The sequence below is a fragment of the Thermobia domestica genome, chromosome 1 (genome assembly GCF_964235325.1).
Source record: "Thermobia domestica chromosome 1, izTheDome1.hap1.1, whole genome shotgun sequence".
NCBI lineage: Eukaryota > Metazoa > Arthropoda > Insecta > Zygentoma > Lepismatidae > Thermobia > Thermobia domestica.
In genome coordinates this window covers 396,525,464-396,593,337 of record NC_137454.1, presented here as the reverse complement: position 1 = coordinate 396,593,337, position 67,874 = coordinate 396,525,464, and the positions used below count along the sequence as shown (strand labels likewise).

General features: G+C 36.9%; 2 protein-coding genes across 3 annotated transcripts; one reads left to right on the top strand and one right to left on the bottom strand.

Annotated features, from left to right (window-relative positions):
• Positions 1 to 22,231: 22,231 nt before the first annotated feature.
• Taf13 (TATA-box binding protein associated factor 13) lies at positions 22,232 to 44,076 on the top strand. Its single transcript, XM_081732760.1, has 3 exons — positions 22,232 to 22,388; positions 26,587 to 26,757; positions 43,693 to 44,076. Exons 1-3 carry the CDS (start codon positions 22,359 to 22,361, stop codon positions 43,867 to 43,869), a joined length of 378 nt encoding a protein of 125 aa, XP_081588886.1. The 5' UTR covers positions 22,232 to 22,358; the 3' UTR covers positions 43,870 to 44,076.
• On the bottom strand, positions 44,009 to 64,811 carry Ppox (protoporphyrinogen oxidase). Of its 2 annotated transcripts, none has more exons than XM_081732751.1 (2): positions 64,627 to 64,811; positions 44,009 to 45,915 (listed from the first exon to the last, which is right to left on the bottom strand). In XM_081732751.1, exon 2 carries the CDS (start codon positions 45,911 to 45,913, stop codon positions 44,495 to 44,497), a length of 1,419 nt encoding a protein of 472 aa, XP_081588877.1. In that variant the 5' UTR covers positions 45,914 to 45,915; positions 64,627 to 64,811; the 3' UTR covers positions 44,009 to 44,494. The 2 variants fall into 2 exon arrangements, with proteins under 2 accessions (XP_081588877.1, XP_081588874.1); XM_081732748.1 differs by lacking the exon at positions 64,627 to 64,811 and adding an exon at positions 64,433 to 64,603.
• Positions 64,812 to 67,874: the final 3,063 nt, after the last annotated feature.

The window sequence follows — 67,874 nt, the reverse complement described above, 5'->3', positions numbered from 1 at the left end:
CGTTATTCTAAAATTTTAGCTGAATCATTCATAGCGCCCACACACACCAACACACATTGAAGTCCAACTAAAAACTCCATTCTTTCCTTTTCCTCTTCTTCTATCTGAATTTTAGCACCACCAGGCGGCAGCACGATCAACAAGAAGCATACACTGCACAAAGTGTACGAATTCAGATGAACGTCACATAAAACTTTAACGCAAAATTTGCGTTTATACGAAAAATATTTTAAGCAGAATTTTGGTACAGTTACACTTAAATGGAGAATTCCCTAATATACTAAAACTTGCAAAAGTAAAATCAAGATATAAAAATGGCGACAAATCAGCGCATACAAATTATAGACCTATTTCACTTCTTTCAACTTTCTCAAAAATTCTAGAAACCACAATGAGTGTCCGAATAGCATCTTTTTTACTCAAATATGATATAATAACAGAAGAACAGTATGACTTCTTAAAAGGTAAATCAACTGAAACTGCAATATATAATTTCCTAGAAATTGTACATAAAAGTCTAGATAGTAAGAAGAAATGTATAGGTGTTTTCCTTGATCTTTCTAAAGCATTTGACTTAGTGTCACATAGTAATTTTCTATCAAAACTACAAGATTATGGAATAAGAGGCATTGCGTACAAATGGTTTAAATCGTATTTGGAAAATCGGCAGCAAGTAGTAGAAATTAAATACAACAACAGAGAAACAAACCAAACTACATACCACATATCGGAGAAACAAGAAATATCATGTGGAGTGTCACAAGGATCCGTATTAAGTCCGTCGACCTACCAAGTAATGTTGCTCCAGCAGAACTATCACTTTATGCAGATGATGCTAATATTATAGTAAAAGGGAAAACAAATGAGGAAGTTAAAGGTAGTGCAAACGAAATCCTCTGTAAACTATCTCACTGGATTCTAGAAAATAAACATTGAAAAGACCCTGAATCAATTTTCATCATCTGCGCAACAAAGATGCACAGCCTGTGAATATTTTAATTGAAAATAATGAAATAGACTACGTGAATTCAACGAAGTTCTTAGGAATTTGTATAGATTAAGATCTTTCCTGAAACGTGCATATAACAAAGCTTAGTAAGAAATTAAATCAAACTTTCTTCGCAATTAAAATACTTAAAAACGTGTTAAAAGATTCTACTTTAAAAACAATTTACTTTCGATTATTCGAGTCGAATTTAACATATGGTATTATATTTTGGGGAAATACACACAAGGTCAAAGTAATTTTTACAATACAGAAACGAATAATAAGAATGATGGCAACTGCTAGACCAAATATCGCTGCAAACCAATATTTAAGAAACTTCGTATACTTCCAGTATCCTGTTTGTATATCTTAAATTTACTGATATTTGTAAAGAAACACCTGGAGGGTATCCTTACGCGAGTAGAACAACAATATAATTATGATATAAGAAACAAACAAAACATTTCCATTGTAGAACATACAACTGTATTATACGAAAAAGGGTGTAAATATGCGGGTATTATGCTGTACAATAAACTTCCCCAAAATATAAAGACTCAGGACTCTGTTGCTAAATTTAAAAAAGAACTTCAGAAATATTTATTACAACACTGCTTTTACTCGGTAGAGGAATACATGAATAGCTAACTGAAAAAAAATCTATGATCTAATTAAATCAGTGTCACTAGTTGTCTTTAGGATTAGACGGAAGGATTTCTACATATACTGCAAGTAATCATTACTTATTGTAACTTTATTTGTAATAATAATATTATCCAAAATGTAACCATAATTAGTAACTTAATGTATGTAATTTAAATTATTATTATTATTATTTCTTTTTACTTTTGTGTCTATATATAAATGACGTCCACTTCACATGCATTGTACTATAGTGCTAAATGCATGAAAAAAAGGACGAAAATAAATACAATACAATACAATACCGTGCGCTGCTTGTTGCTCCTTAAGATATTTAATAATATTTAGAATATTATTATATTGCCCTTTCATTTCTACTCTTCGCGTGCTTTACCCCTTGCGTATATGCATTCCATCATCACACCACGTTCACAATAGAGCAGCGAACGTGATAGATTGCTCTATGTGTAGTACAGAAGGGAAACGCGAGCAGCTGAGGGGAGGAACTGCGGTCTTCTGACGTTCAAATCTTGATTTGAACGCGAGCAGCGTTGACAGCCCTGTTGTTGACTTATTTCCAGTAAGGTAGCGCTTTAAACACAATCAAAGAATGAACTAAAATTTAAAATAGAAGAATATAGTAATAGTATATAACTCATTCTTTCAATTAGTTATCTACATTTCTTTTTAGCTCAATTTCTAATAATGAAAATACACAGTGGCGTATTTAGGGGGGTGGCTTTCGGGCTTAAGCCCCCACCGAAATCTTACTTAGTATAGTAAAGTAAATGAAATATCTTGCAGAATTTTCACATTTCCAAGCAAAGCCCCCCCCGAAAGTTAGCAAAGCCCCTCCCGAAACAAAATCGTAAATACGCCACTGAAAATACATAATGGAACAAACAAAATTACGGCTTTTCGAGGTCATACCAAGGGGAATTGGAGGTTTAGAATTCTTCTCCAGAGATTCTTAAGTTAACGTAGAACAAAATTACATTTTAATTTATTTTCAAGACTTTTTAAAAATACGTATAATCTCTGACTTTTCTTTTAGGCTACGGTTTCCCCCCTAAATAAACTAAATGTTTGTAAGGAAATCGAATAGCTTATCAAAATATGCTGTACTTGGTATTATTGCTACAATGGTAAAATCTTACCTTCTGTATTGTGGGAACCTGAAGGAAATTTTGGAACTGATTTTTTTTTCAACATTCAATCTTTAACACATGCAAAATAGAAAATTGAACTATTGGTATTTGCAGTAATGTACGTTCAGCTGTAACACTTCTAAAAAAGCGGAATTTTTTTTTTTTCTTTGGAGAGGGTCAGAACTTACTTCGGAGATCGTACTTTATGCGCAAAAACATTATTCTCTCAGTTCATTTCAAAGTGACAAAAGGGAAAACGTGTTGTGTGGTGGTATATTGATTGATTTATAAATGTGTTTGCTAGTATTTATTATTTCTTGTCTATAATTTCCATCAGCTATGTACTGCTAGAATTTTTGGTAGATATACTCTCAAATGTTTTCAAAACTATAGCTTATATTCATCCTTACATTTCCATTACATTTCTCAATTAAAGTAAATATATGCTGAACTATAAAGAAATTAGGTGGATATATTCCTATACTCTCGTATACCCTCCTCAGTTAATGTTAGGTTTTCCCAAAATACTTTTTCAATACTAGTGAATCTAAGGCCTGTTCAATACAGAAGCATTTTTGGAAGATTTCTTGTAACAAAAATACTATAATTACCCTATTTTCGAGAGGATTCTGTTGAGTGATTGCGAACTACTGTATATCTTTTAGTGCACAGACGAATTATGAAAGTTTAGAAAGAAGTTAGAAGATAATCGACCAAAGTTATTTATCATCTGCAGGTGAAAACTAAACTGTTTCGAAATTTCAAAGTTAATTTAAAACAATAAATGGCTGATTATGAAATGAAAATATCATTGTTTTACTTTTCTCGCTACTTATATGAAGAGAATTAGCACTGGGCCTGAATTGTGCAATATATTTGGGATACTTGATTTAAAAAGTAAAGAAGTATGAGAACTGTGTTAAACACATTAAAATTACTCTGAATTTAACATGTGTGAGCACCAGAGGCGCACCCACACGGAGAGTCTACCGGATTCGGACCCCCCCCCCTAAACTTCTTAACTCGACATTTGCTTGTACACTTTCATAATAAAACTTTAATTGTTTATTAGAGAAATGACTGATGTTGCCTAAAGATTTGATGTTAAATTTCATCTGTACTCTTTCTTTTCTTTAAAAAATCTAAAACTATTTTTTCTTAGAATATAGATGGCTGAACTTTAGAATTAAATACCATTTCTCGTCTGTAGAATTACATAAGAACAATCGTTAAGTTGATTTTGAGTTTAACGTCCCTTTTCAGCAGCGAGACTATATGAGACGTGGACCTACTGAATAACATGGAATCCGAACCACATGAGCTTCCGCTGGGAAATCGGAACAATCGTATATAGATGTAATGTCATATAGTATTGGACCCTCCAAACTCTGGACTCATCCAACCAAATTTTTTGACTAAAACACAACAATACACTGAGCAATGCTATGTGATAATAGGTAACAAAACACACAATCACGTAACAGTCTGTGACTTCATCAGACTTCCACTCCTTCTGGCTGTTTTGGAGTTGATCACCTTTTATATACTCCCCTGAGATCAACTTTTAATTAGGCTCCGCCCTTCGTTAAAAAGCAACACTTGTGTGGTTTTCACTTTCACTTTTTAGCTGCACACGTGTCCAATTAAAAGTTTACTTTTTTCGCTGGATACATTCTGCCTTTAATTATCCTTATTTTTCTTATTAATTTGATCTCTTTATTTCTTCTTCTTTAAGCAGAATCTTCTCCCACTCTTTATTTATCAAGAATCCTGCATTCCAATTCATCACCTTGTCTCCTGCCTTCATAATATCCCTGGCTTCTTTCCATTTTCTCACCAAAGTTCTGTTCTCTACTTCTATGACCTCTGCTCCTTCCCACCCTATTCTGAGGTTTGTCTCTTTCTGATATTTATATATCGTATTGTTATCCCTTTTCAATCTTGCATCATCCTTGTGCTGTTTTATCCTTTCTTCCATCTTCTTCTTTGTTTCACCTATGTAAATTTTGTTACACTCCGCGCATCTTACTCTATATATTACTCCCTTTTCGTCTTTGTCCACTACAGCGTTTCTCTTGGTTCTCGATAAATAGGTATATATATTGATTGATTGTTTATAAATAGGTATAATAAATAGGTAAATATATATACAGGCGCGGATCCAAGGGAAGAACTAATCCCCCCTTGACGCTCAGGTATACACTGGATAAAGCGGCAAACTATGGTGTACGGCAGCTATTTAAAAATACATAGTATAAGTGACGCGAGAATCAGGGAAAATAGAGTGACCCGTGGCCTTTTCAACAAGCTGAAACATCCCGAGCAGCCAGAAATGCTCTGGTTCTTCTCGGATGAGAAAGTCTTCGTCTAGGACAAGAAGGTGAACCGCAGAAATCATCGATGGCTGTGTAAAACACCCAAAGAGGTTCCGACCGTCATGCACACCACGTTCCCCGCCTCCGTGATGGTTCTGAGGGTCTTGAGCAGTGAGGGCGACGTGATGCCTCCACATTTCTTTAGTCAAGGTGCCAAAGTCAACGCCATTGCTTACACCGATGTGTTGAAGATGTTGTGGAGCCCTGGATTACTGCTATAGCATGTGGCAGGCCATATATTTTCATCAGAACTCCGCTCCCATCATACGGCCCATTCAACCCAAGAATGGTTGGCCACGAATTTTCACGAGCATGTCATCCCAAACATGTTGCTCCCCAGTTCCCCTGAAGTCAACCCTTTGGACTTTTACGTCTGGGGCGTGGTTGAGAGGGCCTCTTGAAAATAATAAATACAACCGACAAGCGGAAATTATCAATCTTGCGAAATTTCTACAATTATTCTGCCGCCTACGGAAAGAAGCTTTAAAAGAGGCTGAGAACAATAATGCACCCTCCACTCTATCATAAGGAAAAAATACATTTATTATGAACCTATTAGTGTACCTATTCACTTTCATTTGTATTCATTGCAGTGTATATTCACGTTAGAATTTTGTCACAAAGTTGTAGAATTGTATTATGGGCCTTCAATCCAAATAAATAAATAAATAAATAAATAATTTTTTAAAACAATGTTTCTTTCTAACATGTCTTTGATCTTAAGGGATTTCGAGATATGTCCATCTTATTTTATCAAACAACCTCACCCTTTTCTCTTTCCTTCTAAGGGAAACATTTTTAAAAAGCCACTGAAACACACCTTTAATTATTTTAAATTACAAGCTTAAATACCAATTTTCATGCCTCTAATTATAAGGGATTCCGAGATTGGACATCTTATTTTACAAATTGCAATCTCGATTATATTTACTTCTCGCCTTTTTTTTTTCCTCGAAGGAGAATTATCAAAAAAAGTTTAAACACGGCTTTAATTGTTTTAAATGAAAAGTCTAAGTACCAAATTTCATATCTCTAAGCCTTACGAATTTCGAGATATGAATTCGTAGCCTAACAATTGTAACTCCATCTTTTCTCTTTCTTCAAAATTGAAATATTTAAAAAACGGTGAAACACGTGTCTATAGTTCAGAAGGTATAACGCGCTTGGACTTGCTCGTCACTGGGGGTGTGGTAAGAGGATAGCCAATCACCACCCACCATATACCGCGCTCAGCGAGCCACGAGTAACCAAGCTGGGCACTTCCCATAAACGTCACAACAACTTTTCGCGAGAAGCCAACGACGTTATACCTTCCATACTTTAATTATTTTAAGTGAGAAGTCCATATACCAAATTTCATGTCTCTAATGTTCAGAGGTTCCGAGATATGGACATTTTAAGATAATAATTGCCACCCCTGTTTCCACTTCACCGCTGAATTTCCAGAAATCCTTTCTTTGGGAAGGAGAAAAAGCGTAGTAGTTTTCTCTTAAGGGGAAAACAGTGTAGTAGTTTTTAGAGTTACTCCCATAAATATATCATTCACATTTCTCTATCTTTTAAAATTACTCTTGTCATCTTTACGTCTACTGTAAATTTCCCTGCTTTTGTCTTAATTCGCGATTCATCTTTCTATAGCATTACGTTATTTTACATTCTTAAGTGAAACTTGGTTTCCACACTTTTCTTTTTCTAGTTTTCTTCTATAATTCATGCTTCTTAGCTGTCCTACTCGTGATGTAGCTTTCTATTTTTTTCATGACGAAGTTAAAACAGTAAGTTAGTTCATGTATGTAGCTTCTCTCCCCTTAGGTCCTATATACAGCTCACAGATGACGAGAAGAACCCTAGCAGAAGTAGTGTGACGTAGGTATGGGCTCGCCCACTTTTCACACGTGGGTTTCAAATGACACCACGGAATAGCACACAGATAACTGCCCGGAGTAGCAGACGACATCTAAGTATAGACCACACCACAAAAACCGAAAATGGACTTGACCGTGTCGTTGACCTTTCCCCGCTGTCCCTGTTTTAGGGTTCTTCTCGTCATCTGTGAGCTGTACTGCTCTTCGAAACTTCAAACAAATCTGTTTTCACTTTTCCATACTTAAATTTCCAGTATCTAACTTGTTGTCTCACTTTCCTTCCCTGCTGTATTTCCCAGCTGGACTCCAGCACAAGATTGTGGTTTGACAACTTTTACGTTTACTCTTGCATTGACATTCATAACAATTTTCTACTATACTGTGCTATAAATTTGGAACTTTCCATACGCAAAGATCGGTAGGTAGCTTACATAATCTCATCTTGATATTGCAATTATGTGGTTCAATACTATCCATTAATTGAAATCTTTCTTTATTTCTATTTCTTCCTTCCACCATACCACGGTACTCAGAAGACAACTTTCATAGAAGTAGGAAAACAATGTAATACTAGTATTATACGTAACAAGTTAAGACATTTATTACATAAGCAGTGGTGGCATTCATTTCATTCAACAACCGGCTCTATGATTAGTATAGACCAGGGGTGTGCAACTTGGAACAGTGAGCGGGCCAATCACAGAGCACTAAATGGCGTCACGGGCCTCACTGTAGGTATATCATTTTTACGACAATTGAGTAACATAGTATTAAATGATGGAACATGTTCATTGTAATTTACATAACAATAACACAAAACAACTGTTACACGGGTAACCAAATACTGTATTTGCTCACTAAAGAGGAGCAGAATAATGTATTTAGAACTTTGTCGGTACATCTAGCAATCCTTATACCGAGGGAAATTTACCTCAAGTACCTGCGCTTGCCAAGTGCTTGTCTTCAGGGCATTACCACGTTTCGCACTGTGTGATCGATGGAAAATTTCCAGTTCACTCTTAACAGGTTTTGTAAAAAAGAAAAAATATAATAATTATTGTTTTCAATAACTGACCAGCGGGCCGGAACACAGGGTTAGGCGGGCCGCATATGGCCTGCGGGCCGGCTGATATAGAAGCTGATTTAATAGTAAGTATAATATTATAGTATTTTAATGATCTAATACAGTTTATAATAATAATAGTAGATTCTAATAAGAGGTCATACTATTAATTCGCCGAACGTAAAAATATGGATCTTATTTCGTATCTTTCTAAGTCCCGGGGACAAATAGCCTCGTGCTATGTCCCCATTAAACCTCACTTATTCAATGTATGAATCTTCTAGTCAATGTAACACAAAATTTGCTGATCTGATAGGAAAATAAACACATCACGAACTGGCAGTGAGATTGCAAATCAAAAGAATCACATTTCCATCGATAAGATGCCGTAGAAAATATCATGTCTCAAAGTGAAGTAGGTTTTAAAAATTGGAAATGAAAAATATATAGGGGTAAATCCATATCAAGTGGTCCAATGCATGTTGCTCGACAATTTTTAAAAATTCTGATTTTTTGTGTGTTGTTACCTTAACATGTCATTAGTTCAAAATTAGCATGATTTTAATTTTATTGGCTTTCGGTTTCGAGTGGCAGCCATATTTGTTTTCGAAGATGTGCCATTTTGTGATGTTGTAAGGGATTACAGAATCTGAAATATCTCAGCCCCTAATTACCCTATCGGTGTGAAACCAAAACCAAAATGTTCAGTAAGTTCTGCGTTTTAAGGGCGTATATTAGTTATTGTCATTCATAAATTATGAATGGGTAAAATTAAAATTTGAAAAAGTAGGTGATTGACGTTAAAAATCCCAACTTTGGCTCCTATTATTTTTAAGAAGGAAATTGGTCAGGAAGTTGAGCTTTACTGAATAAAGAGGACTGATATGGTTCTTATCACTCGCCAAGTTTCAACCCTTAGACGTGTCCCCCTTTGTTTCTAGAAATTATCAAAAATTCAGAAAAATGTGAAAAGTGCATATTTTATATGTATATATCTCTGGTGGGGGATCTGATAAAAATATACAATTCCTCCCCTTAACAGGTCTACATGATATTATTCTATATCCAAAATTAGGAGTTTCAGATTAGACTATAAGTACCTTTATTATGAACACAAATTTATACCTATAAATAAACATAGGCAAAAGTACGGATAAACGGAGTTTACTGTATATCCATCATAAATCGGTTGGCAATGAATGAATAATGCATAGAGTGATTAAGCACAACATAAAAGAACAAGTGTTATCCTGTTAATAAGCAAACAGAACAAATGTACTGAAAACACAATTCAGCAGAGTTCTTGTTCCAACTAGGGGTGTTCGATAAGGCTTAAGACCTATCGAACTTCGGGAGTGAAAATTTATCGAGTTGTCATCGGTTACTCGAAACCGTTCGAATATTTGAAATTATCGATGTTTCGGGTATTATCGAAATTTCGAGTATTATCGAAGTTTCGGGTATTATCGACATTTCGAGTATTATCAAAGTTTCGGGTATTATCAACATTTCGAGTATTATCGAAGTTTCGGGTATTATCGACATTTCGAGTATTATCGAAGTTTCGGGTATTATCAACATTTCGAGTATTATCGAAGTTTCGGGTATTATCAAAAGTAGTGATGAACAGTTCGGTTCCTTCACCTTTCCAATGTTTTCTTCTTGCAGCCAAACTAGTCAAACAGCTTTTTTTTTATCTGATAAGTTATTGCAAAGTTGTATTTGTCGAAATCATATGTAAAATTATTTTTCTGCCTGCCCCGTTATTGGGGCAATCGGCAAAGTGACTATTAGTAGACTAATGTTGTCTTGGATTCCAATTCCTTTCGGGTGATGCATGTTTTCTCTTTCTCTCTTCTGACAGACTGCTTAAACCTTGTACAGATCTGTGGGGAAAAAACTTTTCCTTCACTACATTGCTAAGGAAAGAAGTTTTAAAATGAACACTCCCGAACTTTTCTGAATATTCAAGCGACTCGACAAATGCGATCATATTAATATATTTCTGTATTTGCTGCTTTCAAACAATTCGAGATTCTCGAACAGTTCGAGTGTCTCGAAGTTGTCTAATGTTTCTTACATTTCGAGTGCCTCGAACACTTCGAGAATCCCGAACATTTCGGGGGTCTCGATCCTTTGGAGAGTCTCGAACATTTCGGGAGTCTCAATCATTTGGAGTCTCAAACATTTCGGGAGTCTCAAAAGTTCGATAATTCGATAAAATTAAAATTCTTTATCGATGAAACGGTTTTGAAATTTTATCAAATTGTTATCGATTACTCGATTATCGGAACAGCCCTAGTTCCAACATGCACAATCGTGTTCAAACATCATCAGATAGGAATTCACTAACAGTGCTTCACTCAGATGATTACAGCGCAACACGACGATTGTGTTTCTGCAGATCTGTGTATCAATACTGCATCAAATTAGTGAAGAAAATGGAATGTGATGTAGGCAAATGTATTGGTGAAGAATGTCATAAATGTGTATATGGACCGGTAGCAAAATGCATTACGTCCCTTAGTGACTTCAGTGAAGAGAAGAGGAATCTTCTGCTAATGCGAACAAGCAGTAGCATTGCAAACATATGCAACTACCATGAAGTGAAGTTTTCTCGAAAGTATCATCATCTTTTTGGTAATTCGTGTTGCAACCCTCTAAAACTCCATAAATAAAAACTATAACAAAATGACTTTCAGAAATTTTGAGTGCACATTTACTAAAGGACAATAATTATGCAGTAGATCTGATTCCTGGAAAATCATTATGTGCTACATGCTACACAAAAATCTTTATAGTACAAGAAAAAAGCAAAATCGAAAACAATAATGTTGAATCAGGCCTTCAGTTTCTACTGACTTTCAGGAAGTAAATGTGAGAAAAGCGTCCTTGAACTGCCTCCAAATAGGTGACACAGTTGCATATATCTTTAAAGAAAAGTGGTACATTGGAATTGTTAAAGATGTGAGTATCGAACATGATGACGTGAAAGTGCATTTTTACGAACCCCCAGGACCATGAACTTCATTCAAAATTTCAAGAGACGACAAGACATGGGTACCTTTCAAGAACATTTTACGAAAGCTTACACCCAATAAGCTTACAACAGCAACGGATCGGTGTCATACTATCACTCCGCAGTTGTCTGATCAAATATCCAAACTTTTTGTGGAAGAGACTGTTTAAATGTTACCTAAGAGCCAATATTGTTCTTGTATGTTGTGCTTAACCACTCTATGCATTATTCAAGTAGTAATGGCGTTACTTTAGGAAACTTTTTGGCCCCTGGGTCCCTGCCTCAGGACCCATGGTCCCTGGCCCGGGGTCAATGACCTAGGGGTACCATGGCCCACCCCTAAAATTTGGCAGGGGTACATAGGACCACCTCCAGGACCCATGGTCCCTGGCCCGGGTCAATGACCTAGGGGTACTTAGGACCACCCCCTCTAGAATTTGGCAGGGGTACATAGGACCACCCCCCTTAAATTTTGGAAATTGCAAAATCTAAAAATTTGGTATGGTAGCCTAGGACCATAGTATGTACCTCTATCAGTATTGGGTGTCTATGTCGTTCCCTTTCATGGGTAAAAAATTGCCAAAAATTTAAATTTCGGGGGTTTTTGACATAATTTATCCCCTTTGATGAGGTATTATTATCCTATATGATTATATGGTCGTATACAGGGGTTTATTACCTTTCAAAGACATGGCTATATTGGTGTACACCTTTAAAAATTTGGGAGGTGTACCTTGGACCACCCTTAAATTTTGGAAATTGCCCAATTTAAACATTTGGTACAATAGTATAGAACCCAAGTATGTATTACTATAAATTCGGGTGGTTCACCTCGTTTCTTTTTAGGGGTACAAAAATTGCCAAAAATATAAACGTAAGCAATACGTTGTACCATGTGTTTGGTTTGACCTAATTTATCTCCTTGGATGTGGTCCTATTACCTTATATAGTTATATGGTCATGTATAGGGGACCATTACCTATTATTAAGACATAGGTACATTTGTGCACCCCTGGAGGGGTAAAAAAAATGCCAAAATATAAACGTAAGCAGTACGTTGTACCACGTGTTTGGGTTTTGGCCCAATTTATCCCCTTTGATGTGGTCTTATTATCTTATATGGTTATATGGTCATGTATATAGGTTCATTTCCTATCATAAGACATAGGTACATTTGTGCACCCCCGGGAGGGGTATCTTGGCCCACCCCTTAAGTTTTAGAAACTGCCAAATTTAAACATTTGGTATTATAGTATAGGATCCTAATATGTATCATGATAAATTTGGGTGGTCCACCTCGTTCCCCTTTAGAGGGCATTTTGTTCCGCTTTAGGGGTGAACATGAATACAGTGGTCCACCTCGTTCCCTTTTAGAGGGCCATTTTTTGTTCCGCTTCAGGGGTGAACATGGATACCTTGCAATCGTCCCGAGTTCGATTCTTGGTGCTAGTTTAGGAAATGTTGAATTTAATTTCCCCGCGAAAACGATGGTGATGAGAAATGGGGGAAAACATGAACTTCCTTGACTGAGGATTGAAGCATGGACCTCACACATTAGTGACAAACGCTAAGCGACCGTGCCCCATTGAGAAGTTCAGTGTGTTGATTACTATGCAATGGTCCCGAGTTAGATTCTTGGTGCTAGTTTCAGGAAATGTTAACGTTCCCTTGAAACGATGAAATGAGAAAACATCATAAACTTACTTGCTTGCGGATTGAAGCAGAGACCTCACACATCAGAAATAAGAGCTGAGTCACCATGGCCCATTTAGAAGTTCAGTTTGTTGATTACTATGTCATGGTCCCGAGTTCGATTTTTTTGTGTTAGTTTAAGAAATGTTGAGTTTAACGTCCCCTTGAAACGATGATGAAAAAATGATAGGAGGAAACATGAACTTACTTCGTTGTGGATTGAAGCGCTGAGCCGCCGTACTCCATTCAGTGCGAACAGTTTCGCGTATGAAAAGAAGACGAGCTGATTATGTTACATTACACATTTCAGTGCGAGCAGTTTACACTAGGTTTATGTTTCATATAGAAAGATAGAAGATCTGTGTTGTCATCTTTTTACTTCGTGTGCGATTTTTGACCTTGAAGAAAACCTTGTTGACTCAGTGCAAAGCATTGACGTATACACATAATCTTATTGTTTAGTTGGCTGTATTTAGAGATGAATCAGACATTTAAGGTTGCTGGTTCGAATCTAGTTGTGTTCGCTGTAACTCAGGGTCTGAGCGATACTTACCGAAATTTTTCCAGTGTTGCCAACACTATCAGAATGAATCGATTCATTTAGTCGGAGCAGTTTCGTGACAAAAACTGATTTTTGTTTTGCACACAAAAATTTTTCTGAAACAGAATTTTGTTTGTACATAAAAAATTTTTTCTGAAACAGAATTTTGTTTGTACATAAAAAATTTTCTGAAACAGTTTTTGTTTTGTACACAAAAAAATTTCTGAAACAGAATTTTGTTTTCGTACACAAAAAATTTTTCTGAAAACATTTTTTTTTTCGTACACAAAAAATTTTCTGAATCAGTTTTTTTTCGTACACAAAAAATTTTCTGAAACAAAAATTTAGTTTGATTTCTTTTCCGCAAAACATTGATTTATTTTATCGGTAAACTGATTCAGAAAAAAAGAAATTGAAATCGCAGTACAGGAAAAAGAATTTGATTTTAGGATGTGAAATAAAACACAGAATCATGTTTCTGTTCCTTTATTTTAGCATGTGAAATAGAATACAGAATTTCTTTTTCTTCAAAGGAAGACGTGTCCGTGACGGGTACAAATTCTGTAAAGAGAAAATAAAACATATGAATATACACAGTAATATTTATTTTGTTTCCTGTGAAAGAAGAAAAACAGATTATTAACATCGAACTAACTGATCAAGAGAGAGTGAGGTGAGAAAAAGAAAAGCAAATGTGACGTACCTGAATTCCTTTTTTTTTTTCTTCACGGGTTTCTGCAAGGTGATGTCATCTGAGTTTTGTCTCCGTTCGTGCATCGTTGAAGCATGTCCCGTGTTGCGTTGATTCTTTGCCCCTTCTTTGGGAGGTGATGTTGGTGGGATTAGGGGAAAATATGGCTGTTATTCTGTTCTGGCTTTTTTATACCCATAGGGCAATGTCTCGTATGTGTCTGGTATTAATCGGCGTTTTTTATAGTTGAAACTGTACTTCTTTTCTTCAGGTTTTGTGACAAGATGATGATCGTGGGTTCTGTAAATTTTGTGCGGCGTGCTAATGGAGATTTTTTCACTCGATTGATTTATGATCATTTGCTCCAGACTATTAAAATTTAACTTTTGACTTGCAGTATAATTGAGTGTAAACCCACGAATTTTGCATACATAACTGGTTGATTTCGTGTCGGGGTTGTAGATTTCCAAGGCGTACTGTTTTGGGCCACCAGACACGAATTTTTTAATGTATGCTTTTGGTCCAATTGATTCCAGTTCATTTGACATTGAACCAAGAAATACTTCTGGTTCTATTGTGGGCTGTGATGGTCGCTGCGTGAATATCACGGAATCTGTATCGAAATATAGTACTCTTTCTTGCAGCAATTCTAAATATTTGTAGAGTTCCAGACGAGCTTGACACGTTGTAAATGCTCCAAGGACAACATTAACATTGTGATTTTGTACTGGAACATCATCTTCATACTGCCAATAAAGGTATAACATCGAATCATTAACAGGTAAAATTTGGTTGACTTTTATGTCTGGAGCAGTTAATTTCTGATACAGTTCTTTGGGATCGTTAATGATGGTCGTTTGGCTGAAATTGTCTCTTATAGCGAGTCGTCCCCAGAAGGCATTCAAACAGAGTTTTGCAAGACTACGACGTGCTGAATTTGTCATTATATTTGCTGCATCCAAAGTTATGCCTTCACGTTGTTGTACCACTTGAATATACTGCTGCTTTTCTTCTTCGGTGACGCAATTGGCAGGCCATCCAGAAGCTTCCAGCTTAGATTTCAAAAATGTGTTAATGTATTCGCTGAATAATCCGCCAGTCTTGGTTTCTGGATCATATACAGTGATGTCGTAATCCCAAATTTCGTAAATTTCAATGACTTGATACCCAAGTTCAATGGCTTTTTGAATTTCATAGGACACCCACGTTCCTGTTAGACTTCGTTCACTGTCCGAATGTGTACATTCAGAATCTTGATTTAATGCTGTGGCACAGGCAGCACAAAGTGGAAACAACAACTTCTTATTTGAGCGAAATGGCAGTACTGGATGAAACACATTTCTGCTAGGCAAAATCTTCAACTTGACTAATCCGTTGACAGTTTGAATGTCGGGCATTTCTGGATCTCCCTGTAGATATATTCGTGGATGCCCTATTGGATACCGTCCACATTTATTCACATAAGGATACAGGGAAACGATATCCAAGAATTTTATTTCTTCGCCTTCATTTTCATTTGCGACGTGATACAATTTAATGGCATTAACACGGCCACCATAGAAGCTGTCTCTTGGATTTAATGGTGTCTTATTAGTATAAGGATGTGTGCTTAAAGAAGAGGCCAATGCTGGATTGGATTTTAACACTTGACGAAATTCACATTCCCACATTTCATGTACTTTATATCCCATGGATCGTAATAATTTGATTTTACGCTGTGTTCTCTCGTAGCGATAGTTCATCATTTCTTCGGAGTTCTCATAAATGGGCTGATCACGGCCTGTAGGGACACATAGAGGATAGCCATGATAAAAACAGCCGGCATGCTCATACACGTGTTCCTCTTTAGTGTCGGGATCTTGGTAGTAGCCGTCCAGATGAAAACCAGCAACATAAACTTCTTTCCCTTTTGCCGCATGTAGAATTGGATGGCCCTCTTTTTCTTCCATGTAGGCAAGCCACTGTAAAGCAATCCGTGACTGATTGTTTCTGTGACGATATCCTCGTGCAGGGAGAATGCTAATAGTATTTGGTTTTAAGAAATTTCGTCGAAATACTAAATTGCACGCACTCGCCAAAGTGATAGCCTCCAGGAAAGGATTGAGGTGAGTTTCTTGTTCAAAAGTGGTCATGAAAGATATACAAGCCATTCGAAGTACGTTGACGTCCTGGACACAATAGTTCACCAATTCTTCTTGGAAAATAAACGTATCGTTCTGGTGTTCGTTATACCATGTCATGAATTTTTCTCGTTCATCCACTTTCATTTCATCTGCACCATAATAATGGATGTCCGGTAATTTTCCCACATACGCTTGATTTGCAGCAGTATTAAAAAAGTGTGGAAAATATCCTTTGGTCGCTGGTAAATGAAATGCCTTGGATAATTTACTTAAAGCCATTGGCATGAAATTTAAGGAGTCAATAAACGATAAGTGATTCACTTTCATGCTTAAAATTTTTGCTCCGTTCAAGATCAAGGTAGGTTTCAATTCATGTTCTTCCACTAAAGATTTAAGAATAAAATGACCATCATATCCCTTAAAGTTATGTGCCAAAGATACAATAAGTTTGATGTTGGGTCGTGGTTGACGTAAATACGCAAGAAAGGCATTGATCGGATCATCTTGAAAAATATGTTCCCGCTGTCCACAAACTTCACACGGATGATGTATATCTTCATCTTGAACACAGTTGTAACATACTTGTTGGGCCACCAGTAAATTGGGCTTATGAATGAACGTGTCTTCATCGAAGAAAGTATCCTGTGTGGCTTCGATATCATAGAAAACAATCATAGCCTTCTTGGCATGTAACACTGATGGAACTCCAGGTTTTAATTGAGTTGTATCAGGCTTCATGTAGCATTGGTGAGTAGACGTAACGTGTTTATGGCACACATTACAAAAATAATCTGTACAATGATGTTGTCTTTCCCCTGTATGGACAAACGAATAAATGCGTAGACATTTGGCACACTGTTTCACCATCTTGCATATTGGCTGGCCCTTATGGTATGGTACAGTCAGATGATTTGTATAACATATTTCACCATAAAATTCACGATTGCATTCTAGGCACTGCTTCTCCGTATTGGTCTTACTGCATGGCGGTTTCTGCAAACATTTTTCACACATGGCCGAACAGTTCTTAACGTGTCTATTAAGATGATCATATTTTTTGTGGCATGCAACGCAATAATACACAGTAGAAAAAACGGCTGTTAATGACGTGATGATGTCATAATGAGAATTGATGCACATTAAATTGATTGGAATCTTGTCTTCGCCACCAGGCCCTTCATACAGAATATCCTCTCCGGAAAAGCTGGTGTATACGGTAAGTTTATAATTTGTCAAGTAACGTTGCAATTGTCGCAATTCTTCCACAGATCCCCCATGCTCTAAATTCACTGAGGATCGAGACAAAAGTTCATGTACGGCTGGGAAAACAACACACTTGCACTGTTTGCGATATTGATCGTAAACTTTTTTATTTGTATCCTTATATTTCTTTAGGCCAATAGCAATCACAATCGCATAAGCCAAGCAATTTTTGTCGGTGTTTTTCACTCGTAAAATGCCTTTCTTGCGTTTTAGTAACTCGTCGTTTGATAAAAGACCTCGACGCACCAATCCAAATCCACGGGGCACATCCACATGATGAAAATGGACAATGAACGGTTCGTTCATGAGAAAACTATCGTTACTTTGAAGGATGCGATCAAAGGAAGCCCATAAAGTCTCCAGTGTCAAATTACTTGCACGCCGAAAAGATAAATAAAACGGTTTGTTCTTCTCATCATGAGATAAAATCGACAATCCAACCATCGATAATTCGTCGACATTTTCCAATAAATAATCCAACATCTGTTGAAAGGAGGCCTGAACCCATTCAACAATATCGGTGTCACTAGTCGGAGCATTAATTTGAATTTCCAGCATTCGTCCTTCAAGATTAAAACGCCGATAATGTCTATTGATTTCTCGCAAGACAGTAAAGCCAGAAGTAGCCATATTCAAATAGGAAAAAGGTAAGGTAAAACAAAAAGGAATAGGCAAAGAAAACAAATATCTAAAACGAAAAAAAAGCACGAATTAAAATTGAATTCAGATATCACTACGTTATCAAAATGACTACACGATCAATCCTAAAAGAATTATCATATCTCAAATAGTTCTACTGTTAAAAAATTTTTATTGTCGTCATACTGGAAATCAAACCCGGGACCAACATGTAACTGACCTAACTTTCTGTAGTGATAAAAAGAATGAATGAAATTGTTTTTCTAACTGTGCTGAGAGAATCATTGTAGTAAGCATTTTTCCTCTGACACTGAACTTTAAAACGTATGACGAACATGAAACGAAAAACAAAATCTCATGTGCTTGCTTTTCTCGAGCTAAGACAAGAAAGACTCGAATTCGTTTCTCGGCGGGAGATCAGATCCCACATTAAACTGTAGGTCCACGTCTCACGTTGTAGGGAACAAAATCGTGCGTAGTTTCTTTGTTTACGTTAATCGTAACTTTCAGAAACTGAGCTAAGTGGTTAGCGTTACGCACATCTGGCCCGGGTTCAACACCCAGTATGCGATCAGATTCAACATTAAGCTGTATTCCTAGCCCCACTACTGAAGGGACGCTAAACCAAAATCAACAAATTTCTCGTGCTTACTTCTAATGTGTGGATGTGGCCCGGTCCAACACCCAGTATGCGCTCAAATTCAACATTAAGCTGTATTCCTAGCACCCCACTACTGAAAGGACGCTAAACCAAAATCAACAAATTTCTCGCGCCTACTTCTAATGTGCGGGATCCCCGGTCAAGTAAGTGAGGGTTATTCTTCCATTTGCTAAATAATTCATGCTAAAATAAAAAACAATGATAACAATATTATCCACATTTTAAAAGCATTCCATTGATATTAAGAAAACGCGGTTGATACTTACCTCAAATTCAAGGAACGGAGTAAAGTCACGCTGTCACTAGAGGTACACCTACGTTCATTCAAGATCTTTGTGGAAGTAGAACTTCAAAAATGAAATTAAGAAATTTATTTAGGTCTGAAACGGGTTCAACTATAAAGTGACAACACTATCAGCCAATCAGAAACGAGGAAAATAATAAATGACATCACGGAGAACCAATGAAAACACAGCTTTCATCATGTATCATAAGTCGAAACGTGGTGTAAGAAGCAATCTGATTGGTTGTGACATTATTCACGTTTTTTCTCCTTACACATCAATTGTTACGACATCTAGTATCGCAATTTTGATCATGACATCATACCGTTGACTCGTTTGTTTCTTACGACATTCAAATTACCACATCTAAAATGTGATTCATTTTCCTTAAACTTGATTGAAAAAATGTAACACTCATCGATATGTTACGAAACTGTCTTTGACATAAATGTAAAGTTGAGCTTTAAAAGTCCGTCAGCTGAGAAAAAAATGCTGATGTAGTACTCTTCGTAAAAGCACATGCTGCAATTTCACAATAACAAACTTCTATGCGAGCAGAAATGTGTAATGTAACATAATCTGATCATGTTCTTTTTCATACGCAAAACTGCTCGCACAGAAGTTGGCATGGTGGCTCAGCGTTTTTTTTTTCTGATGTGTGAGGTCTCTGCTTCAATCCGCAATCAAGTAAGTTTATGATGTTTTCTCATTTCATCGTTTCAAGGGAACGTTAACATTTCCTAAAACTAGCACCAAGAATCTAACTCGGGACCATTGCATAGTAATCAACAAACTGAACTTCTCAATGGGGCACGGTCGCTTAGCGTTTGTCACTAATGTGTGAGGTCCATGCTTCAATCCTCAGTCAAGGAAGTTCATGTTTTCCCCCATTTCTCATCACTATCGTTTTCGCGGGGAAATTAAATTCAACATTTCCTAAACTAGCACCAAGAATCGAACTCGGGACGATTGCAAGGTATCCATGTTCACCCCTGAAGCGGAACAAAAAATGGCCCTCTAAAAGGGAACGAGGTGGACCACTGTATTCATGTTCACCCCTAAAGCGGAACAAAATGCCCTCTAAAGGGGAACGAGGTGGACCACCCAAATTTATCATGATACATATTAGGATCCTATACTATAATACCAAATGTTTAAATTTGGCAGTTTCTAAAACTTAAGGGGTGGGCCAAGATACCCCTCCCGGGGGTGCACAAATGTACCTATGTCTTATGATAGGAAATGAACCTATATACATGACCATATAACCATATAAGATAATAAGACCACATCAAAGGGGATAAATTGGGCCAAAACCCAAACACGTGGTACAACGTACTGCTTACGTTTATATTTTGGCATTTTTTTTACCCCTCCAGGGGTGCACAAATGTACCTATGTCTTAATAATAGGTAATGGACCCCTATACATGACCATATAACTATATAAGGTAATAGGACCACATCCAAGGAGATAAATTAGGTCAAACCAAACACATGGTACAACGTATTGCTTACGTTTATATTTTTGGCAATTTTTGTACCCCTAAAAAGAAACGAGGTGAACCACCCAAATTTATAGTAATACATACTTGGGTTCTATACTATTGTACCAAATGTTTAAATTGGGCAATTTCCAAAATTTAAGGGTGGTCCAAGGTACACCTCCCAAATTTTTAAAGGTGTACACCAATATAGCCATGTTTTATGAAAGGTAATAAACCCCTGTATACGACCATATAATCATATAGGATAATAATACCTCATCAAAGGGGATAAATTATGTCAAAAACCCCCGAAATTTAAATTTTTGGCAATTTTTTACCCATGAAAGGGAACGACATAGACACCCAATACTGATAGAGGTACATACTATGGTCCTAGGCTACCATACCAAATTTTTAGATTTTGCAATTTCCAAAATTTAAGGGGGGTGGTCCTATGTACCCCTGCCAAATTCTAGAGGGGGTGGTCCTAAGTACCCCTAGGTCATTGACCCGGGCCAGGGACCATGGGTCCTGGAGGTGGTCCTATGTACCCCTGCCAAATTTTAGGGGTGGGCCATGGTACCCCTAGGTCATTGACCCCGGGCCAGGGACCATGGGTCCTGAGGCAGGGACCCAGGGGCCAAAAAGTTTCCTAAAGTAACGCCATTACTACTATTCATCCATTGCCAACCGATTTATGATGGATATACAGTAAACTCCGTTTATCCGTACTTTTGCCTATGTTTATTTATAGGTGTAACTTTGTGTTCATAAAAAGGTACTTATAGTCTAATCTGAAACTCCTAATTTTGGATATAGAATAATATCATATAGACCTGTTAAGGGGAGGAATTGTATATTTTTATCAGGTCCCCCACCAGAGATATATAGATGTAAAATATGCACTTTTCACATTTTTCTGAATTTTTGATAATTTCTAGAAACAAAGGGGGACACGTCTAAGGGTTGAAACTTGGCGAGTGATAAGAACCATATCAGTCCTCTTTATTCAGTAAAGCTCAACTTCCTGACCAATTTCCTTCTTAAAAATAATAGGAGCCAAAGTTGGGATTTTTAACGTCAATCACCTACTTTTTCATATTTTAATTTTACCCATTCATAACTTATGAATGACAATAACTAATATACACTCTTAAAGTGTAGAACTTACTAAACATTTTGATTTTGGTTTCACATCGATAGGGTAATTAGGGACCGAGATATTTCAGATTCTGTAACCCCTTACAATATCACAAAATGGCACATCTTCGAAAACAAATATGGCTGTCACTCGAAACCAAAAGCCAATAAAATTAAAGTAATGCTTATTTTGAACTAACGACATGATAAGCTACCTGTACATAAAAAATCAGATTTTTTAAAAATTGTCGAGCAACGATTTATTCCTTTTCTGGACCACTTCAAATGGATTTACCCATAGGCCTATTAGATATTCAAAAATACTGCTGGAGATTTCTTGCAAGTACTGGATCTAGAGGAGGACATATAATTTTAACAAACAGTTAGAGTGAATCAGATGAATGATACCATTGCATATAAGTACTTTCAGCCTTAATCAGTGTGCCCTTCCACAGAAAAGTTTTGGGAGGACGTGTCTCTCCCGCTAGAGATGTCCGTTATGCCGACTAGGGAGAAACTAGAACGCACAAAATCTGTGGTGTTGACGTGAATCGCTACGAAAGAGGCTAGCAATCGTCTTCCTGTTAAAGCTCAAAATTAAAAGAAGAAGAGGAAGAAGAAGGGAACTTTGCATGCTGTGGCTTTTTAGTGCAAACAGCTGTTTTGACAGTGAAGTATATACTTCTGTGTAGCTGCAGGGAAACATACGGGTGCTGTAAGAAAGTAATAACTATAATAATGGCTAATGTTGATGATAGTTTTGACCAGGTAAGATTCTGTTTAGTTAAAGGTTTGCGTTAAGTTTTCGGATGCCAGAAGATAATGACGACGAAAGTCTGCTAGTTGGTCATCGATATGCACTTTGCACTCTATTTTACGTTCACAGATTTACAAGATAGGTTCACGCTGGAAGTAGTAAAAAATGGCAAGGTTCTAGGACACAGGTCCCCCCTCCCATTGAACGATAATAACCCGGCTTCACTCATTAACGCTTGCTCGGCAATACTGTGTGAATTAAATATTAAACTGGTACAGAGAGGAACCAACCTAGCTACTAACCTATATGAGGGGGACCTGTGTTCTAGAACCTTCCTAATAATTATCATACTGTCCTCTATAGGGGACCATGCATATATTTCTTACTTTTTTGTGTGATGGTTTACTTTTAACACAGCATATTTTGCAAGATTTACAGGTAAAATTCAATACTCTGCATGAAGAGACGTTTTAGAAAGAACAAATTTCGACAAGTTTTAACTTTAATTCATTCAATGAATCGTTCAATCAATCGATTCACAGGGAACTAGTTCATCGGAACAATTCATTCAACAGTGTTCATCGGAACAGGGAACTAGAAACCAGTTCCTCACTTCACTTGACCTAACTATCAACAGCAAGTCATCGTGTGACTCGATACTGGTAGCGAATCTAGAACATATGTGTTCTCAAAACCGAAACCAAATGATGGAAATCACTGTATCGAATGAAATGACAAAAGTAAAAACTTGCTAAAATTTCTGCAAGGGATAGAATTTAATATAAGGTAATACAGCTGGATTTTAGGTTTACAATAGTAGGGTTACTAGTGTAAAATCATTACGACGGGTAAAATAAGTGAATGCATATGAAAGATGACTGTATTAAATACTATTTTCTACGGGCGGTGTATTTCTACACAGTGTACAGAAGCTGTATTGTATGTTTAGAAGAAGTGCTACTACTATGACAAGTGCAATTGAAACTCATATCATTGCCAAAACCCACTTGTTTGTTATCTTTGCTAACGTGGATACCCACCGTCGCCGACGCGCCTGCACCCTTCAGACGAACCGCTGCGTTTTCGCGCGGGTCCACCAACCTCGCCTTGCCCCGGCTGGGTTCATGTTTTTTACTGGTCATCCTAGCAAAGGTTCGGTTGTGTGTTTTGCACTGTAGTTTTATGCCATGTATCCGGAAGTCATTTATACAAATCGTAAAAGAATTGTAATTTTTCATCAATTACTTCTGATGGCCGCCTTGAATTTTATCTACACCAAGTGAGATATTTTCATGCAAATCACTTAGAAGACAATAAAAGGGAAATTAGGAAAGAATTATAATTTTTCAACAAATATGTCGAGTGGTGTGCGAAAAGTAAATCTGCATGCTTTTCGTTTCATGCACCATGAAATCGACTCAAATTATCTTAGGTATAGTATTGATTCTGGGAAGCCTCCGTCGTTAATGAACAGAAGTAACTGATGAAATATTACAGTCTTTGTGCCGCAAATTAGATCCAGAAATGTAAAAAATTAGTAAAATTTATAGGAGGGAAAAGGTGGTTACTTTTCATGAAATTCGTTCTAACGAAGGATTGTAATATAGTATTTTTAGGTATTAGAAGCTAGGTACTGTTAGTACTGTTTTGAGTGGAGGCATGCTGACGTCAGGCATTATGGTGTAATGAGGAAATTAGTATTTGAATGAGCATTCAAAGATATTAGTTGCGTGTGATGGATGTGACAGGTTCTTATGTTGTCTGGAAGGGCAGGATTATTGAAATTGGACAGAAAGTGTGACAAATGTAGAAAGGCATTGGAAAGAAACAAATGGAGTTACAGTAACATTTTCAAATGTGAATATCTTGTTGATGATCTGAAATGCCATTGACAAAAGTCGGCAGTGGAGGGTACTTTTTTTCGAGGACACAAAGTTGTTAATATAGAAGATGCCTAGGCTTGTGTTTTTAATGACATTTTCGTTTATGCACATACCTACCATTGCTTACGCACCTGATCTGGTAACCCCCCCTCCTTATTGCGCTGCTGTCATGACTCGGTTAAATGGAATTCATGTTTTTGTGGCTACCTAGTACAAGTTGGTTTGTCTCTTTTTACACTGCAGGTTTTATGGCATACTTCGTGACGCAGTATTTACATGCAAAACTCTAAAGTCCTTTTACAGTGAATATGCACCGGAGAATTCTCAAGAGCATTTTCTAGGGTAATGATTAGAGCAATTCAAAAGCATGAAAAGCATAATAGCAATTTACACATATGGTTGGTACCTTGAACATGGTTGTGGTTGTCTAAGAGTCCAGAAGAAACTAATTTTAAAAGCATAATTTTAGAAAATAAAGCATAATTTAAAATATATAGCATAATTCTTGGAAATTCTATTTAACTGCAAGTTTAACATATAATATATTAATTTTCTTTTTAATATTTACAATGCAAAATTATTGAGAACATAACAATGCAACAATGAAAAGCTTTTTTTTTTATTTCTGTAAATATTTCGGTGTAATCCTTTGATGTGGAAAAAAGAAAAGAAGAAAACTTTCTGCCAACAATGAATAGTACACAAGAACTCCACACTATATTGTTATGTGTACCTCTCGAACTTCAGCACTTTCTGTACTTTTTATGCACCTTTCTATATACTTTATGTATATATGCACCTCTAAGGTGCACACAAGTGATACAAAATACAGATTCTAGCAGAGCATCTCTCTTTACAGTGTGCATTAAGTAGAAAGTTCATTAAATATGAAAGGAATTGCTTCATAAAATATTAATAAATAGATCAAGATATTTAGATTATTTAATGTATAGTAAATATTCTATATTATAAACGATTAATGTAAAACAATGATTGAAATTAACAATAAAGCATAATTTGAAAAAAAAAAGCATAATTAAACAAAAAATAAAGCATAATGTGGGTTGCTCTAGTAATAATAATGAATTTCCTCATAAATGACAAAAAATTCACGTTCTTCAGTCTGAAAATACTAGATCTACTGCGGCACAAAGACCCGTTAGAATTGTGTTATTTATCGGGAAATTCACTGTCATTGCCTTAGAAAGTATTTTTCAAGAATTCCTAGGTACACGTGGGTAATGCAGATACAAGAAACAAATATTGTAAATATGTTTCTATTTGCACCCAGATTACAAGTTTCAGTTAAAGTTATACAAACAAACCACTTCTGCAGATTATACTCCCACTATGCATACAGTTCCTACTGTTCCATTATTGAGGCGTAGTACAGGGTGTTTCAAAACAACACCGACAGCGTTTGGGAGGTGATTCCTGACACCAAGATAAGACAAAAAGTATAGACCAACCTGGGTGCACAAATGCTTCCTTTCGGAGTTATAGGCTGCCGAAAACATGATAAAATGAACTTTAAAGGTTTATAGCTCCAAAACTATGAGACTTACCGTAGTCGGTTCAAGACCACTCAGTAACTAGTATGTGCCCTATTCAAATATCCATGTTTCAGAATCCTGTGGTACTTGCGCAACAATTTTTGTAGAGCCTGTTTGATTACGCGCATATAATTTGAAGTACTCATCAACTACCTTTATAAAAATGTTGCAGAAGTCTAAAACATGGATATTTGGATAGGAAGCATTTGTGCACCCAGGTTGGTCTATACTTTTTGTTTTATCTTGGTGTAAGGAATCATCTCTCAAACGTTGTCGGTGTTGTTTTGAAACACCTTGTATATTGTTTTTGAATATAAAAGGACCTAATATAATAAGCAAATGATACTGATCAAAGTTCAAATACTAAAAGGTAGAAAAACAGTGTAACTATATGCTTTTTTCCTCTGAATGATATGTTATTAATATTTGTTTACTCTAGTTTATAAATTATAAGACACAAAGTGCTAAGTAAAACAAACAATTCAAATTCGCTTTTTTTTCTTTTGCTTGTAAGTATATACTAAAAGTGCAGCTAGCCTTTATTGGTAGTTTTCAAGTCATCTACCCTCCAGTGACCTCACCCATTTTTGGAGCGGTCTACTGCGCACAAGTAAACGTTCAGAAAAATAAATTGTCACCTTCTTGATATTACTTGGACTCTAAATAGACTAAAACTACAAAAAATCAAGAAAAAATAATTTGGAAAGATATGGGTTAAAGTATCTTTGTCATTTATTTACTTACAGTAGTTGATGTTTTCCTCTCATTTTTAGTTTGAAGAGGAGGAGGCCGAGGCACCTCTTGGATCAACCCTTTCAGGAAGAAAAAGGCTTTTTTCGAAGGAGCTGCGGTGCATGATGTTTGGATTTGGAGATGATCAGAATCCTTACACAGAGAGCGTCGATTTATTGGAAGACCTTGTCATTGAATTCATTACGGAGATGGTAAAATAATTTTTGTTCTTATTGCTAGTATTTTGGACATGACGTAGCCATAACCTTCAGAGAAATTATGATGATGATAACTTTACACTCCATTTACTTAGAAGCTGTGGTGCACATATTCTTATGTGACTTACTTTGTGCGTTTGTGTTTATTACGTTAATTGGATATCTCTTTCCTCTCTGGGAACGTCATCGTGTCATTTTTATTACTGTGTCACCGGATTCTTGCTGTAACATCTCCTGTTGTGAGTTATATATATATATATATATATATATAGAGAGAGAGAACTATTAGTGCAAAGTATTCAGTGATTTAATTTCGATTTTTGATTGCTCTTAATAATTGTCTCTGTATTTCCTGCCAATTCAGTTTTTATAAAAACACTATTCACAATCACACAGAGCAGCATAATTGTAAACAATTTTACGTTCAACTTTTTATATGTAACACATTACTCTATTAATAGTGAATTTGACATGAGTAATTAAAAATCGGATGAAAACATATATTATCCAATTCTTTCACTGTCATGTACCCTGTCATTGACTAATTTTGAAGCTAAATTGGAGAGTACCATTCAACTGTGAATATGATGCAACGTGGACGTCTGTAATATTCGTGTTGACTGCAGAGTTCTTAATGTTGTAAAAGTAATACGTTTTTCTTGACTCACATTTCCTGAAGAAAAAATGTTCCTTGAAAGTAAAGGTTTAAGGTCAAGAATTTCATGGTAGAAGATGGTTCCGAAGAAGAAAACAATTTGTTTATTTGATGTTGATGGAACTCTTTAACAGCACCACGACAGATTGTTTTCAGTTTACACAACTTCGCCGTTAAAAAGATTAGCAGTGTTATTAATGGATCTAAATGGATCTCAACAGGACAGGATATTTACATTACTTAGATCAAAAATTAGATCAAGACACATTGCCCTTACTTGGAGTTGAATTGTCAATTGAAAAGTATTTCACAAAGTCATAGCGGGTAACAACAAAAGTGCAGGACTAGTTTTCAGAAGAAATCCCATTGACAAACTGCACAGGCCAAAATAACTGTTCAGTTACTTAGTCGTAAAATTCACAAATTTGTGAAGTGTTAAGTCTGCCAGTGAAATTAATGTTTGCAACAACCAAAAGTAAATTAAAAGATAGCCACAGAGAGTATAAACTAAAGACATATTGTGGAATTCCGCATAAGTTATTAATGTGAATAGAGTTTTTTAAAAGCATTGAATTGACGCAAAATACAAGAGCAAGAGCAATCAAAAATTGAAATTAAGTCAGTGAATACTTTGCACTAATTATTCTTTCAAGAAAACAAAACTTACAATAGGAGATGTAAAAGCACGAATCTGGTGACGAATAATAAAATTGGTGTGGATGTCCTTCCAGGAAAGAAAGTGAGTAATTAATTATAGTAGTAAACTGTACTTCCCAATTATCCGTTTTTCGTCAAATTTATTTCATTTGTCGGTTGATATATATTTGTTTAAGTGTATTTGATAGGTTTGCGTGTTTAAGTTGTGTCTAGATGCGAATCTTGTTTCTAAAAGACAGAATTGGTGCTTTTATTTCGGCATGTCGAATCAAAAATAGTGAAGCATTCACTCTCACCTTACAAGAGGAAATAGTTATAAGCAGCTTTCTGAAATATTTCAGAGACTAGTCTTCTGGCACTGACAAGTTGCGAATGTCACTTACTGGTATTTTCCTCACATTTTTTTGATTGATTTACAAACCTTTAATGTGTGTATTTTCTGTCAAATCTATTACTAGGTGCACCTCAGTAAGCCGATTATTTTTAAAATATAGCAGATGGTTATTTACAAAAACCTGTTCCTAGGGAGCATGGAAATGAGTTTAAAATATAAAGAAATATTTATTACGTTCTTTAAGTAAATATTTTAGCGTTATACTTACTCCAATTGTTAAATAAACTTTCATCTTATTAGGAAAATATTAAGTATTTTTCCTTTTGCCAGGTCCTGGGACCATTTCTCCCCGCCCCCCCCCCTCAATTTTCAGTTTGGGCCTGGAAATGTTCCTTCTATATTTCTCGATTTTCAGCTTCCTCTTTTAACTCCCAATATTTTTCACATATTTTTCAATTCATCGAGCAGTTGTGTTCTTCTTCTTTCCTATTCCTCACTTTCCTTCCATCTTTCGTTCTATGGTAGTATGAAGAAGACAATTTCTTCGCAAGATGTGTCCAGTCCAATTGGCCTTTCTATGAAGGATGTTGGCTAGAAGCGCCCTCTTCTCTCCTATCCATTTTAAAGCATATTCGTTTTTTACTCTTTCTGTCCATTTTATCTTCTTCATCTTCCTCCAACACCACATTTCGAAGCTCTCTTAAATATTTCTTCTCTGACTTCCGTAATGTACAAGTCTCTGAACCCTAAAGTCCAATACTCCATATCAGGGTTGGCTAGTTTAAACCAGCTGGTTCCCCCCCCCCCCCCCCCGCCAAAAAGTTTAATCCAAGAAACGAAAAATGTTCGTAGAAGTGTAAGTGTTCGTAAACTCTTGATGAACACCCATTTGTGGGTTATCACTCGAGACCGGATGTTTAAGCACTAAAAACCTGTAAAATAGGCAGGCAAATAGGCACTAAAATTTTAAAAAATAGATTCAGATCATAGATAATGTTCAAAGAATATAGAAACATACTTGTTTGTTAATATCTTCTTTTATTGTACACATAAAAACGAAGCTTGTTATGCATTCCATACATACTGGGTGAACCTAAAAGATCTGCACATACTTCAGGAGGTGATTCGTAATATCTAAAGAAGACCTGTTGCATGATGCATATCAAAAGAAGATGAAAAGTCCTGTTGCATGTTGTGGAATTCCGTGTCGTATACGAGTGACAGGGGTGCCATCTTGGAATTGAAAATCGAATCCTGACAATTGGAACGAGACATAAAAGTGTGCACATACTTCGGGAGGTGTTTCCTGACATTCAAGAGAACTTTTTGTCTTCTTTACATGTCACGAATCATCTGTCGAAGTATGTGCACGATTTTCGATTCCAAGTTGGCACCCCTGTCACTCGTACACGACGAGGAATTCGACAATATGCAACAGGACTTTTTATCTTCTTTTCATGTCACGAATCACCTCCCAACGTATGTGCACATCTATCTGTTCCGTTCCAACTATCAAGATTTGATTTTCGATTACAAGTTGGCACCACTGTCACTCGTACACGACGCAGAATTCGACAAAATGCAAGAGGACTTTTTGTCTTCTTTTGATGACATTAATCACCTTCCAAAGTATGTGCGCATCTGTGAAGTTCACTCTGTATGTACATTGTAACGTAGCACTTGCTTGTACTTACAAACACTTATTATACGTATATACGTGTATATTATTTATGTTGTATAAATTATATATTTTCCCAATTAAGGCTTAGGTCGAAATAGGCAAAATAAAATTGGCTTAAATCGAAACTATAACCCCCCACATAAACTTTAAAACGTTATTTTTGATCATTTTTAATATTAAAGAATAGGCATTTTGCCTAGCATCCGGTCTCTAGTTATCACGTTTCAGTCCCATATATTCGTATTATATTTAGACCCAACCCATTCATTACTCAAAGAGATTATACTACAAAAGCAGCTTTTTTTCTTTTTTTTATATGTTTCTTTTGTGATTTTTTTTTTTTTTTATAGTTTATTATTGTTTTGTAATTGTTTCGTTTGAATACCGTTTACTATTGATAAAATTTATTGAAATGCCATACCTTTTGTTTTTGGGTGGGGAGGGGTAGCTCAGTGGTAGAGCGTTCACCTCTGGTGCTTGGGGTCCCGGGTTCGATTCCAGCCCCCGCCAAGTGAACTTTGTAGTGGACAAACACCGTGTACGTGGGTTTTCTCGGGGTTCTCCCGTTTCCTCCCACTTTCTTCATTCCACCATTTCATTCATTACTCATCATCACCGTCTCCTTTAGCCTAACCGGCATAACCGTGCGACGTAAAACAAAAAAATTCATTTCATTTGCAAGTACTCAAAACGGGCAACTGTAAGCTTGATAATGATTATAATGCATACGCAATAAAATATTGTTAATCGGCGTTCATTATAGCGAGTAATCCTCAAAAGTTCCCAAACTGAAATGGAATGTCGAAGAAGTAAAGTGGAAAGCAATAATCTCTTTGTCTGCTAACATGAATGGAGCCAGCGTGTGTGCCTTTGGTGTACGGATTCGATTCCCAGTGAGAGAACAAAAAGAAAAAAAATTGAACGCATTCCAGCTACTTTAATTCCGCATTAAATTGTAGGTTCACGTCTCATATAGCCTCGGTGCTGAAAAGGAACAGTAAAGTTCAACAGACAATAAAGGAACGGAGATAGACATGTTGAATGCAAGATGTTCTTGGAATTGAATTCAGCGAGAAACACGATTCGGACAAGATAAAACAAGAGTTTACTCCTGTTTCTACAGGGTTCCTACTGGTTAGGGAAAAATCAGGGAACATGAGCAGGTCAGGGAAGCTCAGGGAAAAAGACTGGAAATCAGAGAAAATCCGGGAAATTTCATAAAAAATATTTTTTCTAACATTAATTGTACACCAATTTCAGCTTAGCCAAGCATTAAAGGAGAAACAGACGTGAAACAAAGGGAGATTAAAACTCAAATTGATGAAATTAAAAAGGAAATAAGTAATATTGCACAACTCTGAGATTTTAATTGAAACAAAATGTGGATATTTATTAGTGTATCCTTGTCACTTTATTAATGAATGTATAAGATGTTTCAGTGTCAGATGTTCGTAGGGAATATAATAATTGCAATATTGCATAAGGATATGGATATGGATATTTTAAAAGAGCCTTGTCATAGTTAAATTAATGTATAAGAAGTATCGTATCTGCCGAGAAGTATAGTATCTCACAATCAAAATAATTGATTCTCAGACATTAATGATCACAGTATGGGATGTTCCTCAGATTTTTATGGGAGGTAAGTGGACTGTACGCATGAGCTACTAGTATTTGTCTCTATAGAATAAATGTTTTCATATATAAATATTCACCGTTATTTTTTCCTTTTTTTATATGTCAACGTCAACGGATATCTTTCATGGAAGTCAGGAAATTTCTTGACAAAGGTCAGGAAAATAGATTTTTCCAGATCAGTAGAAACCCTGCTCTAATAATCTTTTAGTGTCTAGTAGAGAGTTGTATACTTTTATTTATTTACAAAAGAACAGAATGCACAATGCTCTAGGGAAGGAGCACTAATTACCATTGTACAGCGGGGGACACTTCTAAATGGTACAGCCATATGGAGATTTACGGCTAAGGTGTACCATTTAGAAGTGTCCCCCGCTGTACAACAATAGTTGCCATTACCATGTATGAGTTAAAATATACAATCGTATAAACCAATCATACAGAAGAAGGATGAGAAAGTGGGAGGAAAGGAGAGTACCCGATGTTGTCTACCACAAACTTACTTGTTCGGGGATCAAGGCAGGGACATCACGCATCAGATGTGTAAGCTGTCTACTACTGAGCGACCGTGTTTCCTTGCTTGCGGAGAGAAATGGAAGTATCGTGTAAATAATGAAATGATAGGCATTCAAGTAGGTACTTACTTGAATTCCTTCACGAAAAATAAACCTGTACAGTTTCGACAGTTCTCGCTACTGTCTTTTCCAGCAGGACTTATTTGCTCAGCTACATGGACAGAACATCAGATCACTTCTTATAAAAACAACTTTACTTTTTTGATGCAAGGTGTGATAAAAATAAATCTAAAAACTTGAAGAATCTTCCACTACTGAGATTTTTTAAAAAAATTTCTTATAAGACACTAGAAAGAAAAAAAATATAGAAATACTGCGCTTTTAGAGTATTTTCATATCTGATGAACTTCCGCTATAATAATGTAATGCTTATCACTTTAAGAAATTTATCTGGAACATTTTTTAAAATTGAATATTTATAGTAACTGTTATTTGACCGTAAAAAGAAATTCGTTCTTTTTGTAGTGAAGTAGTTTCCTTCTCTTTCTTGTTTGTCAGATCCTCTTAAAAATGAAATCTTTAAGTTTTACGTCCCACGATTATACCGGCTAAGCTAAAGGAGACGGTGATAAGTAGAAATGAATGAAATAGTGCAATGAAGAAAGTAACGGAAATGGGACAACCCCGAGAAATCCCACGAACACTGTGTTTGTCCACTACAAAGTTCACTTGACGCGAGCTGGGATCGAACCAAGGACCCCCATGTACTAGAGAGAACGCCTCTACAACCGAGACGCCGCGGCCCTCACAGGTGCACTTCAATGTGAAACTTCGGATGGAATTAAATATTGACAAAATTGTAGTTTTTAGTTTCAGTATTATTGAAGATGATGTATAAGTTAAGTGAATTTTCATTGTGAGAAAAGACAAAAGAAATGTCAATGCAGAGCTATTTCATATCAAATCAACATACGGCTTACAGATTGCAGTGGTACTCTATGTTCTGACTGCTATCGTCAGTGTGTATGGAATAAGCGGAAAGCTCAAGTTGATTTGTGAACCGATTTCGAATTAGAGGCCCCCCAAAAATCTAAAATTTACCAAAAATTGCGTGAGTGATATTCGATTTACATTTCCAGCAGACCTTTGAAAATAGGAAGTTGAAAATCACGTTCTTTTAGGTTCTTCATTACATATAATGATTTATCATTATTCTTCATTACCATATATATAAAATCATACGAAAGAAATAACCCCGATGTATTAAAATCAAATTAACAGGGGCACGGAGACTCGGTGATAGAGCAGTTACTTCTGGTGTGTGGGGTCTCTGTTTCGATCTCCGCCCAAGTATGTTTATGGTAGATAACATCGTGTTCGTCAGCTTTCTCTGGCTACTTTCGTTTCCTCCCCCTTTCTCATTCCACCAATTTCATCACCATTCATTTGCTTTAATGATCGTCTTCCTTAGCCTAAAGGGCATAATCGTGGACGTTAACCTTTTACAGGCCGAATTATGTTCCCGTTGTTATTTTTAGTTAATTTTTGCATATGTTACTGTTTTAGATGTATTATTGACCATCCATAAAGAAAGAAAAAAAATCGATGATTGGAAGGTAGTTTTTGAGTATGTTCCAAAACTGGAACATTGGCCTGTTATAGTGTATATTCCTTCGTATTTCGAAAACTTCTAGTTTACTATTTGGAATATATTTATATCGAGTAATTGATAATAAATGTTACAAAAATTGTTATAATTTATGTCAATCCTCGAACTTAAGTAGCTGATTCTACTAGTTATTATAGGATTTCAAATGATGTAATTTATTTTTTATGATACATATGGTTACAATATAATAGCAAATAAATTTCATTATACAGGAATACAATAATGGATTATATAGGATTCATGTCAAATATACATACAAAATACTCGTAAACTATTTGTGCTAATACACAGGGTATAATAGCATAAAACACAAATATTTCTCTTGTTGTGACCCATAAACATCCTCTCCAAACTTGACTCCACTTCCCCATAGTATAGAGAAAAGCATACTTCGCTGTCTCTTAAGCACACTCATTGAAAAATGTAGTGGTGTTCTTGAGCCCCGTCATCAAATAATAGTTATCAGAAATCTTAGTTCTTTGGAAAGGTGCTTTCTTGGTCCTAGCCTTGAGGGAACTTTTTATTTCTGGTGAAGTTATAATGTAATCTCTTTTCCAAACGCCAGGTGTGTCATACTACTGGTATCATCGTTATGAACCTCTTCATAAAGCAACCAGCTTGCAACAAAACAATATGTAGAGAGTTTGCCAACAAATTCTACCATCACTGTCTACTTCTCAAAAGCGGTCTGTATGTAGCAAGTAGTCTATCAAACAAATACACACACCCCATTTTCTCGTTGTTTTTTTGTAATTACAGTGCATAGATCATCTTATCTATTTTTCCCTTTGGAATTCCTCAAAGTACTACTAACTTTAGTGAATATTGGCAGCCGTGCCATGAGTACTTGCAGATAACCGAAATAAAAATTGTTTTCCAGTAAATAAAAATGTTTTTTCACTAATAGAAAAGAAGAAAATTGTAGAATCTTCGATACAACATATATAACGAGAAAACGTAATACAGATAAATACTTTATTTTGAAAAATAGAAAATCGGACATATTTGTACCCTACAGATTTATCTGTCATCCTAGTGTTCACTTGGACAACTGAAATGTTTGTACCAAGCATAAATAAATGAGTATGAACGCCAAGTAATAACAATAACATAAACCATGTTAGAGGTCCCATCCTAAGTAAGACATTATACGTTACAGGCCAATGTTCCAGAATTGGAACATTCTAAATTAGCATGTAATTACGAAGTACTATGTAAACTATATAGCGAACAAACATTATCAGCCTTTTAAAAGGACTGAAAATTACCATTTGCTACAAATTATAGATTTTTGTACTAATAGGCTTTTGATAAAAAATATATATATTTAATACGAGGTAGGTACGAAAGTTTAAAATTTTACCAAAATTTGAAGTGCATAAGTAACTTATTAATAGAGAACTGTATTGCATTTCTATTGATTTTGTCTATTTAGTATCTCTTCTTACCTACAAATCAATTTTTTATACTCTCTAGTTGATATATCTTACGTTTCACAAAATTAAAAACGCGTTCCAATATTGGAACATTGGTCTTTAAAAGGTTAAATTAAAAGATTTCATTTCATTTCAAAATCAAATTAACAACATGCCACAATGTCAAAAAGAACATTGACCAGGGTTCTATCCATGTTTCGAAGTTCAAGTATTCTCTGTCAGTTTGGAGTGAACTTGAGGAGCTTTTTGTCGGTTGTCACTATCAGGGAGTAATCTACACACCCCCTCAACACCCCCCTAACACCCCTCCAAATTTCTTTACACACACCCCTGGATGGAAAAAGGAATACTCCCCCAAATCCAATTGTATCAATCAGTATCATATAGGTTATTTATTACATCAAGTTTAAAAAATGTTTAGCGTTTAGGAAAGAAGGCAATATTCTTATTTATTTATTTCACTTCAAAATACGAAGCGACCTCGTTCTCATGTACGGCTTCGAGAACCACATGACCTCATTGTTTCGGGCGGTATTTCGATTGAAACAATTGACAAAACAGACCCGCTCATACCTACCCTCCTGCGCTCCGCGGTCGTTTCCGAGAAAAGAGATTGATATACAGATGCGGATGACTGAAATTGGCAGCGTCTTGAGCGGTCATTCACCTACCTCAATAAGGAAAAATGTGACAATATAGTAATGAGCCTATATCAGATTCAGTTGTAAATGTTACTCTGCAACAGGCTCGCAACCAGAGGGAAGGGGGGGGGGGGCTAGGGAGGGCCTGGCCCTCTCTTAATTTTTCATGTCCCCTTCAGACCTCAATACAAAATGCACAATTTTGATATTTGTAAGAGAATTTTTAACGACTTGGCCCCTCCTAATATATTCATGACCCCCCAGAGCTCTGTGGCTGGTTTCGAGCCTGCTCTGCAAGTGGTGTATCAGCAGACGGGCGTTAGAAGAGTGTAGTCAAAACGTTTTTAGAAATGAACAGATCGATAGACTGAGTCTAGTGTTATGCAGGAACGCATTTGGCGCTAGCTTAATTTTTTAAAAGTATATTTTTATTCACGTAAATTCATAGAGTAGAATAGGGCTCCTAGCGAGTCACTTTTTTAACTAAAATTTATTTTTTTTTTCAAGTTGGTCACTAAAACTTACTTTTTTTTTAAAAAAAAAAATTGTCACTAAAAGTTACTTTTTTCAGAGGTAAAGTGACTTTTTCGTGTGATTTATGTTTTCCATTGGTAGTTTTTAAAGAAAAATATAAAAACAAATGGAAAAAGGCAGAAACTTGTTACTCATTACCAGGGCCCGGATCTTGTTGACAAGTCAACTTTCTTCTGTTCCGCATAGGAGAAGGCAAGTTCAAGTAAAAACGTTATCCATCAACTCTAGGTTCTAAAAATAGAGTTTTTAAGGATCAACTTTTGGTCTCTTTTTGCTGTTTTGAAATTTCAGGTCATTTTTAATATTTTAAGGTAACTTTTAGGACACTTATGGTCTTTTTATTCTTTTTTTCTACATAAGGAAATCTTTAAATGAACACGGTTTACGGATGTGGAAAAGACGAAGTTGAATAATCTCTTTTCTTACTTCCTGACTATTGGAGTGGAAAAACTGCATTCTTAACAAGCTAATGAAAACTAAACTGTAGCTAGTTAACGAAAGGCGGGGGTTGGTAGATGGCCAAACAGATAGTTTTGGGTTATTGACCACAAAGAATGTTATCACGTGAATAACTAAAAATGCATTAGAAGGCGTACAAGGGCTTTAAACGTGTTTTTATCTATTATTTTCATGTAGTCTAAACTTGCTAAGTTTTATTGTTTAAGAGTGCTTTCTAGTTTCAACTCGGGAGTGAACTTACGCTTTCAATACTTACAATGCCGTACAATGGACTGATCAATGGACATAAGTGATAAATGGACTGCAACTAACTGAAACAAAACTTTTTGAATATGAGTGAGAAATGTTAATTAAAAATCCGATGGATATTAAAAAATGTCAATGTTTAATGAAATAAAAGTTTGAGAAAACGTAAGTTTTAAGGTCAATTTTTGTGATTTTTAGGGTCATTTTACAGGAATTTTAGTGTTATTTTATAGGTCACTTTTTAAAATTTTTTAGGTCAACAAGATCCGGGCCCTGCTCATTACTCTTCTGTAAGCTTCATTACTTGCTGCCACATGTGAAACAATCAGCTTTATTTTCACTTCAGCTTTTATTCTTTCTGAAGCACAGTGGACGGTTGGTGGATGCTTAAGCTCTCAAGGTGGGGTTGAGAACCCTTCTGTGTCTATTCTTTCTTCTATCATAATAATCTTTTAGTTTTCTCTCGTAATGGTTAACGCTCCGCTCAACGTTGTGTGTGTGTGTTTGTGTGGTTCATCATTTGTCTTGTGTTATGCTTCTTGTATGTTCTTCTTAAGACTAGGTGATGAATTTGAATATTTCACGTTTTTGAGAACTCTTAATGCTAAGTTAAATATAATGTCTGAGATGAAGAAATTCGGAAATAGGCCAGAACTGGTTCCACTTACTCAGAAGCTTTTTACGTCTGCCTACCGTAACTACAAAGCATACTTAGAAGACCTAAGTAAGGAGGAAGCTCAGAAAGAAGTAAAGAAGAAACAAAACAACAAACAAAGAGAGAGGTGATGGAGAAATTGACAAAGAAAGAAAGGGGCATGATGAGATTTTGGTCACTTTTTCGTGTGCTTTTGGCCATTTTTGGTCACCAACTATTTACAAGAGACCAGTCCACTATGAGCCCTGGGATTATTAAAATTAGGATACATTAAAAAAGACAACACAGAAAGATACAAAATATTTGTAAACTGAAAAACTAAAAATTTCTGAAAAACAACTAAATCAATGAAAGATATTCAGAGCCAATAACGTAGCCAGGAAGCGGCAGGAACGGAGATTAAGAGATCAAATAATATTTCAACAATTAACGTTAACAAAAGGGTTAGAATATTAAAATAATGAAATTGGAACTATGTAGAATATAAATTACTAAACGAATGTGATTTCAGTATGGAACGAGGGATTTTTTTCACAATTAATATTTTGGAAAAATATCACCACTAAAATTTGCTGGGGGTGAATAAATTGAAATAATAGCAGAATTTTGCAAAATAATTACAATAATTCGTATGTAATCAATTCACGTGTAATTACGGGGTAAAATAGTAGAGGTTAATTCCTAATACAGTGAAACTTATCTTAACGGGCATCTCTCAATAGCAGACATCTTCATAAGAGGACAAACTTTCTTATTCTTCCATTCCATAAATATGTGTGGTGTGGTGTAATGAGAGAGAACCCTTCCCAAATGTGTGAACTTACTTTGTTGAACCTACCATTGCGAAGAGCTGATATTATTATTATTATTATTATTATTATTATTTGTAGTAGTAGTATAGTAGTAGTACTAGTACTAGTAGTAGTAGTATTGCAATAGTTGCGTAACAAAATGTACTGCTTTGTTGTTTGAGTTTATTTAAAAATTATATCACTATTCTGAGAGCACCCCCCCTTTTATCTTGAACAGCCCCCCAAGTAAAAATTTCTGGCGTACTTACTGGTCACTATATCTTTGTAGGCAAAGTATATATTCGGCCTCTGAGGTCAGAAGGTTCACCGTACATCGTACAACCATTATACGAATGCAAAGAACATTTAGCTTCCAGGATATGCAAAATGTTGAGATGGGCCAGCTGAATAGAAAAACTTCACTTTCTTTAATCTTTTCCCAAACATATCGCCATCCACTATCTGTTGTTATAGATTGTAGTTATTGTGTATGTTCTTGTTTGCCACTGCCAACTTGTGAATCTGTTCCAATGAGCATTACAAACATACGTCAAAAAGCTGGGGAGTATCTTGAAACCAGAGGAATGAACGCCTGAAATTTCTTCTTTCCAGGAATTGTGTGTGGTTTCTTGAAGCGATATCGGTAGTATTATTAGTAATGATATAAAATGTGAACGTGAAATAAAAGCAAGGATAGGAATGGCAAACAGGGTGTCTACTAAAATTCCAAAATGAAATTTCGTGACTTTTTCGTAAACTTTTCTTTACCAAATCATAAAATTTCGTAAAACTCTTCAAGTGTAAATTTGGGTGCGAATTAGGCCGAATTTTCATCCATGCGATAGAAGCGTGGTTTGCTTGCGATTTGATAGCGTCTAAAGCCGACCATAGACATATTTTTGGTGCTGAATTTTGTTGTTTTATAGAACAAAATTTTCGAACCTGTACTTACATTTGTACAGATAAAAAAAGTCGTAACCCAAAGGCTAAATTTCGTGACTTTTTCTTGACTTTCATGACCGTTTTCTGATTTCGTGACTTTCTTGCCCGATTTACACCCTCCAAAAGAAGCCTTTAGAAGGAAGAAAATACTATTTTGTGGGACCTTGAACAGATAGTTGAGAAAAAGACTCATAAAATGCATCGTGTGCATTATTGTTCTGTATGGGCCAGAACCATGGACATTACGCAAAAGTGATGAAAAAGGACTGGAAGCTTTCGAAATGTGGGTGTAAAGAAGAATGGTGTGAATTACCTGGGTCAAGCGAAAAAACGAATGAGAGGTGTTAGAAACGGTGGGAGAGAAAAGAACAATTTTAGATATTATTAAGAAGAGGAAGAGAAACTGGTTGGGACATTGGCTAAGAACGAACTGTATCATGGGAGATGTTTTAGAGGGTATGATGGTAGGAAAGAGGAGAGGGCGAAGGAGACTACAATTAATGGACAATATCAAAATATAAAAAATAGTACTTAAAGACGAAGAGGTTAGCGGAAGACCGTGGAGCATGGAAGCTTCTAAGTTGCAGCAAGTGACCTGCCAGTAATGGCAGAATAGCTATGATGATGAAGCGATCTTGTAGGAATATTTCTGACTCGGTGAGCTCTTGACAGACAAATGTGTTCGAGACCGTCTAAAATTTCAACATAACTGACAGCTCCCTAACATAACTGAGTACACCATAAACAGTTACGGCGGCAGCTTTAATTTCCTGGAGGGGGAGGACAAAGAAAATATTGGGGGGGCAGTTATTTATTTTATTTTATTTTTTTTTATTTATTTTTTTTTTTTTTTTGTATACCAAAAAGGATAGTTTTACATTACTTGACATACATTACAACAACGCATGTATAGGTGTAAATATAGTTGCCAGAGAGTGCCCGCCACCTTGCCCCTCTGGCGTCGTTACTGACTGTAAATGGATGAACAGTGGCTTCCACACTAATCCAGTAATAGCGTTGCACCTCATTATGTGCTACAAAATTATTATTTCCATTTATTTTACAAGAACTTAAATTAAAGTGATTTTCAACTCCACCTTTGGATGTGGGAACTATTGTAGGAAATGGTACCATGATGATCACAAAATATAACTTTGAGGATACATTTCTAATGGTATGCATATTTTTAAAAAATTTTCGGAGACAATCAATTTTAAAATTTTCAAAAAGAATTTAAAATTCTACATTGTTATACATACAGTCTGAGAGCTCTTTTCATAAGCATTAAATCAACACCTCAACTAACGTCCGAAGTCCTTTAGGTCAGCCGCAAATGCCAATCAAACAGATGTGACTCACGCAATTTATGGTAAATTTTTGCAAAATTTGGGGGCCAATAACATCAAAACCAGTTCACATATCAACCGGAAATATCAGGGTTTATCATTTTCCAGTCATACCAAGCACCTACCAAATTTCATCAAAATCTGTCAAGTTGAGGTAGAGTTAGTTTAAACATTGTATTGATTCGGGACACACTCTGACATGCAAAATTTCAACTTAAAAATAAATATATAATAAAAAAAATGATGTACTAGTAGAAGAGAAATAAATTGAATGTATTACGGTAGCTGGAATCCCACCTGGAATTTTAATCCATGTCTCATATAGCCTCGATGCTGGAAAGGGACGATCAACTTTGATTTCTCCAGAAATATTAGAGCTGTTGTTATAACCACATTATCAATTCTGCAAACTTCTTTCCCAACCATTTTTGTTGGATGTATATCTATGTATCAGCTATTCCATATCTCAGTGTGGAACCCCAAATGGAGATGAGTTATTTTAATAAAGATCCATTACATATGTAAATCCATTACAATACCGTATTTTCCAAATGGAAAGAGCCAGTCTCTCAACAATAAGTGAACTTTCATATGAATTAGGTCTGTTTGGAAGTTATTTTTAAACTTCTTTTTTAAATTAGTAACTGTGGGAGCCCCCCCCCCCCCCCCGTTAAGATCGGCGCCTATGATACATAACCATCTAGTGGTTATTGCGTTAGGCTTGAATGTTTTTTTTAATACATGAAATTTAATAACGCACGTTAAGTAAATGTGACATAATTAAATTTTTGAATTTCCTGATTTTTACAACAGAAATTGGTAGAGCTGTAAATTACTAGCTGCGGTCGTCTCATTTTCTGGATGATATTTCGGTTATTGTTGTAACTATCTACTAACTGTAATATCGTCCGGAAAATGAACTGAGTAAAGCTAAGTAAATCATTTATAGCTTTTTGTCTGTGTGTTTGTTTAGCGTCCTATGATTATATACTGAGTCTAAGGGAGACAAGCCTCCTTATAGCTTTTCATTTATTAAAGTATGCACGTCATGTGACCTTTCACTTACTATGGTACCCCGGTCCACTTTCTTCTCTTGTACTTTTAACAATAGATTGTCGCTATCATATACACATTTTGTTTCTTCGCTTTAACTTAATCGACTTCTTTTACTCTGTCTATTCACGGGCGCCGCGGTGGCTCAGTGGTAGAGCGTTCACCTCTGGTGCATGGGGTCCCTGATCCGATCCCAGCTCGCGCCAAGTGAACTTTGTGGTGGACAAAACACCGTGTGCGTGGGTTTCCTCGAGGTTCTGCCGTTTTCTCTCACTTTCTTCATTCCATCATTCCATTTATTTCTCATCATCACCGTCTGCTTTAGCCTAACCGGCATAACCGCGGGGCGTAAAACTGAAAGATTTCATTTCATTTCATTTCTTAATGATTCGCTTCCTTCTTGTTGGCTCCCGATCATCATCTTTGAAATGAAATCTTTGAGTTTTACGTCCCACGGTTATGCCGGTTACAGTAAAGGAGACGGTGATTATGGGTAATGAATGAAATGGTGGAATAAATAAAGTGGGAGAACCCCGAGATAACCCACGAGCACGGTGTTTGCCCACCACAAAGTCCACACGGCGTGAGCTGGGATCGAACCAAGGACCCCAAGCACCGGAGGTGAAGGCTCTACCACTGAGCCACCGCGCTCCCCAACATCATCTTCTGTTAACCCCTTTTCTTCTACGTCCGTAGTCATAAAATTATACATGTTCGTTTTGCTCTTTCTCTTTTGACTTCTATTTTCGCTACTTTCTTACCGACATAATCATAATTTCTTCTCATAACCACTGTAATCTTGTCTCTCGTACTTTCTTTTTCATCTTTTTAACCAAACGGAGATAGCATTAAGACCGTGAATAGAGAGAAACAGGTGTCCATCTCATCTTTACACATTTTCTAATTGGTGCACGTGGTCTTGAGTTCGATTCCCAATCGGAGAACACAAAAAATTATTTCATGATCATTCACTTTTATTAATCATCCGTCTCCTTTAGCAGAACCGTTGGATGTTAAACTAGAAAATAATATTAAAAAAAAAAAAAAAAAAAAAATTGGCAATTTCTCTGCGACTGTATATGACAGTATTAGACGAAATATTAGGTTTTTGTTGTTGACATTTTATATTGAGAGCAGTTAACCCTCGGACTATCAACGTGGGGGAAGGAGTACTTTCTGTCCACCATAGTATATTTTTTTGTAATTACTTTTCTAATTGTTTCTTTAAAATTGTAAGAAAATTTCATTGCTCAACTTGTTTCGCTGAAGCGAATAGCTTACGGTGGTTCAAATTGAACGTTAATGCGTCTCATAAAATTTGCTATTTTAAGTTGGTGGGAAGAAAGTACTTCTCCCCCCCCCCCTCGTTAGTAGGAGATGTGACTGACATTTAGAAATGTCACTCCTAGATGGTAGTATAATAAACAGCTGTCAGTCTTATCCCGTATATTGCTCACTTCAGTCACTGTAGATTTTTGTGAGAGTTTCTAATTTGTGTATTTTGCCAGATACATTTAATCTTAATATGTGAGCACAAAATGACCCTCCCTTGGCAGTCCGCGTTACACACACACACACATACACGCACAAAATAGTGCGAGGGTTAAAATAAGATGTTTATTCTTGTTTAATTTCTAAATGGCTTTCATTGTCAATAAAAATAAACGGTTTTGTTTTTAGACCCACCGAGCGATGGAAATCGGAAGGACAGGCAGAGTCCAAGTGGAGGACATAGTGTTTCTGGTGAGGAAGGACCAGCGTAAGTATGCTCGTGTCAAGGATCTGCTTACGATGAATGAGGAACTGAAGAAGGCTAGGAAGGCGTTCGATGAAGTTAAATATGCAGGAGTCTCTTGAATGGTTGGTGAAATGCATACAAACTGCTGTGAAAATGTGAAGGGACATAGCTCAGTATTGGTCTTATAAAATTTCAGAATTTTACACAAGACCTTCGTCAAAATAGACTTTTTTGTGTTTATAAGAAAATAACGTGTAATTTCGTTGTAAAATTTTATTTAACTATTTCTGTAACAATACTTATAAATAAACAAAAATAATTTTGTATGTTTTTTTTTTAATTGTCCATGAAACTATTTCAACATACTACTCCACTTAATACAATATTTTACATTACCAGTTACCTTTGTTCCTTGTCATTTTAAAGTGATACAGGATGGACTGAAATTAAGAGTCATTCCGAAGCATTGCTCTCTGCACTTCTCTTTGCTCGATTTATGTAAACATTTGTGGCCTTTATAATTCCTGTTCTAAACATTCTTCATTTCACAGATAAAATGGGAATCTGCAAATGCGTGTTTCTGTGCATGTCGTTCTTATATAACTACGTCGTATATGAAGAAGACCATAGTTAATCAGCTATTTTAATCGTATAGCGTAATTGAAAAGGTCAGAAACAAAAACGGAACTAAACATTTCGTCTCAATTGCAGTCCATTCTGTATATAAACACCGTCACATATTTGTCAAACCAATTCCAAGGAGTTAATTGCTTTCTTCGCAGATAATATAACGTCATTTACACCAAGTCCATCATACGACGATCCAGCAACAGACAAAGGTAAATTATGCTTCTGAATGTAGTCCCGTATAAACTTTATTTTCGCCTCATGTCCAACCTTGTACTGAGGAATACAATCTTTCAAAATAGAAACTTTGTAACTTTTAGGAGTACTTGAAATGCCGAGAATGTCATGGATTTCTTTCAACGCAACCTTTAAAAGGTATTCTTCCTCTGGATTCTCACCGAAATACTTTTTAAACCAAAACCCGCCCATCATAACAGTGAGCACTGTGTGGTTTTCCCGTGGGAAACAACAACTGTCGAAGACAACACCTAATATTGGAACAGCCTGGGACGAAGGAACTAAGAACCCGAACCCATCGTTTTCAATTAAATTCCCTTCAAATTCTAAATTTACAACACCGACAGTCACGTACGGGATTGAGGTTAATACCTGACTTAATTCGGGATGTTGTTGCTTTAACAACGTCGCTAATTGAAACGCTGGGATAGTACTCAACACATGGTCACATATATATACTTTGTCATGTATTTTCAGCTGTATTTTGTTGTTGTCTTGGAAAGTTATCTTTGTACACGGGGATCCCGTCAGCATTCGGACGCCTTCCTGCTCCAGATGCTTGTGCAGAGTGCTTGGCAATGTCTGCAACCCACCTTCCAAAGACCAAATGCTCCACTTCTCTTCCCGAGCTTGCCGCACCAAATTAGTTGAAGCAGTGAGTTCGTCCACGTCTTCTTTCTTCTTCGATAACTTACTGACCATCCCTCGGAATATGGAACCGTGGTTTTGTTCCGCATGAAATAAATCTCGGAGTAATAATTTCACACTGATCTCCCGAGCATTTCCCGCACAAATGCCTCTCACCAGAGGATCGATACCGTACTCAGCTATGTCCTTCCCCAGGCGCCTCGCAACAAAATCATAAATGCTTTCATCGTCGCAGGTTTTCTTTGGCGTCCGTAGATCCTTCATCACTGCAGAAATCAAAGGCTTCGTGAATGGTTCCTTTGTGAACAGCAGTGAGTCTATTATGGAGGGCAGTTTATGGAGCTTTCCACCGACGTAGATGAACCTGTTTTTGGTGACCGGGTGACTGGATGGGATGTACTTCACTTTATTCGTAAGGCCCAGCTCTTCCACAAGGGCCAGAGTATTGGCACCTGCAGGACCCGATGGTCTTATTGTGCGGGGACCGTGTTCAAAGATGTTTCCTTTTGGGCTGAGTGTCGTCTTCACCCATCCACCCACGCGAGGGCACGCTTCAGACAACACAAGCTGAGAGGCTTTGATTCTGGAGTTGCGGAGTAAGTAGTATCCAGCAGCCAGCCCACTCAGCCCTCCTCCCAGGACCACAATCATCACTGCAAACAGAAACAAAACATGTAGAATTTTGTTGTAGACCAAATTTCATTATCTGTGATCTATAATTAAAGAATATACGAATCACATTACGCGAAAGAATGCGTATCTCCAGAAACTTCCTACATCAACAACATATTGGCACAACGCTAGTAGATATTTTGCAGTGGGGACGTCGACTCCATGGGGCCAAAATTGAATTTACGCTTCCCAATGCAGTGAAACAAAAATAATATAAATACGACTTGTCTAATTTTCAATGGACTATCTATCGATTAAGCACCTCAAAGCCTGATTGGACGTCCCCATTAAAACTCAATCAAAGCCTGATTAGCTTAAAGACTGCTCAGCCCCATAGGAATAAAAAGAAACATCATCAACAAAGAATGTACAGAGTTTTAGGTACTACTCGTTCATAAGAATTCCATCCCAATAAGCCACGAGATTTGAGAGATTCTAAGAAAATATTCTTCTCCCTAGTACGTCCCTCTCCGTTTACCATACAAGCCACTACTAGCTTAGTGACTGGATGACAGGTCTATTAATAAGAAGTAAATCCTGATATAGAACCACCTCGCCGGGAGTTTTGTTTTAGGTATATGACGTCGTCAATATGGCCGCCAACGAATTTCGACTTAACTGAGTTTAAAAATGTATAACTCCATTACCATTCAAGGTAGAAACTTCGTTTCTCCTTTATTTTGCAGAGAATACATTGTACCTCTATTGTCATTATAAATACTTGCCTTATATTGCCGCCATTTTTAAATATGGCGTCTCAAATTGGAAAAATGTTTATTTTCAAAACGATTTTCTATGTTTTATAGCAAATAACTTTGAAACAGCTATGATTATGGAAAAATGCCTTGAAACAAACGTCAAAGGCCATTTCAATAGCTTTCGAACGCGACCCGAATCATTGATGTATCTCGGCAAATAACTGAGATAATCAATTTTTTGTAGGACTAAATGTCGAACTTTCGTGAATAATGTTCGAATGTATCCGTACATGTAGTTATACGGCATTTGTTGTTCCATTGGCCCTTTGGAAATAGGAACATAGTACCGCTACCAGTATGTTTCTTTTAACGTGGAGAATAGCAAATCATAAGTGTTTATCTTCTGTCCGTGCCGAAAACCCTTTATAAAGTCATAAATCCAAGATGGCCGCCGCGGTTTATCTCCGGTATGAGAAGTGGGAATTTCTCGCCACAGAAAGATAATAGAAACATGCAATAACCACCAATCTCTTTCTTTGGATGTGAAGAATCTTGACATAACATGTGATTGACTCCCCTTTGTGTCTAGAAGCTAGTATATGACGTCATAAACACAGTATGGCGCCATGGCTTACATACGGATTATGAAAATAATTTATTTCTCGCATTAGAGAAACGATAGAAACGTGCAACAACCACCAATATCTTTTTTCATATGTATAATCATAAAGTAACATAAGTTATTGTCTTTTCTTTGAGGCGAAAGGCGAGTATATGACGTCATAAATCCAAGATTGCCGTCGACTCTTAAATGTGTGTTATGCATAATATTATATGGTTTATTTTTCTCGGCCCAATTGAGATTTTGGTACACGGCCATGAACCTTGAATCACTTCTTTTTTATTTGCTGGACAGTGTTCGATCGGCGAAATTTTCCTCCTATTGTAGTGCATTGGATTAGATTTATCCCTGGATGTTCATCCTGGATCATAACAATTATGCCCGTTGGATGTCAGTATTTGTAAAGCCTTTGGGAGAATTGAATGTACGAAACCCACAAATATATGATGAATTTCAGAAAGGTAATTTTGTGGGAAGAAAGACAAACAGTAAATATTCGTTCCTGTCCCACGACCAGTTACATGAACAATGTAATAAGGATCTAAAATGTGAAGGAGGTGCCATTGGTCTATTTGATAATGAAAGTGCTCTTCTGCGTTGGATGGTTTCGGGGCCAGTGATTGCAGGAGTACTAACCGAATTTGAGAAAGAGGCAGGAATAAGTGACGATTCAGATTATCAAGTCATCATGAAGATACAGACGCTTTTTCCTCTAGGTTCAAAAAACATGTGAAAGCTTTAATAAATGCATGTGAAGATGATGACAGAAATCCATTTGCTCAAGAAAATGGTGCCCTAATATGCGTTGCTACATATGCTGTTATGGATGAGAAAGCAGATGCTGTTATGGATTAGTCTGTATTCAAATCAGAAGAATTGGGAAAGCAATAGTACAAAACATTTGTTCGGAAACGGCTCATCAAATGCCAGACGCCTTTAAGGGAACTGATTAAAAGAAATAAACTTTCGCTTTTACACACATCGCAGAAAGGAGGAACGAAGAAAGGAATCAAAAAGTCAATTTTAAAAAGTGACTGTAACCTCTTTTTTCGCTTATACATAGCTTGTCAAAGTCGAGGTGGAGACATCAAAGATTTCTTTGCTCACGAAAACCTTTCGTATCCTCCGTCACTCTCTTTAAATGGTCAATTGTGCAAGGGAACAAAATCAGATGTTATTTCTTGTTTAGAACCACTTGGAACATCACAATACGATATACCCAGTGTATCGTGTGTGATATTTGATGGAGCAGTATTAGCTCACATGCTGAAGCCTATTCCGGGACAGACGTTTTCTATGTATTACACTAACACATTTCAATCATTTTTAGAAAAGTTTGCGAGTGATGTCGTCAGAATGGACATAGTCTTTGACAATCATGATCCCGAAAGTCTGAAAAAAAAAGAACGAGACCAACGAGGAAAAGGACCAAGAACACTTGTGAAAGACTCCACACTGACTCCCAAAGATGGACATTGTTTTTGAATAATTCTGAAAACAAAACTGATTTATTTCGACTTCTGTGTAAACACTTAAAGAACATAAGTGATTCTGATGGTAAGAGAGAGAGATTGTGTGTGTATGTGATGATACCGCATCAGTAAACTCTAATATGGACGTAACAAGCCTTACGTCCTGCAAACAATAAGAAGCAGACACACGCATGTTCTTGAATGCATTGCATACCAGCAACCACGGACATAAGAATATCTCAATTAAAACTGTCGATTCTGATGTTGTTGTTATTGCCGTTGCTTTATTCTTTGAGCGCAAATGTATCACACTTGTGGATTGAATATGGGACTGGTAAAAATAAGAGATATATTCCTGTCCATGAAATTGCAACAAGCCTAGGGAAGTCTCACTCAAAAGCCCTGCTCTTTTGGCACGCATTTACAGGGTGTGACAGTGTCCGCTTTTGATGGTCATGGCAAGAAGACAGCTTGGCAGGTGTGGCAAGCATTCCCTGAAAAACGGATACATTCGTCAAACTTTCAGTTACTCCTGCTGAAATTTCAGCTCAGGACTTTGCAGTTTTTCAACGCTTCACCGTACTCCTGTACGATCGCTCTGGTTCTTTACTAAATGTTAACGACTGTCGACAAAGATTAATGACGAAAAAGAATTGTTCTTACGAAGAAATCCCACCTACAGAGGCAGCCTTATTTCAACACTGTCTGCGAGCTGCCCTACAGGCCAGGTATTACTGGTCTCAAGCTCTCCAGGAAGTGCCCATAATACCCGAAATTTGTAAAGGGGTTGGAAGAAGGTGGGTTGTGGTTATTATTTTCTGTGGTCTTTACTTCCAGAAGTTTCTGCGCACTGTAGAGAACTTATTCGTTGTGGTTCCAAGACTCTTTGTTAACATTCTTGCAAGTGTCAAAACTTGGGGTTAGTGTGCACTTTATTGTGTACCTGCGATGGACAGTGTGATCGAGTAGATCATTTTATTGTGAGTTGATCTTTTTTAAATAAGAAATGTGATTAACAAAAATTACTTCCCCTAGTTTTCTGAAGTACTTTTCAGATGTTAAGTTAATAGTCATACTATATCACTAATATTTTCTCTTCTAAATTCTTAACATATTTAATTATATAACTGTTTATTGTGTTGTAAATTTATCTCTCGCTGATATACTGTTAAATTTATACATTGAGTCTGTTTCTGGGCCGTGGTTTCAAAATATGACGCCTTGTGCCTCGAACTATTTGGAAAATAACATGAAAAGCATAATTTTCAGACAATTACATTCTCATTGGACTGATTAAAAATGTTTTAAATGTAAAATATGTCTTTCGAAATGAACAGTTCCCATATTCCTTGGAATTTTCATATAGCGCAAATACAAGTGTAAGCCATATACTTTCATATAGCGCATAATACTTGTTTAATAACATAAAACTATTCACTTTCGGACAATTAGTATTAAAGAGAGTATATTTCAATTTTATTTTCGAATAATGCATAATTTCAGCTTTATTAGTTTTTCAGTTTAATGCATAATATAATATTCAAAATACCTACAGCGGCTACTTTGTATAACGATGTCATACACTTAAACAAGACAAATACTAACCTTTGGGCGCAAACACGATACACCTTTGTGTTACTTCATGATCCAACTTATTTAAGGAGAAAAAATAGTGGTTTTGCATGTTTCTATCACCTTTCTTAGGTGAGAAAGGCATAGTTTTCTTCATGCATATTTAAGAGTCGACAGCAATCTTGGGTTTATGACGTCATATACTCGCCTTTCGCCTCAAAGAAAAGACAATAACTTATGTTACTTTATGATTTACATATGAAAAAGGATATTGGTGGTTGTTGCACGTTTCTATCGTTTCTCTAATGCGAGAAATAAATAATTTTCATAATCCGTATGTAAGCCATGGCGTCATACTGTGTTTATGACGTCATATACTGCTTCTAGACACATAGGGGAGTCAATCACATGTTGTCAAGATTCTTCACATCCAAAGAAAGAGACTGGCGGTTATTGCATGTTTCTATTATTTTTCTGTGGCGAGAAATTCCCACTTCTCATACCGGAGATAAACCGCGGCGGCCATCTTGGATTTATGACTTTATAAAGGGTTTTCAGCACGGACAGAAGATAAACACTTGTGATTTGCTATTCTCCACATTAAAAGAAACATACTGGTAGCGATACTATGTTCCTATTTTCAAAGGGCCAATGGAACAACAAATGCCATATAACTACATCTACGGATACATTCGAACATTATTCACGAAAGTTCGACATTTAGTCCTACAAAAAATTGATTATCTCAGTTATTTGTCGAGATACATCAATGATTCGGGTCGTGTTCGAAAGCTATTGAAATGGCCTTTGATGTTTGTTTCAAGGCATTTTTCCATAATCATAGCTGTTTCAAAGTTATTTGCTATAAAACATAGAAAATCGTTTTGAAAATAAAAATTTTTCCAGTTTGAGACGCCATATTTAAAAATGGCGGCAATATAAGGCAAGTATTTATAATGACAATAGAGGTACAATGTATTCTCTGCAAAATAAAGGAGAAACGAAGTTTCTACCTTGAATGGTAATGGAGTTATACATTTTTAAACTCAGTTAAGTCGAAATTCGTTGGCGGCCATATTGATGACGTCATATACCTAAAACAAAACCCCCGCCGAGGTGGTTCTATATCAGGATTTACTTCTTATTAATAGACCTATCATCCCTGAAAGTGGTATGTTGGTATCACATTTTGCAGAATTCGGCCCTTTTATGCTGCTAAGCTACTAGACTATACGGACTACCCAATGATCAATTTCACACTCCAACAGCTCATCCAATCTGAGGAATAAAATCTTAAATTTTTCAGATGGGGGTGCTCCCTGGGAGATCCTACTACTCAGTTTCAGAGTATTCCCATTTGGGTATTATGTCATAATAAAACATAAATATACGAGCTTTTTTATTATATGTGTGGAGGTTAAGAGTTCCAACAGTAAATTGAGGATACAGTGACTCAGTTCTAGAGCGCTCACTTCTAGTGCAAGGGGTCCCTGGTTCGATCCCCGGTCTTCTAGATTTGTGGTGGACAACGTGTCCGTGGGTTCTCTCACATTATTATTCCACCCATTTATGATCATTCGTCTCCTTCAGTTTAAAAGACAGTGAATTTGGAGTGTTTTGTTGTATCCAATGATGGAAGTTCCATTTTCATATGACAAGGTGTTCGGAAGCCAAAGAAATAAATGTGAACTTTTTTTCTTTGGCACGGCCCCTAATGTAATAAAGACAGAAATAAACAGCCCCACAATGCCCGCTCATCTGAAAGTCAGCTGAACACCAGGAATCAAAAATTGAAATCGTTTGAATAAAAACGACTGCGGGGTCAGGGTTATCTGTTACCACCAATGAATTCAAGGGATTTTGAGTATTACTCGAAATATATTGAATTATTAACTGTTGTAAGCGTACAATTTTCCTGAATTACAGGAACATTAACATAAATTTTAGAATGTGGTTCCAGTGTTATACTATATTAATGACATGTCAAATACAAAAGAGCAGCTATTTTACATTAATATGAAAGTGAAATAGATTAATATTAAGAAAATGTTCCACATTACGGTTATAACTACGAGGGTGATTCAGAAAATAATGCCTCCAAGCCCATTACTTGGCCAATAGTACTGCAAACATTTTGAACTGTTTATCATCAATGCACTGATGTTTAAGCTATAGAATGTCACTTGTTTCACCTTCCTATCTCTTCTCGTTCCAGAGTAATGGAGCAATCCATGACATCCAGTGGTGACGTCCGGTTGAAACAGTGGGCTGTTATTGAATTTCTGACTGTGAAAGGTTGTGTGCTCAGGAACATCCATCACCGGATGACTGCAATTTACGGGGATGCCTGTATTTACATCAGCGCTGTCAGTTGATGGAGTACCGCCACACGTCTTCTCCTTCGCCAAAAAATTCAGTTGTCCCATCTGCTGGCAAAGTGTTGTCGACACACTTCTGGGATTGGGATGGTGTCGTGCATACTGAATTTCTACGAAACGGTAAGACAATAAACTCAGGTCGCTACGTTGACACCTTAAAGCGACTGCGGGCCTAATTACAACGCACTAGCAAAGATAAACAGGTAATTTTGCACCACGACAATACACGTCCGAACACAAGCCACAAACCTCAGGAAGCACTACAGCGCCTGAGATTCACGGATATTCTGCCTCATCCTGCCTATAGTCCGGATCTTGTGGCCTGCGACTTTTGGCTCTTCCCCAAACTTAAGGATCACCTTAACCCCGATCAGTCGCGTCTTATGGAGTAACGCCATCGGTCGCGTGTATAGATTTTTCTAACACATCATTTTATCTTTAAAGCAAACAAGAAATCCATTCACGTATAGCTATCCCATTCCTACCGATTGCACCGATACAACAATGAAGGTGTACGGGAGTTATTTTAGTGAAGAAAAGAGAAGAAAAAACGTTATAGCTAAAAATGTATTCTTGTTAATTTTTTCTAACGGCCGGACCGATGGCGGGTTAAGGTCTAACGCTATAGTTTTGACGCGGAAGTAGAAGTAGCAGTTTGGCAATGGTATTTTGTCAGCCATCACAATTCTTTGCCAACAGCATGAAAAACCTTGTTTTACATTGGCGCAAGTATGTTGCCCGTAATGGGGACTATGTTGAAAAATGATGCCACTATTTGTAGCTGACAATGCAAGCTTTCCGCTGATACCTGTATCGATGCTATCTGTCAAACACAAGTAAAGGCATCACCTCGGAGGCATTACTTTCTGAATCGCCCTCGTAATATTGTTGACAGTTTATATTTAAGTAAATTATATATACTATAGATATTTTTGTCATCTATATACTTATTTATTAGTAGCCGTTGTTTAAATCCAAATAAATATTTTTATATGTGGGAAGCTTTTTTATTATTTTTCAACGCGTAATAAATTTCTTTTACTGTCAGGAGCAATATGTACACATTTTCACTGAAGAATGCAAATTTTGGAATTCAATGTTACTGTTTCCTGTAAGTTATAGATCCATCTCATATAGCCGTGGTACTGAAAGAGAGGCTAGTACAATTCGATGACTGCTTGTCATCATCATTGATATGCGAATTAAGGAGATCGTGGACTCACTTTATGATAAAAATATATGTTCTTACGAAGAAAGAAAAATATACTTCTTTAACAGCAAAAAACATAACAGAATTTATTACTTCTATAAACCACTTGAAGGGTTGATAAACTTAAGCATCATACAATGGGCCTTCTGTTACATTTTTAATAAGTTACGAGGCGTGTTCCTAAAGTAACCTCCGATTGGTCACTGTGCATTAAGTCGCGGGTCAGACACAGACCTGCGCGGTAGATCAGTCTGCATTCAGCCGTGGTAGAGTGAAAGTGGTCTGATCACTATTTCCACTTTTGTAGTCTCAAAATGTGTGCTGCAATAGAAACCCCGCTCAGTGCGAGCTGTTATACGTTTTCTTACGTCAAAATAATATTCAGCAGCACCTATTCATCGGGAACTTTATGCTGTGTATGGACCAAGTGTGATGAGTGAAGGAGTTGTTCATGAATGGGTTCGTTCATTTAAAAGTGGACAAACAAACATTTATGACGAAGAGAGGGGTCGGAGGGCATCAGTGGTCACTGATCAACTCGTTCAGAAAACTAGAGCTCCTTCGTGGCTAAGCGGTTAGCGTACGCGCCTTTGGCGTGGGAGACCCGGGTTCGATTCCCAGCGGGAGCTCATGTGGTTCGGATTCCACGTTAATCAGTAGGTCCACGTCTCATATAGCCTCGCTGCTGAACGGGACGCTAAACTAAAATCAACTCACCTCGTTCAGAAAACTGTTGGAAAAGTTCGTGAAAATTGACATTTCACAATCTCGCAGCTTTCCGATTATCATATCTTCATGCATATGAAGAAGTGGCTTGGATCTCAGCACTTTGGTCACAAGCTGAAAGATACGGTCGCATGCTGGCTCAAGGCACAGGCGGGGAATTTTTATGTTGATGGAATTTCTAAGCTAGTGCAGGGATATGATACGTGCTTGAATGTTTATGGAAACTATGTTGAAAAATAGAGCAAAGAAGTAGTTTTCAGATGTATATATAATAAATTATTCTTGTTTACTTCGGTGTATCTTTTTTAACCCATCATATGTTACTTTCCGAATGGCCCTCGTAATTCCTTGATGAAGAACCAACTTAACTTTAATCCTATGCCCATTATCTAAATGCTTCTCTGTGCTTAAATTATGGAAATAATATACCAAAAATAACTCCTATGCCCATTATCTAAATGAGCCTCATATTGAAATACATACAAGGATTTTTCATTACACACGGGGCCGCGGTGGCTCAGTGGTAGAGCGTTCACCTCTGGTGCATGGGGTCCCGGGTTCAAACCCTGCTCCCGCAAGTGAACTTTGTGGTGGACAAACACCGTGTGCGTGGGTTTTCTCGGGGTTCTCCCGTTTCCTCCCACTTTCTTCATTCCACCATTTCATTCATTTCTCATAATCACCGTCTCCTTTAGGCTAACCGGCATAACTGTGGGACGTAAAACTCACAGATTTCATTTCATTTTTTCATTACACACATAAAATCGAACAAGAATAAGAATATCTTACTCTTAAATGGTAAACTCATCACTCTGAATGTACAAGATGGACGTGTCTTTCATGTAGCAGGAATATCTCTTTAGATACGCCGACAGTTAGTAGATTTGCATCACACCGTATCAATTAGTAATCATAGCAATTATTGAAGGATATGAATTGACGCATATTTACAATAATTTGTATTTTTACTCTTTTGTTTAATAAGTCTAATAATATACTGTCAACTGCTGTTTCGTTGTTTACACTTTCATATTAATCTTTTTAAAACGAACAGGGATTTCAAGAAAATCGTAGACCGTTACGTGGGCGGCCCTAGTACCCCTTCTACTTGTCACAGGGACAAGAACTATACTTCGTTTGAAAGCTTATGGAACACAAATTATAACGAGCTAACTTTTCTGCACTCCGTGCTGAACATATAGAAGAAGAAAAAGAATTCTTTTTTAAAAAATGAGAAAATTTTTGTTTTTAGAAATTTGTGAGGCTGGCAACACTGTCAGTTGTCGTACGCAGGAAAAAATATTTTCACGAGTACGCCAGACATTGGGTACAATTATGTAAAAAAAATGAAGGGCGAAATGTCAATACCAAGTTCTGAACGTGTTTCCTACGAGAATCACCCTGTACATATTTTTCGAAATATATTTTGGTCTACTCGGATGTTGGCAGCCTCAGCAATGCCCCTAATTGTCACAGAGATATAAGCCATACCTCATTGGAAATCTTATGAGAGAGAGATTCCAGCGAGGTAACTTTTGTGACCCTCGTGCCCAAGCCGTGCTCAACTCGTAAAAGAAGAAAAAAAAATCGAAGTTTGTGGGACTATGGCAACACTGCTATTTGTCGTACGCAAGGAAAAAAGTTCTCACATATACGCCAGACATTAGTGATCATTGCACAAAAAAAAAAAAAAAAAAAAAAAAAAAAAAAAAAAAAAAACGGAGTAAAAAGTTCCGAACATCGTACCTACGTGAACCATCCTGTATATTTTTTGATGCAATGTCGTCTCCTCTGATGTTGGAAGCCCTTGAAACAGAGATATGAGCCATACCGACTTTTTGGACTTTCTTCTTGTTTTAGGGGTTCGGCAGGAGGGCACAAAAGTAACCTTGCTGGAATCTGTGCCCTATAAGCTTTCCAACGAGGTACAACTTACATCTCTGTGACAATTAGGGACATAAATTGTGAGGGAGAGAGGAACTAAACATATCCAAAATTTCCCCTATCTTTCCACTGCGGGACCCCCGATGTGGATGAAATGCGCACCGTTGGAAAGTTTCATCCTTCTTGAAGAGATAAACACCTAAACCATCTCTCTACGTTAATTAGGAGCCGAGCTACGGAGGTTTAAATTGCTGGCTCAGCCCCTGAGCCGGTCGTCCTGAAAAGGTTTAACCAAAGAGTGCAAGAGTAAATTGTGAGAGGTGGGTTTCGTAATCTGGCAAGGTATCAGAGAACACCGAAAACAGCAGTTAATAGTAAATTAAATATTAGATGCAGTAAATAAAAGGGTATGTATTCAAATTATTGTAATCGCTGTAGTTGTTGGTCACTGCTCACACTACACGAGTAAAAATCACTCAGGATTGAATCCATCGATTTGAAATGAAATGAAATTTCTATTTTTATGTCTTTTAGGGCTATAGGAGACGGATGATTAATGCAAGTGAATGGTTATAAAATAATTAATGGGATGAGAATGTGGAAGTGGAACAATCCCGAGAAAACCCATGGATCAGATGCTCTCCACCAGAAATTCGTATGATCTAAGATCGAACCAACGATACCTAACTCTGGAATGAGCACTCTACCACTGATCCACCGATTTATCTTTTGTGACGTCATGATGAGGTGGTTGTCGCCATATGGAATTGTTCTTATTTAAACATGTCTATAGTTGGGGCCGCGGTGGCTCAGTGGTAGAGCGTTCACCTCTGGTGCATGGAGTCCTTGGTTCGATCCTAGCTCGCGACAGGTAAACTTTGTGGCGGACAAACACAGTGTGCGTGGGTTTTATCGGTGTTCTCCCGTTTTCTCCCACTTTCTTCATTCCGCCATTTCCTCCGGAAGCCTAGACGGCATAAGTGTAGAATGTAAAACTTAAAAGATTTCATTTCATTAGAATCTCTTTAGTCTACTTATTATTGCTTTCTGAAATATATTTAAAAATATTAACAGTTCCAAATTAGAAAGACAATTTATATCATTACTAAGAATACCTTCTATATGCACTGGGATAACCTTCACTATTTTTTATCTTTCGCGAAATACATGCGTTGAAAACCTTATGCTTTAGAAGATACGAAAGAGAAGCTATGAACTTTACCCATGTCCTCCTCTAGTGCATGTATATACGAGGTAGAACCAATAACTAAGTTTATAAGGCCGATATTTCTGGAGTTTCGTTTATTATAGACTAACGTGTTGAGTTGATCTTGAGTTTAACGTTCCGTTCAGCAGCGAGGCTATATGAGACTAGAGCTACTGATTAACGTGGAATCCGAACCACATGAGCTCCCGTCAGGAATCGAACCCGGATCTCTTACGCCAAAGGCGCGTACGCTAACCGCTTAGCCACGAAGGAGCTCTATTATAGAGTAACGAGAAGTGTGCGGTAACTTTAATACATGGAGTTGGCAACTGCAGAGTTTCAGCCACGCGCCACCTACGGGACTAGTTGTAGGTAAACACAAATGGTGACTCGTTCGGAAAACTGAGCTCCTTTGCAACATAAGCGGTTAGCGTGCACGCCTTTTTCATGGGGCACCCGGGTTTGATTCCCGGCAGGAGCTCATGTGGTTCGGATTCCATGTTAATCGGTAGATCCCGTCTCATATAGCCTCGCTGCTGAAAGGGACGTTAAAATCAACTCGTTTAGAAAACTTGTCTAGCGAAGAAGTCTGCTCAGTTATTCGATTTCTGTCGGCGAAAATTTAATCACGGCTGAAATTTGCCGGCAGCTGGTAGAGGTTTACGGAGAGACTGTAATCTCTCGGCACCATGTCGCAGAATGGTGACGAAAGTTCGCAGCTGGTAGAGAAAACGTCATCGACGAAGAGCCCAGTGGCCGATCCAGTACGGCATCAACGGATTAGGACACAGCTCTCATGGAGGAGCTGATTCAGAACAAGAGGAGGATCACGTTACGGCATCTGACGGCAGAATTGGAAGCGTTCGTAACATTGTACACGCTTCGCTTCAGAAGAGGAGGTGAAACATTTTGTGACAACATGGCTGACACGCAAAGACAGGTGATTCAAAGTCATCCCAGGATGCAAGAAGTACCACAACCGATATGGAGAACATGTCAAAAAATAACCTAATGTATGTACTATCTGTTGGATTCATTGCTTGTATGAAATAATTTATACACGTTTCACTGGAGGTATATATATAGGGTGGGTACAAAGTCGCTTTCCTCAAAACAACAAGAGAAATAAGCGAGCACTTTTTTTTTTTAACTGGAACTGGCCGTCTCTTAGTGTGGCTGGGATTGGTAACCATGTTTTCGTACTTGTTTTGTTTAAGTTGTTTAGCGAGTAGCATATGTGCTGAGATGAATCGCAAATTAACAAAGGAACATGTTTTTGTGCTTGGTGAAAATACAACAAAAACACAAATGTGTTGACAGCAGACTTCAGGAGAAGCTCTCCAGGTATGGAACCGCCATCAGTTCAAGCCATGAGAAACTTGAACCAACGCTTCGAGGCTACGGCTTCTGTGTATGATCTACCACGAAGTGTACGAAATTAATTAAACATTGAACTTGCTCACAGTGTGTAGCTATCCCGAAGACGTCTATCAGAAGGTGCACATATGACCTTGGAATAACACGTACCTTTTTAAGGAACACCTAAAGGATTTGAAGATGAAACCTTACCTGCCAAAAGCGTTACATGAACGTGATCCGGACGGGATTTTGAGTTCTGTGAGTTATTTCCCATTTGGAACGAAGTTGACAGACTTTTGGAAACGAACTTTGTGGACAGATGAGGCCTTATTTAAGATGATAATCTCATAAACAAAGACAATTGTGTTTGTTGGAATGATGCTAACCCACACGAAATTGTGACAGAAGAGTAAACGTCTCTGGTGTCACTGCTTGGAGTGCTATTTGGAGTGAAGCCATTTTTTAAAAGGAACTGTTACCAGTGACACATATATTCAAATGTTGTAGAAAGTTGTCATTTCCATAACCTGAAAATAACTCTCGTTACATAAACATTCACTTCACGTGGCAACATGATGGAGCAAAGCCTCATTTCCGTGTTGTTGTAAGGGATTTCTTGGATCAACATTTCGATAAATGGATTGGTAATTGTGGTACGACAGATTGGCCACCCTGTTCATGTGACCTCACACCATGCGACTTTTTCATGTGGATATTATCAAAGTTAAGGTGTCTTGGACATCCAGAAACAGCTAATCGAACACTCATTCGAGAGATTGGATGTGTCATGATATTTGAAAATCAGTGCTGAAGAGATGTACCTTGTGCATTGAACATTGTGGGGGGGCAGTTTGAACAGTATTTGTAAGTATAAGAAAGTTTGTAAAGTTAACTAGCTTCTTTTATTTTATTTCTGTATATATTGGGGAAAGCGACTTTGTGCCCACCCTACATAACGAGTTTCATATATACCCACGAAAAATATATGTTCCAGGACCTGCCAAGGGGCAGAATACTTAATAATAATAATAATAATAATAATAATAATAATAATGATAATAATAATGTACAATATCGGGTGTTCTAATAATGGCGACCACGGACTACAATCATGTCCCGACAATGTTTGGGAGGTGATTCCTGATACCAAGATAAGAGAAAAAGTATTGACCAACCTGGATGTAGAAATTTGTTATTTCGGAATTATAGGCTGCCGAAAACATTAAAAAAAAAAAAAAAAAAAAAAAAAAAAAAAAAAAAAAATGAACTTTAGTATGTGTCCTATGCAAATACTTAAGTTTCAGAATCTTGCGGTACTTCCGCATCAATTTTTACAGAGGTAGTTGGTGAGTACTTCAAATTACATGTCTGTAGCCAAACTCCCTAATATATATATATATAAAGTTGCGTAAGTACAGCAGGATTCTGAAACAAAGTTTTAAATAGGGTACATATTCGTGTCGGTGTTGTTTTGAAACATATTGTATATACAAAATTCCCTTAGCTTTCAATTATCTATCGATCGGGAACCTCAAATCCCTGTCATCTGAACGACAATCATCCCCCAATGCGAATTCTAATAACTACTGCAATTAAAATCGTAATGAATAAATAAAACATTTTTGTTTCGTTCTTGAAATTAAAGCGAATGCCGTATTCCATATTCGCAGTGTGCTGTAATTGCTCGTGATTGGCATAATGGTAAGAGTTTACTTTGTGCTTAACAGTGACTTTTGGCGCGGTTAATAGTGATTCGAATCACTGGATGGAATCGAACTGTGATGTATATTGTGTGTGCTTTGGTAATTTCGATTTTTGCCAATAGATGTCTCCCTAGTACAACGCTAGTTTATCAAGTGGGCAGTTCGTAGTTGATTGAGCATGTGTTAGTATAGTGTGGTCTAATTGAAGTTTGTTCTTGTCTTTTTTGTGTATATGTCTGTGTGAGTGTGTTCATAGCGACTCAGCAGTTAGTTTTAAAACTTCAAAAGCCGTTCGACGAATTTAATGTGGAGCTTGTTAACTCGTCTTTCTTGAATAATTGCGTTTTGAATTCGGACGTGAATTGTTTTCGCAGCTTTGCGGCTTTGTGCGCTTTAATTCTGGAATACGCTATAAGGAAAATCAAAGATAGCAACCACGGCCTACAGTTGAACGGTATTCACCAGGTTATGGCATATGCTGATGATGTAAATTTAATAGGGGATGATAGGAGAACAATAGAAAGAAATGCAGAGATCTTATTAAACGCTTGCAGGGACATGGGATTAGAAGTAAATGCAGAGAAAACTAAATACATGGAAGTGCGTCGGGACCGGAATACAGCAAATTATGGATGTGTTAAAATAATAAATAATACTTTTGATAAAGTGGATAGTTTCAAATATCTAGGATCAATATTAACAGAGGAAAATCATATTCACGGAGAAATTAAATGTCGACTAAAAGCAGGGAATTCGTGTTACTGTTCGGTTCAAAATCTCTTGTCGTCGCGAATTCTGTCGAGGAATTTGAAACTTAAAATATACAAAACGATAATCATGCCTGTTGTATTGTATGGTTGCGAAAATGGTCGCTTACTCTGAGGGAAGAACATAGACTGAAAGTATTTGAGAAGAAGATCCTGAGACGAATATTCGGACCCAAGAGAATGGGGAATGGAGGAACTACATAATTTATACGGTTTACCCAACATTGTTAGGGTCGTCAAATCTAGGAGGCTTAGGTGGGCGGGTCATGTAGCTAGAATGGAAGAAAGTAGAAACGTTTTAAAAGTCTTGACTGGAAGACCTATCGGAAAACGACCATTAGGAAGACCTAGGCGCAGATGGGAGGACAATATTAAGATGGATCTCGCAGAAATAGGAATACAAAGTAGAAACTGGATCCAGTTGGCTAAGGATAGAAGTCAGTGGAGAGCTTTGGTGAACGCGGCATTGAACCTCCGAGTTCCATAGGCCATAGAGTTAGTTAGTAGGTTGGTCGATTGGAGAGCAACATATTTTATTTTTTCGGCATGCTGGTATGCTGTATCATTAATGGCGAGTAATATTTGAATTCTTTGCAATATTTTGGAAGCTTTTTTAAAATTATTCCTTACTTTTTTCCAGTGAAATCACTTTTAGTGGGGGCTTTGGGGGGGCAGCCCCCATGTAGATTAGAAAATAATAGTCGTGGTTATTCTGTGGTTTTTGTTTAATTTTCTTAGTTGCTAATTTAGATGTTATTTTGTAATATTGTTGTTAATTTCGTGTGGTTAGTTTAGAAGTTTCTTATGATTTTAATTGATATGCGTGGGTTATAATTCATTCATTTGATATGGTTTCCGGATTAGTTCAGGAAGCCGTTCTTAAATATGCTTTGATTCTTCGGAGTAGTCTAGCAGTAAGTTCCTCGTGACAGGTTATCTGTTTCGAGGAACTAGTTGCGAGAGTGCTCCGATGAATCGAATCGTTCTTGAGAACTGATTCCTGAACTGTTCCGGGAACCAGGTCAGATGAATCGGTTTCAGTCACTATTCGGCACAAAGTAAACACTTTGTAAACGCCATTTTTTAAAACAGCATACATTTTTGGAAAGTACCGTTTTGTCATTCTCTGAGAGAAAGAGAAAGAAATGTTTGATCAGAAGAAAGTGCGACAGCTGCAGTCAGCCATTGAAAAATGTTAGAAGAAGAAATATACAGAATGTCAACTTCCCGCAACTGTCACATACAATGTCGCTTCTCATATGCGTGTATTATACTCAGATAAAAATACAGGGTCCAATAGAATGATCTCCCTGGTTTCAATTAGCGGTGCCTGGATTTTAATGCCACTTGAGTGACACTTATATCTTGAGCAAACGATGTCCCTTTATTTCGCTTATCATCCTGGCATGGACTGGTGAACATTGTTCATTTGTTGTTTTACCACACAGCGGCAATTTCGTACCCATTTTACAGATCAACACGAAAGACTTTCTGAGAAGAAACCCATACTGTTACGGAAAACGAAAAAAATGAAATGAAATCTTTGAGTTTTACGTTCCACGATTATGCTGGTTAGGCTAAAGGAGACGGTGATTATGAGAAATGAATGAAATGGTGGAATGAAGAAAGTGGAAGGAAACGGGAGAACCCCGAGAAAACCCACGGACACGATGTTGTCCACCACAAACTTATTGGCCGGGGATCGAACCAGAGCTCCCACGGGCCAGTAATAGGCGCTCAACCACTGAGGTACCGTGCTCCATCTACACTGTTACGGGTCTGCAATGCTGAACAAGAGGTTCAAACCAAGAGAAGAAATATCCAAGAACGTCGCATACAAGGTCTATGGCGATCTTGCATGGATCTCTTCAAGATACTTCGTTTCACAATATGGCAACATTGTACAATCAATTCGATCATCAGACCTGTCCAGTGTTTATTATTTTTGGAGCCAGACAAACATTGGTCGTAGCAGTTTAGTAGAAAAGCACTACTCGTGCTGCGATCAGATGCATGCACTACAGAACTTTTGTATGGAGCTTCACGCAGTTGCAGCTCATAAACGAAACAAAGTGAGGCCCACCACCCTGTGCTAAGTGGTCACTAGAAGCAAGATTTGCATTGCAATTGTACGGCAATAGCTCCTAGCTCTTAATGCTGCTCTATGTTCACAAATGACTTCAATGTTTACCACCTACACAAGTTCCTCAATATTATTCTTTTATAAATTAACAAAATTTGTGTTTTTTTTTAAAGTATGCATTTATGTGATAACAACTAAACAGTAATTGTTTTATCTCTTCCGAAAAGCAAACTATCAAACATTGGATTTAGAAGCCGATCTACTGGATCTGTAAACTGAAAAGTGTCCAATACTTGGGATGGCTTGTTCCCAGGAGAATTTTCTTTAATACAGTGATACATGAAATGGGGGAAATATTTCCCTGACAACAAAGAAATTGCTTTGAATAGCCGGAGAAATTACTTAACGAGCAAGAAATTCGCTTTTTCCCCGTCGATTCGAATCCTAGAATAGCTTCATGTTTTTACGATCCGGTCTGGATTTATTAACAAAAATAGCACAATCCGACGTATATTTCAAAACTAACATCATCCTTACGACCTTTTTAATTTGTGTTTAACCTGCAATGATAAACTGTTCTAGTATTCGTGGGAAGGTTCTAGAACACAGTTCCCCCCATATCGGTTAGTAGATAGGTTGGTTTATTTCTATACCAACGTTTAATATTTAATTCAAATGGTATTGCCGAGCGAGAGTTAGGGAGTGAAGGCGGGTTGGAGTCCTGCAGGGCACTTGTTTTCTGTCATTACAGCTAAATGGGAAGGGGGACCTATGTTCTAGAACCTTTCCAGTATTCATTATTAAAATGACTGTTTACCTGCTTAATTAGAAAGCGATTAGATTTAAAATTAATCCAGATTTGCATTAGTAGAAAGAAAATATTTGTTCACTTGCTATAAACACAAGAATTCACGAAATATTACAATTTCTAAACAGTTCGACCTTCCGTCTGCTTCACGTTTGTTTTGAAGTCAGAACAAATGAATATCGAATATACCTACAGTATTTTACCTGTTGTTTCCTAGTTTGCAATTTAATTTATAGTGCCATTTTGCAACCAAGTGAAACAATGATGATCATATTTGTTTTTCAATCATGTATCATTAGTCCGTTCAGTTCTGTCATTAATAGTTAAAAATGCTGTCTGATCGTTGATGATTGTATGAAATTCTACTACACTTTCCATATTATGTAAAATTTAGACTGCAATTCATAGAATTGGAAAAAAAAAATAAAAATAATAAATTAAAGAAGAAAAAGAAGATGTCATGGTCTCTGTTGCCAACCATACTAATATTTCAGTGCATATTTTACAGGACATCACTTTACCCACTGAACTGATGGATTTTTGAAAACAGCTCTCTTCATCATATTTGCTAATTTAAATTCACATATGATGGTTGAAGATCCCCGGATTTTCATGTTATTCACAAATTTTGCTATTTATTACAAAACAATTTTTGATTGAATTCTGAAATGCAAACACTTAAAGCGTGCATAGGTCGAATGTAGAGACCTGCACGGGCCGGGATTGGGCGGACCGACACTGATTTCTCTTCAAGTCGGGCTGGACTAGGGCCTATTAATTGCAATTCTTTAATAATTATTGACTTTCGTTAAACAATAATTAGAATAAAGGCAAACGTTGAATAAGTATGCCCGTGAAAAATGTTACAAAATGAGACTTTTAAAATTTTTTGGGCCGGGGCGGGCTTGGGCCAAGAATTTTAAAAAACTTATCGGGTTCGGACCGAAAATCTCGAAAACTTCGGGGCGGGCTGGGCCGGGCCTAGGTACATTCGGGCTGGATTGGGCTCGGGCCGAAAAAATCGGCCCGTCCAGGTCTCTAGTCGAAAGGGTATATCATCGAAGCCAGTGTCCAGTGCCGATCCGGCCGACAGCACATAGACACAAGGTCACACTGCTAGATTCTGTATGGTCCAAAAATCTTACACTTCGCTATCAACCCTTGCTGTCACCCTTCTGTTTTGGGAGATCTTGGGGTAGTTATTTATTGCGCATCTTTCCAAAGAAAATTCCTTTTCTCCGTTTAGGATCTTTTTAGCTATTAACCAGTTTGTGTGCTTGATCTTCGAGATGTTGACTGTTTGTTATATCTGCGTGTGGTAATAATATATGTTGTAGTATTATCTATATCAATTGTAAATAGAATATACTGTAGATTTAAACGTCTAGTGTTTGTGTTTTGTGTGATAAATGATATTTTGTTAACTGAATACGCCTGATCGATTTGTAGTACCTTTTTGTAAGGGAAGCTATGAGAAAAGATTTATTTAAAAAAATCCTAATGAAGAAATCCTAGAAACCAAGTGAGTGAATGCAATTAAAATAATGTTTTACACCTTCTAAGTATTCCAGGGTGGATATCACAGAATCTTTTGTCCGTATTAAATGTTGTTACTAAGACTGTAACGTTCCAGTGTTCAGTTTAAGGGGTTGGAGACGAATTAGGAGTATAAGCGCTATCATTTTAGTTGTATGGAACAAATCAATTCGTTCCTTCTACTAATATTATAAATGTTGTCCATGAGACAAGATTTGGAGCTGTCTCGAGTCCAAAAGGTCTGCTGATAGGTATACCTGTTTCTATTAGAAGAGTTCTGTTTCTTTTTCTATGCTGATGCAAAAATTGTATTTTTTTCGCCGGCAACCCTATTATTATATTCCTAACATTTTTAAATGTTAAGTATTTGTTCTCGTATTCATTTTAGTCGGATAAATCTCCTTCCCATTATGCTTATTTGAGGATAGTGTTGAAATTTGCAACAAAAACTAGAAATTTGCCACACAAATTCAATTTGTACAAATTGTTATTCAAATTAAAATAAAGCTACTTACTCTGTTATATTTTGTTCATTCAAATTAATACTTTTCACACCACTAGTAAGACAGACTTTTCATTCTGTGTGCATAGTTTAAGAAATATCGTCTTGCTATAGATACATGTTTTTGTTTTCAATCAAGTTTGTGGGAACGAGTAGCCTCTTTAAAAGAGTCTGGAGAAACTGCATTTTGTTGAGTATTAAGTGATTTTGTAGTTCTTAGAACAAGTTTCAAGTAGTTATTTTATTGTGTTTTGGTTATGTAACACTAGTAATCGCCCCACTTGGCCTAACTCTTAATAATCCAATTTGGGTCCCCCATGGACCATAGTGAATGAATCAGGGATGCTTTGGCCCGGGATTACGTCACCTATTGAAATTTTGCTTATGCTTATTCAGGGGCCATGCACGATGGTACGAATGAATCAGAGGTACCTTGGCCATGTTATGACGTCATTGAATTGGGAATATTGGATCAGAGGTCATGATGATTCTTTAAAATTACTAAAAATATGGTCTTGATGATTCATTACGTTATGAAATAGTACAGGTTTACGAATGCTTTCGTTCCCTTTTATGGTATAAATTTGGAGATTGTTATGCATGGACTAACACTTGTGCAAATGAAATCTTTAGTTTTACGTCCCACGATTATGCCGGTTGGCTAAAGGCCCATACAGCAGAGGTGAACGCTCTACCACTGAGCCACCGCACCTCTACTGGTATGAATGAATTAGAGGTAGTTGGTTCGATCTAATATGTTCGTGTGACGTCACTGAACTGGGATTTTTAGCTTGGAGCTTATGATGGCTTGTTTCATTCCCTTTTATGGGTATAAAATTACCAAAACAAGGTTTGATCTCTTTCTTGATGACCTATTACATTATGAATTAGTAGACCCCAGTAATAGTATAAATTAGTATTAATATGAAACTCGAAAACTTTGGAGTTCCTCCGTGGCTAACCGGTTAGCGTATGCGCCTTTAACGTGGGAGACCAGGGTTCGATTCCCGACAGGAGCTCATGCGGTTCGGATTGTTATCCCTTTGATGAGATGGACTAACACTGGTGCAAATGAAATCTTTAGTTTTACGTCCCACGATTAGGCTAAAGGTGACGATGAGAAAGGATTGAAAGTGTGGGAGGAAACTGGAGCATAATGTTACCCACCACAAAACTACTTTTTGCGGTGTTTGAACCAGGGACCCCATACAGCAGAGGTGAACGCTCTACCATTGAGCCACCACCTCCCTTACTGGTGCGAATGAAGTTGAGGTATTTGGTTTGAGGTAATGTGATTGTTTGACGTCGGGATGACCCTATTTCACTTTTGGGATCCCCCACACATGGACCATAGCGAATGAATTAGAGATGTTTTGGCCCGGGATTGCATTACCTATTGAAATATTTTTGCTT

Coding starts and splice junctions, on each gene's coding strand:
- Taf13 (XM_081732760.1), top strand. CDS start 22,359: ATGGCTAATGTTGATGATAGTTTTGACCAG. Junction 22,389..26,586: donor TTGATGATAGTTTTGACCAG/GTAAGATTCTGT, acceptor TCTCATTTTTAG/TTTGAAGAGGAGGAGGCCGA. Junction 26,758..43,692: donor TTGAATTCATTACGGAGATG/GTAAAATAATTT, acceptor TTTTGTTTTTAG/ACCCACCGAGCGATGGAAAT.
- Ppox (XM_081732751.1), bottom strand. CDS start 45,913: ATGATTGTGGTCCTGGGAGGAGGGCTGAGTGGGCTGGCTGCTGGATAC.